General features: G+C 33.4%; 3 protein-coding genes and 1 long non-coding RNA gene across 6 annotated transcripts; 3 read left to right on the forward strand and 1 right to left on the reverse strand.

Moving 5' to 3' along the window:
• Positions 1–28,303: 28,303 nt before the first annotated feature.
• On the forward strand, positions 28,304–29,683 carry LOC124819502 (uncharacterized). The gene has a single exon (XM_047291035.2). It carries the CDS (start codon positions 28,504–28,506, stop codon positions 29,386–29,388), a length of 885 nt encoding a protein of 294 aa, XP_047146991.1. The 5' UTR covers positions 28,304–28,503; the 3' UTR covers positions 29,389–29,683.
• A 5,117-nt stretch (positions 29,684–34,800) lies between these two features.
• Positions 34,801–35,657, forward strand: LOC148205725 (uncharacterized). The gene is made up of 2 exons (XM_088105142.1): positions 34,801–35,089; positions 35,194–35,657. Exons 1-2 carry the CDS (start codon positions 34,801–34,803, stop codon positions 35,655–35,657), a joined length of 753 nt encoding a protein of 250 aa, XP_087961268.1.
• Positions 35,658–46,572: 10,915 nt separating this feature from the next.
• LOC124837090 (uncharacterized) lies at positions 46,573–58,577 on the forward strand. Of its 3 annotated transcripts, none has more exons than XR_015783338.1 (5): positions 46,573–46,788; positions 56,124–57,144; positions 57,248–57,333; positions 57,420–57,600; positions 58,166–58,577. It is a non-coding gene; the product is annotated as an uncharacterized LOC124837090 (long non-coding RNA). The 3 variants fall into 3 exon arrangements; XR_015783336.1 differs by having other exon boundaries at positions 58,185–58,577; XR_015783337.1 differs by lacking the exon at positions 46,573–46,788 and adding an exon at positions 48,457–48,842 and having other exon boundaries at positions 58,185–58,577.
• Positions 58,578–62,612: 4,035 nt separating this feature from the next.
• On the reverse strand, positions 62,613–66,388 carry LOC124837091 (putative RNA 3'-terminal phosphate cyclase-like protein). The gene is made up of 9 exons (XM_088103748.1): positions 66,228–66,388; positions 66,044–66,151; positions 65,536–65,613; positions 64,730–64,947; positions 64,465–64,617; positions 64,176–64,354; positions 63,928–64,103; positions 63,589–63,805; positions 62,613–63,194 (listed from the first exon to the last, which is right to left on the reverse strand). The coding sequence occupies exons 4-9, from the start codon at positions 64,932–64,934 to the stop codon at positions 62,985–62,987; spliced, it is 1,140 nt and encodes a 379-aa protein (XP_087959874.1). The 5' UTR covers positions 64,935–64,947; positions 65,536–65,613; positions 66,044–66,151; positions 66,228–66,388; the 3' UTR covers positions 62,613–62,984.
• Between the last annotated feature and the right edge of the window lie 5,701 nt (positions 66,389–72,089).

A 72,089-nucleotide genomic window follows, 5' to 3' on the forward strand; every position in this document is an offset into this window, starting at 1 on the left:
ACGAAAATTTTATGACTTCAATCCTATCTGTTAAGGTGGTAGGAACAACGTTAAAATGTTAAAGGATGTGGCAAATTACATATCCAACGTGGCAAAAACACATTTTTTAGCAATGACAGATATGAAAATTTCCTTTTAATTTGGAAAAGCAAATGCATAGGGATTTGCCCTAACATATTAATCTCCAAGGAGCTTAGTTGAAGGAGCTCATGTGAAGTAGGTGAGTTGAGGTGGGGTGCCCTAAGTTCTTCGTTCTAACACAGTTTCTAAAGTTCGTTATTCTTGGCATTGAGGTTGTTTTGTAGGTCTCGACGAAGCAGTATTGTGTCCTTCCTCGAGGTAATGTCAATGATTCAGTGTTCGTCTTGCTCATGGGGGACCTCGCGTGCTGGTTCATCAAGAGGAATGGTTGATAACCAAATATGCTATTGTGGAGAGCTTGCCGTATTAAGAGCCGCAAAAACTATTAAGAATGAGAGGAAGCATTTTTGGGGCTGCCCTAATTACAAGATTTGTTTTCTTCGTTGTGTTTTTATTTTGGGGTACATTAGTTTGCTTTATCCTGAGATGTTTTTGGTTGGATGTTTTGAATAAAGGAGTCGAAACGAAGAAGTGCAATGATGTAATTTCTTCAAATGGCGCACTAAAGATTATATAGATGAAAGGGATAGTACAATTGGATGGCAAAGGAGAAAGATTATTCCTTTGGAAAAATCACTTTTGGTTTGTCAAAAAAGGGAGAAGGTGTAATGAAATTATACTTAATGAAGAAGTTGTTACTGGTATCAGAGTGTTTGTGTTATTCTTCAAGTGTTTGTGATATTAATGAAATAAGATTTTGGTTTCATGAACTTCTAAATGAAAATAGAAGGCAAAAGTAATATGACTATGACAATAGAACTTGAAAAACCCAAAATAATATGATATTGATGATTAAACATCACTTAACAAAATATATCACACATGATCGAAAATGTCAAAGTTATTAAGTGCAAAATACATCATATCCAAAATAATATTGAAGGTGAAACATGATCTCAATATTTCCAAGCAACAATACTTAAAGTTCAAAGTACATATCCAAAATACAACAGAAATGTCAACAATTTTTAAAGTGGTGTTGTAGTGTGATCGGTCTGGGGTTCTTGAGTAATCTGACTTGTTTGAGTGGGTTGTGGTGTAGCTTCGTGGTCTTGTTGTTGACTTGCTTGAGTGAGGTGTGGTGTAGGTTCCTGGTGTTGTTGTTCACTTGCTTGTGTAGGGTCTGGTGTAGCTTGTTGGTGTTGTTGTTCACTTGCTTGAGTGGGGTTTGGTGTAACTTGCTGGTGTTGTTGTTGACTTGCTTGAGGGCAATTAGTTCTTCTATGCCCTAGTTGTCTATAAATGCCACATCTCTTTGGGATTCCGGTTTGTCCAAGTTGTGTATCATCCCTTTTTTGCTCCCAACTCTCCAGTCTTCTTTTTTTTCTTGGTCTACCTGGCAACACTCTATTCGGAGGAGGCAAAATATCAGCATATGAAGTCCTTTGCCATAGTTCAGGTCCATTCAGAGGGAAAATCATTGGAATGTAAGTTTATTCATAAGTGGAGGTTCTAAACCAATTTGGGATGTAGTCTTCTAGATTGATGTTTAAAAACCTGATGGGTGTGAGTGCATGACAACAAGGGATTCCTGTTACAATCCACTTCCTGTAGTTACAATCTCTTTTCTCTACATCAACCACAAACTTTTCAGCAATATTGGATGTATGGCAGATCTCAAATACTTGACCAACTGCCAAAGCATGAAAAATGAATATTAACAACAAATTTATAATGGAAATAGTAAAAGGGAAAATGAGTAACTCCTTGTGTAGTTTACTTACTTAGGTATCTAATATTGTGTCTTTTGTAACTCCTTTTGTAGTCTCTTGTGAATTTTGGGGCAAATGGCACCATGAAACTTACCTATCTTCTCTCTATTGGATACCAACCTCTTCATCAGGTAGCTACGAATCTCTTCCAACATTGTTATGATTGGTTTCCCCCTTGCATCTAAGATGACGCTGTTAAAAGCTTCAGATATGTTATTCACAAGTGTGTCACAAACAGGTCTTCTTGAAAATCTTGACCTAGACCAAAATCTGCAACAAGTGAAAGTTAAGTATTTGGAAAAGAAATAAACATTTAAATAAGCCTTTGGAATATATAAACTTCAAATGTACTTGCCATGGTGGAATAACTATCAAGTGTTTAAAGGCGTCTTTGTTGACGTCCTTGATTTGTCTCATGACTGATTCTCAGGCTTGGGGGTGTGTTGTTGCTGCTGTCTTCCATAGTAATTGTCTCAGATTTATGCTAGGAAATTTCTTTCTAAAATTTGCATAAATGTGCCTTACACATAAACGTTGGTCCACACCAAGTAAAAGTTGTTGTATAGTGGGCAGAAGTCCCTATGACAGTAATGAATGAAGCTATGAGTCTTAAATTGGCATGGTCAACAAAGTAATGAATGAAAGGTACACATTTACTTACTTTCTGTTGATCTGACACAAAGGTACACCTTGAACATAATCCCCCACCTCCAAGATCATCAATTAACCATTCTAAAAACGAAGTCCATGTTTCCTTATTCTCTACTTCAACAACAACATATGTTAACGAACACATATGGTCATTACCATCTCTTCCAAAGACAGTTAAAAGCTCACCTCCATATTTGCCTTTTAAAAAAATCCATCCAAATGTATTCCTATCTATGATCTTACTTAGTTGCCATGTACTTTGGCTACTCTTATATGCATAATATGCGTACCATGGACATTTCCCTTGTGAGCCACAACATTTAACACATATTCTTCTCTTTTCATTCTTAGAAATCTTTAACTTCTTACCATTATGTACTCCATAAGTTCTAATTGCATCAGTGATTTTTTTTTTCAGGGAAGTATGTCCCCAGTTGCCATTTATATTCTTTCATAGTTACGGGCTCTGACAAGATCCCAAAATCTCTATTTCGGAGTGTTTCATCATCTGCGTTATTGTAACACCCTACTATTTTAAGGGGTATTACTGATAGTAGAGACTAAATTAATTTGATATCTCTTATAAACAATCAAACTTTATTTCATTTAATCCAAAGTACAATGCCAAACTTACAAACTTTAAACAATATAGTCTTCACCATTGAAATTTCAACTTATAAGTTTTACACAACATAATCTTCCCAATACAAATTTATTCTTTTTACAAAAATCCCTGAAAGTTTTTCCCCGCATCTCTCTCATCTCTAAGCTTGTTCAACCGCATCTGCAGCATTATCTAATCACATATAACATGAGTTATATGATCATAGTACAAACAAATAAGGGTAAGCCAACCTTATCATAAAATCATTAAACTTGTAATAAAAATATTTTAATCACGTATTTCTGCAATTGATAAAATATCATTATTCTGATGTCATTAATTCGTCATTATCAAAGTCATCTTTCCCATTTCCATAAATCTTACAAGTGTACCATGCTTACTCATGAAGCCTTATGGTCAGACCGCTCTCTGCCTGCTTCCTTAAGCCTCACTTATATACTATGTCTTACTTTCTGAAGCCTTATGGTCAGACCCCTCTCTGCCTGCTTCTATATAACTTACGAATCATATGTTTATGTCAAAGCCTTATGGTCAGACTACTTTCTGCCTGCTTTCATAAACCTCAGGTGTTACTTTGCTCATACCAAACTCTCATGGTATAACTCGAACATACTACTCCCGGTAGTAAACATCATTTCATAAGTAATGATTTCTCATATCCACTCCAACATTTCATAAAACCAACAATTCATACCCTCTTATCCACCTAACTCAATCATGTTCATTCTTTAATCAAGAATTCATAATAACCCGTTTTGGTATCAATAAATTAAACATATTACCATATATTATGCTTCATATTATAAACTCATTTTGCCCATAACGAGTATGACTCAACATATTTTCGCCAAACAAAGATCATGGATCAACCAAAATATATCAACATATCGTAGGAACTACATATTAAAGTCTGGGCTCAATGTAATAATAAATAAAATATATATGAAATTTTTACCATGATAATATTATGCATCTACAATCAACTTGTTTTATTTTATTTTCATCCTAGTAGAAATTTTTCTTTACTCCAATTGGTCACCGGAGAGGACACAGATGTCTGAACGCATCAAACTCACCTTCGACGCCAGCACATATGACTAGTCACAACTGACTGGACCAGGCCAGGGCTGCTCTATGATCAGGGATGTGCCAACTCAGGTTTTTAAGGTTCCTCTATCCTACCAACAAACGGAGGCCCTCAATAATTAATCAATTTATTTATTTAATTTATCTACCTTGTTGTCTTATGCTCTAAATCTAAAATGCCTAATTTTAATATTTTTACTTCCTCTCACAACAACCTCAAACAGTATCTGTATATCTATTTAATACTCATATATAAGCAATTATAGAACCCTTACTCCAGACCTTCCAATAAGATCAATTTCAGCCAACAAACTCATTCAATAAATTCATCACATCTCAACATGTACAATTTAACAGTTTCAGTTATAACACCCAATATAATAAAAGTCATAAAACAGTTTCGCAAGAGAACACCAGTTCAACATTCGTATATTTATAAATTCATACAAAAATAATTAGTTGCCCTTACCATCAAAATAATATTAATATAAAAATTCAGAGGAAACAAGAAGTTGAATCTGGCAGAGCCGGTTAGACAACTTCTCATCCTTCCACAAAGATGCAAAAAAAAAAAAATAGATAAGACAATAAAATTTCTGGGGAAACAAGAAGTTGAATCTGGCAGAGCCGGTTAGACAACTTCTAATCCATCCAAAAATACAATATAATTAAATAACACTAACATTAACATGTCTGGGGAAACAAGAAGTTGAATCTGGCAGAGCCGGTTAGACAACTTCTAATCCATCCAAAAATACAATATAATTAAATAACACGAACATTAACAGGTCTGGGGAAACAAGAAGTTGAATCTGGCAGAGCCGGTTAGACAACTTCTAATCCATCCAAAAATACAATATAATTAGATAACACGAACATTAACATGTCTGGGGAAACAAGAAGTTGAATCTGGCAGAGCCGGTTAGACAACTTCTAATCCATCCAAAAATACAATATAATTAAATAACACGAACATTAACATGTTTGGGGAAACAAGAAATTGAATCTGGCAGAGCCGGTTAGACAATTTCTAATCCTTCCAAAATACAAAAATAAACAACTAATAACATACAAAGGGCATAACATAATCAACATCACATTTTACAACTATCACACTTGGATATCAACACAAAAGCATACTCTCATTTAAATTCAAGATCATACAGAAACAAAATACTCCATATTCAAGATTTAAGATCAGACAAAAGCAAAATATAGCATATTCAAGACTCAAGATAATACAAAGGGAAATACTCAAAGTTAGCTCCCCTTACCTCTATTCCAGACTTAGTTTCCTCTTCTCAAACCGTTCTCCAGAAACTTCTAGAATTTCCCCTCTTCAACTAGAATTTACTCCAACTCTCTTCTCTCACAATTTCTCTAGAATTTTGGTGTAAATTTCCAGCCTCCTCCCCTTGGCTATTTATAGTAAAAAAATTTACTATTCATTTTTACTATTCATTTTTACTATTCATTTTTTTATTCATTTTACTATTGCAAAAATAATTTTTTATTTGCAAATTGGTGAATTCTGATCTCAAAGCTACGTGTAACACTTATCCTTTCCAAAAATAATTTTTTTTTTTTTTTTACTATTCACTTTTTACTATTCACTTTTTACTATTCACAATTTACTATTCACTAATTTTTTTTTTTTTTTTAGTAACTAACAAATATTTTCAAGGATCTTACAATCTCCCCAACAACATTTATTTTCGTCCTCGAAAATTATTTATTTAAACAAAGACTATTTAACAAAAGATTACTTACAAAAGAAATATGGATTTTCGAAAACCATTGCTTTGATACCCAATAGTGTAATACCCCAATTTAGGCGTTACAATTTATTTTTCCACAAAAATACATATACTACTTTTCTTTAACAATTTTCAACACCAACAAAATATTCAGTGATTTATTACAACACAAGTCTTCTAAAATAAAATTTCACACAGTTCATAAACTTCTGAAATTTAAAATTCCACTTATCAAAGTGTTACAACTTCACCTCATCTGACTTACTTACCAAAGTAGTACAAACCAAGTTATTCTCTCTACTTATCAAAGTAGCACCGCAAGACATTATTGTCTACTTACCAAAGCAGTACGGTATAATTAATTTGCCTACTTACCAAAGTAGCATGAAACAAGATCTTCTGCCTACTTACCAAAGTAGCGCAACAAGACAATACTGTCTACTTACAAAGTAGCACAGTATAGTTAATCTGCCTACTTATCAAAGTAGCCCGATTTATATCATTCTCTTTATCTCTTCCTTCATCATCTCATCCTGTCTACTTATCAAAGTAGCACAAATTAACCAAATTACCTTTTTCAACATATTATTTATCGACAATCTGAACCAATCAAACTAGTCAACAACATGTTTAGATTATATGGTAAGATTTTCAGTCCAATCCAACGGTTAATGAGGCAAAAATCATAATTTTTGTATAAATGATCCAAAAACATAAATTAAGCAGTATTGAGATCCCTGAGAAGATACGAAATTAATATCTCTAAATCTGTACCTCCGATCTAGAATCCGAACGGTCGAAGTATTCCACTATCTCTTAGGAACAACATACTAAAAATTCAGGGTAATCCAACGGCTAACTAAGTAGCTATGGAGGTTTTACCGAGGCAACTCAGAGACAGAAATTTAAGTGGTTCTCGGTTTAACTCAAAATGCGGAATTAATTCCTCTAAGCACAGATATCCAATTCCAAATCTGAACGGTCAAAATCACCTAATATGTCTTATGAACTACATACTAAAGTTTGGGCTCAATCTAACGGTAGATGAAATATATATGAAATATTTACCATGATAGCTTAAGAACAGCAATACAGTGTTCATCCGATTGTTTCACACTTTCGAAATTTCTTCCTCTAAACATAGACCTTCAATTACCAATCCGATCGGTCAAATTGTATTAATATGTCCTAAAAATCATATATCCAATTTTGAGGTTGATCTAACAGTCCCATGAGTCAGAATCTATACTTTACCAAGGGAACTCAGTAATAGAACTGTAGGGGTAATTAACTCACTCAAACATGCAGGATATATATCTCCAAGTACCGACTACTAATTACAAATCCGAACGGTAAAAGTGTATTAATATGTCTTAGGGATCATATATCAAATTTTGAGGTGGATCAAACGGTCCAATAGGTCAGAATCAATATTATACCGAGATAACTCAGTAACAGAACTACAGGGGTAACTAATTTACTCAAACTTGCAGTATTTATTTCTCCAAGCACAGACTTTTATTTTCAAATCCGAACGGTCAAAGTTTAGTAATAGGTCTTAGGATTCACATACTAAATTTTTAGCTAAATCCAACGGTGAAAACAATTAATAGAAATTTGTCACCACAGTAACTCGAAAATGAGAAATTATAATCTTGAAAAACCAAATTTTACACAAGTCAATATATAACTACCATTACCAATTTTAACACATGCATACTCATATTCATGATCATAATCAAGAAAGGATTAGCTCCCCTACATCAAAGTCAAGCAATTGGAACCATATTTCTAACTACAAAATTCTAGAAATTAAGTTGAGTTAGCTCCCCTTACCTCTTGAAGGCTCAAACACCTTAAATTCTTCTTCAAAGAGAGCAACTCCTCTCCTCCTTGCTAGACCAAGTCAGCCTCCACACTTAGGACACTTAGGATTTCGTTCACCTCCCACCAAGGACCTCTCTACTCTCCTCCAAAACTCTAAATATGATTTGGAATTAAAAGAAGATGCCTTAGACAACTAAGGACCTATGCACTTGGCACTTAACAATAATAAACAACCAATGGACCATTCTAAACCATTTTCCAGCCCTAAAACATGGTAGGAAAGTCTCCAAAGGGTCCCAAAATGTTCTCCTAGTGCAGAACACAACTTACTCACTCCAAAAAGTTGCAACTTGTAAAACAATACACCTAAAATTAAGGTTGGATGCTAGCCCCTAGACAGCAAAACTGTCACGTTTTCCCCAGCTCGGTTAGACCCCTTCCCGAAGTCCAAAATATGCGTATGAGTAGTCAAATTGAAGCTCTTTGAATCTAGTTTCCAATAAAATAAGAATCAACTCAATTGATATTTTACTAAGAATAATAATTTCACTCCCCAGAGTCCCAAAATATTTTCGAAAACCATTGCTCTGATACCAAAATGTAACACCCTACTATTTTAAGGGGTATTACTGATAGTAGAGACTAAATTAATTTGATATCTCTTATAAACAATCAAACTTTATTTCATTTAATCCAAAGTACAATGCCAAACTTACAAACTTTAAACAATATAGTCTTCACCATTGAAATTTCAACTTATAAGTTTTACACAACATAATCTTCCCAATACAAATTTATTCTTTTTACAAAAATCCCTGAAAGTTTTTCCCCGCATCTCTCTCATCTCTAAGCTTGTTCAACCGCATCTGCAGCATTATCTAATCACATATAACATGAGTTATATGATCATAGTACAAACAAATAAGGGTAAGCCAACCTTATCATAAAATCATTAAACTTGTAATAAAAATATTTTAATCACGTATTTCTGCAATTGATAAAATATCATTATTCTGATGTCATTAATTCGTCATTATCAAAGTCATCTTTCCCATTTCCATAAATCTTACAAGTGTACCATGCTTACTCATGAAGCCTTATGGTCAGACCGCTCTCTGCCTGCTTCCTTAAGCCTCACTTATATACTATGTCTTACTTTCTGAAGCCTTATGGTCAGACCCCTCTCTGCCTGCTTCTATATAACTTACGAATCATATGTTTATGTCAAAGCCTTATGGTCAGACTACTTTCTGCCTGCTTTCATAAACCTCAGGTGTTACTTTGCTCATACCAAACTCTCATGGTATAACTCGAACATACTACTCCCGGTAGTAAACATCATTTCATAAGTAATGATTTCTCATATCCACTCCAACATTTCATAAAACCAACAATTCATACCCTCTTATCCACCTAACTCAATCATGTTCATTCTTTAATCAAGAATTCATAATAACCCGTTTTGGTATCAATAAATTAAACATATTACCATATATTATGCTTCATATTATAAACTCATTTTGCCCATAACGAGTATGACTCAACATATTTTCGCCAAACAAAGATCATGGATCAACCAAAATATATCAACATATCGTAGGAACTACATATTAAAGTCTGGGCTCAATGTAATAATAAATAAAATATATATGAAATTTTTACCATGATAATATTATGCATCTACAATCAACTTGTTTTATTTTATTTTCATCCTAGTAGAAATTTTTCTTTACTCCACTTGGTCACCGGAGAGGACACAGATGTCTGAACGCATCAAACTCACCTTCGACGCCAGCACATATGACTAGTCACAACTGACTGGACCAGGCCAGGGCTGCTCTATGATCAGGGATGTGCCAACTCAGGTTTTTAAGGTTCCTCTATCCTACCAACAAACGGAGGCCCTCAATAATTAATCAATTTATTTATTTAATTTATCTACCTTGTTGTCTTATGCTCTAAATCTAAAATGCCTAATTTTAATATTTTTACTTCCTCTCACAACAACCTCAAACAGTATCTGTATATCTATTTAATACTCATATATAAGCAATTATAGAACCCTTACTCCAGACCTTCCAATAAGATCAATTTCAGCCAACAAACTCATTCAATAAATTCATCACATCTCAACATGTACAATTTAACAGTTTCAGTTATAACACCCAATATAATAAAAGTCATAAAACAGTTTCGCAAGAGAACACCAGTTCAACATTCGTATATTTATAAATTCATACAAAAATAATTAGTTGCCCTTACCATCAAAATAATATTAATATAAAAATTCAGAGGAAACAAGAAGTTGAATCTGGCAGAGCCGGTTAGACAACTTCTCATCCTTCCACAAAGATGCAAAAAAAAAAAAATAGATAAGACAATAAAATTTCTGGGGAAACAAGAAGTTGAATCTGGCAGAGCCGGTTAGACAACTTCTAATCCATCCAAAAATACAATATAATTAAATAACACTAACATTAACATGTCTGGGGAAACAAGAAGTTGAATCTGGCAGAGCCGGTTAGACAACTTCTAATCCATCCAAAAATACAATATAATTAAATAACACGAACATTAACAGGTCTGGGGAAACAAGAAGTTGAATCTGGCAGAGCCGGTTAGACAACTTCTAATCCATCCAAAAATACAATATAATTAGATAACACGAACATTAACATGTCTGGGGAAACAAGAAGTTGAATCTGGCAGAGCCGGTTAGACAACTTCTAATCCATCCAAAAATACAATATAATTAAATAACACGAACATTAACATGTTTGGGGAAACAAGAAATTGAATCTGGCAGAGCCGGTTAGACAATTTCTAATCCTTCCAAAATACAAAAATAAACAACTAATAACATACAAAGGGCATAACATAATCAACATCACATTTTACAACTATCACACTTGGATATCAACACAAAAGCATACTCTCATTTAAATTCAAGATCATACAGAAACAAAATACTCCATATTCAAGATTTAAGATCAGACAAAAGCAAAATATAGCATATTCAAGACTCAAGATAATACAAAGGGAAATACTCAAAGTTAGCTCCCCTTACCTCTATTCCAGACTTAGTTTCCTCTTCTCAAACCGTTCTCCAGAAACTTCTAGAATTTCCCCTCTTCAACTAGAATTTACTCCAACTCTCTTCTCTCACAATTTCTCTAGAATTTTGGTGTAAATTTCCAGCCTCCTCCCCTTGGCTATTTATAGTAAAAAAATTTACTATTCATTTTTACTATTCATTTTTACTATTCATTTTTTTATTCATTTTACTATTGCAAAAATAATTTTTTATTTGCAAATTGGTGAATTCTGATCTCAAAGCTACGTGTAACACTTATCCTTTCCAAAAATAATTTTTTTTTTTTTTTTTACTATTCACTTTTTACTATTCACAATTTACTATTCACTAATTTTTTTTTTTTTTTTTTTTTTTTTTTTTTTTTTTTTAGTAACTAACAAATATTTTCAAGGATCTTACAGTTATCACTTGCATAAATACTGCCACAACTATTAGATTCTCACTCAATATCATATAAGTCCCTGGCTTGTACATGCAATTTGAGGTAGTGCATTCACTTCCTATACCCATTTTAACAAACACACTACCTTCGCAATCAAGCTCTTGAAGTTGTTCATCTGCATGCACACTAACATCCACAAAATCATCTTCATTGACAAAAGTCTCTTCATCAGACCCTATCAAACTACTAACATCAAACTCCTCCTGCACATCCCCTTCACCACCACCAATATCATCCTGCACATCCCATTCACCACCACCAACATCATCTTCAACATCCCCTTCATAACATACACCTTCATAACATCTATATCCCATCTCTTTCAGTATGGCTAAGATTTCAAAATAACTCCATTTGTCTTTGTCAACGATCAAGGTACTGGTATCACCTCCATGGTATCTAAATGACCCATCATTCATAAACTTACCCTCATGGTGAAACACCACCTCAATATCAGAGTCAGACATTTTCTTTAATTGTCAACTATTATATGGCTATATAAAAGTAAGTGTTAGACTACATGCAGTTGGTTAATGACCTTTACATGCATCTACATTTTAAATATGCTACGTTAGTAACAACTATTACACGTGTAGGCATACAAACTTAATCACACGCAATCATTGTTTCACCTACAACATTCCATTTTGTCTTAAAGCTTAAATCAATATGCATGAACCACAACTTAAACAACAACCACAGATTCAACAATACGAAAGACAAAATAGTATTACGCACTAAGGAGACAATAGCACAAAACAGTCTGCACTAATTGGGGACCAAAACCATACAAATAGTACGCACAACAAAACGAAAAGCAGTGAAGAAGGAAACCACTACAAATCCAACGTTATTACGGGGACCACAACATAACAAAGGGGGATCGCAACAGAACATACTAAGGGGACAAGAAGACAAGATACTTCCATGGGGGAAAGCAACCACATAAAAGAAGTGATAAAAAGCGCATCTTCCACCTTTTCGCTTTGAAGAAATATCACCGCAACGTGAATGCTTTTTGCTCAACAATCTCCTTCACCAACCCTTTTCGCTCAACAATTTCCTTCGAGAACGTTAATCTTTCGAGAACGTGAATCCTTCGAGAACGTCAATCCTTCCATACTATCAACCAATTCAACAATTGAAAAATCCCCAATTTATGACCTAACTTGCGTAATGTTTTAATATCCACGATTAAAAACCCTAATTATTTAATTTCTCCAATTTAAAAACATGTAATGTATTCTGTTGGTTGCCACGTCAACTAATGTAGCCAAACTCATTGTCACGACCACATTTCTTGCACACCTCACATCCACAGTCAGTTCAACGTTTTTCATTTTAACGCCGTTAAACGGATAGGACTAAAGTCATAAAATTTTCGCAACATGGTGACCGAATGTCTTCATTTTTAAAACCGGGTACTAAACATAAATTCAACTCTTAACATGGGGACGAAGTAAGCATTTAAGCCTAATGAAAAATAACTGATTAAATCAATTTTTCAAAACTTGAGATTTAATTGAAACAGAAACAAAAATAAAAACTTATTTGAAATTTTCAACCAAATTGGAATAAGTGGTTAATTAAGTCTAAAATATAATGTGGTATCGAGACATATGTTAGGAAATTTATCATTTTTCATTGATGGGTTACTAAATAACTTTGTCAAGTGCAAAAGAGTTGTTATCATAAAATTCATTTATTGTCTTGCCTTTAGCCTTTGTTTGCAGGCATGAAGAACTCATGAAAGGATAAAGAAGTCAATAATAATTTACGATTTTTATATTTTCATTTATTTTCTTGTAATTTAAATCTAATTTTTTATATTAAATATTGCATGTGTTTGGTAGAAATAATTTAAGTTTTAGTTTCTATTAGTTATTTTTAAAAGAATTATACGATGAAAATCTAATTACTAGTGGATGAGTTTTGGTTTATAAAGATTTTTATAACTTCAACATTTTATAAGTAATCTACACCAAACTCAATAACTTCCTCAACAATATATCTTTCAACAATTGATGTTTTAAGATGATATTGATTCTTTTACATTGCCTTTTAATATCTTCATGTATCGCTCAATAAGGTTCATCAATTTTAAGAATACTGGACTGTAAATTCTAATTTCTCTTACTAGATAAATAATCAAGTGCACCATAATATCAAAGAATGATGGAGGAAAGTCCATCTCCAACTAACACAATATGACCACAGTAAATACAGGTTCTAAACTTACTTATAAGTAAAACAAGATGATCAGCAAAACACCATGAGCAGGACGATTAACGCCACCAACCCACCACATCACGACAACTTAAGCGCGATAGTAGGAGCGTGACCAACCACACTACCACGCACTGCAGCTTGAGCAACAATAAAAACCCAACATACCAGCGATGCACTGTAGGAGCAACCAATGACGACAACGACAAACGAGAGCTTGACCCACCATGACGAGAGCTTCACCTACCATAGTGATTTGCCCCAGCGACAACAACCATCGAACGCAACAACCCGTGACACAAAAGGGCAATGATAAACGCCACAATAGAACTTTAGTTAATGAGGCTCAAGTTGGAACATAAAGAACAAGAAACAAAGGAGAAAGAGAAGCATATAGAAGAGAGAAAGTGAAGCGTAAAAGGAAGACAAAAAAATGTTTGTAATTTATTACAGTTTTACCACCATACCTTTTTTTATACCGATTCTAAGTCTAATCAATAAAGAAAAGTGATTTTCTATACATGTTCTGAGTGCAACCAGTATAGAAAAGTTTATAATTTATTACATTTTTGTCACTGCACTACTTTCTATGCTGGTTCTTGGTCCAATCGATATAGAAAAACTTCTCATAATTACGATATTGCCACCGCCATTTCCTAAACTTAGTAGATATCAATCGGTATAAAATGTTGATATAAAAAGTCTATTTTGCACTGGTGTATGCTTTGTATATTAAGATTATTATATTGATTTTATTTAGATAAAGTAAATACCAATTGAAAATAGACATGTACATATTACTTTCACATCATTTTCATACTACACATTTCCTGATGAGTTATGTCATTTGGTTCTATTAGCATTAATGATCATTAATAGATTTAGTTACAATTTATATATATATATATATATATATATATATATATATATATATATATATATATATATATGTGTGTGTGTAATGTAATATATTGATTATATTACACACACACACACATATATATATATATATATATATATATATATATATATATATATATATATATATATATATATATATATATATATATCATAAAATATTAATTATATAGAAATTAAACAATATTTTAATTTGATGAGGAGTCTAATTAAAAATATTAAAACTAAAAAAAAGTTAGTTATAGTTCTATTTATAAGCACGTACATATTATTTCTATTCATCCCATCCTAAGAAAAAATCAAGAAAAAAAACCTAAGTTACTTCACAGTTGGGAGATCATATACCATTTTTCCATCTACTTGTTTCTAATGGTTAATTCATGTACACTTTTACATACTGTTCTGTGAAAATATTAGGAATTGTTAAATAAATTAAAAAGTTTAATTGTTAACCGTTTTTCAATTTAATAAAGGTTTTTTTGAAAAGATAAATAACGTTAATAAAATCTGAATCAAAGTCACATAAAACGCTAATTAATGTCAGTTATATCTCTAAACCTCAGAATAATAATAAGTTTATAAGTTTACTAACAAAAGCTTTAGAAGGACGGTTATTGAGAAGGCAAATCACATGAGGGGCAAGGTTCAAGCATGCAACTAAAATGGACACAATGACGATGACAACACAACAGTGGCAATAGAGTACTTGCCAACAATGGAAAGAGAAAATTCTAGTGACTTATATTTCAAATTCACCACTACAACAAATATAAATGATAAAGTGGAACATTGATAATCATATTGTATTCAAGTGTTTTACAATTATCTTTGTTAATTTGGTTTTAAACATATTGAACACACACGTCTAGTAAGGAATTAAATCTTCCTCGATCACAAACATGGAACTTTAACCTTGTTTTACGCTGTCCAACCTCATTTATACATCTATAGTTATATGTCACTTACCATATGTTTATATAGAGAAAGGGGCACACACCGACAACTTTTATTTTTACTATACTCGTGACTATATGATAAAATTCTCGTATTAAATCTTAAGTTAATAAATATTAAACAAAATATTCAATCTATTTCACTTTTTCAAAATAAAATTATACCTGATTAAGAATGGAATTAACACATTTTATTTTATTAAATAATATAGCTAAACATGTAACAATATGAATTAATGATGATCACTAGTTAAAACATAGTAAAAGAATGTTGTTATTTAAAATAAGAATAGTATGACGACAAAAGTTTCTATTTATTATTCAAATGAGAGAATGAAAAATTTGATCAATTTGATTATGACCTATTTAAATAATAAAATAAACATTTTATGCTATTATATTTTAATTCACAAACTACGTTTATTTTTATTTCTCTTTTGTCTTTGTCTCACTCACCCAATATTTTTCAACGTTCTCATTCATATATATGGTGAGAGTATCAGCGGCTTGATGATCTGCTTTTATTTTTATTAAAAGATTACTTGAACCAAAACACAATAAATAAATACGACAAACAATTTTTTACATTTCGGTTGAATTGATTTTTTTTATTATTGTAATTTTACAGCAAAAATCTATCAAATAAAAAGATATATACATGTTATCTCTTACTCATAAATAAATTACATGATTTCACTCTTAAAAATTACAATACTATTTTGATATCATATTTTAGTAAGTAATAAATACATGATTTCATATATACTTAAAATTATAATACAAATTTGATATAATCTTTTAACGAGTATAAATATAATATAATTTGTGTATAAGAAATAACTTACTTTGGTTCTTAAATTTTAATATAAAATTTAAATCAACCCATTAAATTAAAATATAGATTACAAATGTAGAAAAATATATATTTTAATAAGTTTTTTATTTTGGTGGATGTTTTACGCTATAGCATGCTGTTTTATTTACTCTATAATTTGGTCTATTTGTTTTTCAATCCAAAGAGGTGATGCCTATGTCCACCTTCATTATTTCTTTTTCCTACTACATGTTGGCCGTAGTTTGGCTCATTTATGAACATGGTGATGGACACAGTAAGCCACGTTTAAACTACATAAATGCACAAGTCCGAAAAAGAAAATATACATGAAAGTTGATGAGGGTCCGTGTGTATGGTTTTTGATTTGACATGCATGTGCATGTTTTTGATTTGAAGATTTAGGTAACCCTAATACTACCTGTAGAACGAAGAACCCAAGATCTAAGCTTGGATTTTGAGAAGCAAAAGGGGTCCCAAACCATGTGACTAAAGCTTTGCAAGGGAAGTTCCCTCCAGCACCTTCATAGCTTAAAGCATTGAAAAGATACATAAACTGTTGACAACTAATGTGGCAACCTATCCATCTACTCTGTCTTTGAGGCAGGGGCTTCCTTCCAACAAGTAGATTATTACTCTCACCTAATGTTCTGTCCTTCTAGGTCCTTTCCCTCGTACAAGTTTCTCTTATTCCGAAGACAACTTGAAGGATTAAAAACAAAGATCGCAAGGGGCATGAATTAGGAGACAAAAGTCATGAGTTAACTCTGTCCAATCCTTGGTTCTTTTTACTTTCATCCATATCATCCTTTGTTACATCTCCCCATAAGATCTAGCTAACATTGTGACATTAATTCAACAATGTTCTACTTTCTTGGAAGCAAAGTTGGGATATCCTGGTACATCCATGTTCCCATTTTTGTGATCGGAAATGGGATAGCCACTGGAATCTTCCATTCTTATTTATTTGTTGAGAATTTAAGTATAAAGTCTCATCTTTAATTAAATAAGAAAGTTAAATAAGAAAAACATAGTTTATAGATTTAAGGTTTTATGTCAAAACTGACGTGAGGTTTCTTATATGTATTAATTTAAAAGAAATTTAACGTTTGTTATTTGGATTTTTAACCTAGTTGAAGTTTCGATGTCATAGTAGAATATGTCAAATTTGTCTATTGTTCTTCAACAGACGTTAATTAATGTTTGTTGCATTTATAACAGATGTTAATTAAGGCATGTTGCACAAACAACAAATGGTAATTTGTGACGTTTTTTTTTAAATTGTTAATATTCTTTTCCTATTGAAATCATAAAAAATCAATATACAAACCAAGAATACATCACAATAATTTTTACAATTTTCTAAGTACTATCTCATATATAGCTCAAACGTATTGAAAAATTCTAAAACCTCAATCCCTTTCGGAGCCAGTGTATTCGTCACCTTATTTCACATGTAGTAAAAGTTATGACCATTTAAAGTTTCTCACCATCAAATCTTCACAACTCTGAATTTCTGACCAATATCCCAGATTTGAACACTCTACATTCAAATAAAACCTAATAGTAGTCTCTATAAAAAAATTTGTGTCAAAAATATTTTTTTAACTATTTTTAATGAATTTTACAAAATCAAAGTTAATCCAAAAATGCAACCTTTAAAGCACACAACAATGACTAAACACCAACCTTAATGTGAAATGTCATTGGAGAGAATGAAAGCTTGAGCCCAATGAACACTACAATGTCAAGATGAAGTGAAATGGGTTTAAGAACTTCCTCATAGGTTTCAAGCAATTGAGAAAGAGAAATATGAGGGCGCTCAAGTTGTTTCTGAAATTTTAAAACACAAATTGATGCCGGGCTTCTTCGCAACAGACGTTAAATTGGAAATTGACATCAAACCTAGAGTAATCCAACATTATTGAACGTATGTTGGTCCTAGGACCGACACTAATTTTCAATTTGATGTCGGTTAAGAAAGTCCTCAACATCAATCTGAACTAAATATTAACAAAAATGTCACCACATTTTTAACATCAAAAGTTGGATCATACAATATGGAAATGATAATGTTATAAGTCAGTTTTGCCCTAGTGATGGACAACTCATATCTCAAAATGGTTAATCTTTAAAAAAAGAAAAAGCTCATATTCACACAAAAATATTATACACTAGACTTTGTTCAAATTGAAATGTCACTTAAACTATAATAAATTAAAATCAATTTTATGATGAGATCTGGTAATTATGCATGAAATTTATGATTTTTCTCAAGGGAAATAACTCATAAATAATGACAAATACTATAGATAATGTGAGTGCATTATCTATAATTTTGTTACTTTAAATGAGTTGTTATTCTTGAAAGAAAGTTAACTAAGAGAGACAAATGGTAGGACTACAAGAGTTAAATATATAAAGATTGTGGATGCATGCGTGTATATGTTCGAAAAATATGGTTTTATCTTAAATCATGACTAAGAGGATAAAATTTAGTTTTATTCGAATTAATGGTTTTTTAGTTGATTTCTCAAGTTTAAATTACTTAGGGTGGCATGGAAAGGTAAATTTCAATGTCACATGTTTAGCATAAAGGGTGCGGTTGAATAAGGTCGAGAAAATCCAAAAACTTTAACATATATAACGTTCATTAGTTAATAATGAAGTGAATCTTTGTGCATGAAGAATTATGGAACTTCAAAGTTTGTTTAATTCTTCTTTGCCTGAACTAAGTGGAACCAATTGGTTATATAATTTGCATGGCTTTTTTTCGATCATTGTGATCTACTTTATTTCCTAATCGACTTTACGCGCTACCTTACAACAATAGTACCATTATTGTATTTGAGAATATTAACGTTATAACTGAATAATTCTCAAGCATTAACATTATTATATATTTCTTTGGTGGTGATCCAATATGAGTTATTGGTAGGGTAAAGTGTTGGATACAAATTGAAAAATTACGAAGATCTCGTTTAAAGATTATATAATGAAATAATTATGCAAAGCATGAAAAATCGTGTTTTAGAATTGATAATATGTATTATGTAACAAGATTTGATTATTTTAATATTAAAAATTTAAAATATAAATAGAATTTTTATAAACAAATTTCATAATTTTAAATTACACCATCTCTTTAAACAATTTTCTCTAAAGCTCTCTCACTTTTCTTTAGAGTTTCTAACCTTTTGTGTATCTGGTTGAAGATTAAAGACCGTTAGGTGATCTTTGAGGCGAACTCTCCATTCGATCAGTTTCCCCATAGAGTAATTGATCTTTTGTCCTTTTTCTTCGTTTATACGTTTCTCTATGCATGTGGACTGTCTTAGTTCACATGTGGGATATAAGCTTTGTTTAAAAGTCTCTACTAATCAGAGATCCTAATGGTGTTGTGATCGTGTTTGTGTGATTCTTAGGGCCAGATATAGGTTCTTCTGCTTTAAAAGATGTGTTCGAGGTTTTTTGAGTTATTTGGTTGTCTCTCAAGTTAAAGAAGTTAATTACTTTGTTTTAAAGTATAGATGTTTTGAGAGAATGTTAAATAGCATGTTTAATATGTTTGAAATTGGTTGATTTGCTGATGTTGGTTGTTTTAAATATTATTTTGTTGATTTGGTTGAGTTGAGTTGAATTCCAAAAATGAGGGTCGAATCAATTGAGCCATTGGTATATGCTCTGACATTAAAAACTATTTTTTGAACCAAGTATTGAGAAGGGAATACAAATTTGATCACTTGAGTAGGTTCCATATTTACAAATCACTACATTTTCATCTGTTGATATCTGATATCGCGTTAAACAGTGGCAAGCTGACATTGAGTGCCATTTCATTGTGTAGGTTTGGGAGCAACTTAGCTTCAAGCCATTGAACACCATACTTGTACCGCTGAGCGCCATAAATTACAAATACTTTGACGGTGAGCAGTGGCAATGCACTGCTAAGCGTCACTTTTCACTATAGGTCTAACAATTTAATTCCAGGTCGTTGGGCAACAAAGGGTGTCGTTGAGCTTGACGTTTTGCGAGAAGAATGACACTAAGCGCCAAAACTGCCGTAAGCACCACCTTTTGCGAAAGGTTTAGCGTTGAGCACCAAAACTATCGTTGAGCGTCATCTTTTGCAAAAGGTCTACTGTTGAGCGCCACTTTTGAGCATTAATGTATATGCTGTGATTTTCTGATGTTTTGATTTGTTTGAGATGAATTACCATGGATATGACGTATGGTTAATATGTATTTATAATGTTTTATGGATTGGTAACATGGTTGTGAGTATGCTTGCTAAATGTTGCGGACGATGTTTCAAGAAGAAGTTTCATGTAGTGATTTCAGTAATGTATGTATTGATATGGATTTTGTATTGTGAGTTATCATGTCACTCTAATGATGATCCATTCTAAAGTAGAGAAGGATGAGGTATGTGGTGACATAAGCAGGAAGTCATAATCTAGGGGCTTCACATTGACCAAAGATGTTAACGAATTAACCTTATGTGTAGTAGAGTGAAACCCAATAACAATGACTCTACGAAGAAGTAAAGGCCACCACAAGTGCATAACTTGCTAGAGTTTGATATCAATACATATATTCAGATGAAAAAGTCTAGTATGAATGATTGTATGTGCTAGGTTTATTGATATTGTTTTTATGTGTTAATATCTTCATATGTGTTGTATGATTGATCTTTTTAGTGCATTAGCTTATCCTTTCTTCTGTGTTTGTTTGTCTATTTGGTCTTTGCTTTTCAATGATCATTTTAATGGTATAAGCAGATGAAGATGTTTCAAATGATCCAATGTAGGGTGAGGATAATGTTGCAGCCTAGTTTAAGATGTAATCTTGGTTGCAAAATCTTTTTTCTTTTATAAAACTCTAGTTTTTTGTTAATGTGTATATATAACTCTCAATACATGTTTTTTGAATGACTATGATATAGTAGTTGTATGTTTGCCACACCTCCTTGTTGATTATCACATTTATAATGTCCTATTTAGCAGTTTTACACTATTAAATGAGATGTTAAAAAGAGATCTATAAGAAAATTCCTAAATAATGACCAATTATAAGTGGAAAAAAATAATTAATAGATATAGTGACCAATTTAGATACCAATTTGTAAACTAAAAGTTATTGGTAATCAAAATATGTTCTAAATTGGTTATTAACATTAGCTACAAAAGTTTTAACTACCGAAGGAATTTGTCTCTAAATTGGTCCCTAATTAAGACAAATTTAGAAACCAATCTTTTGATAATCCAAACCTTGATAGTTAATGTTAGTGACCATTTTAGAGATTAATTGATGAATTTAGAAACTATTTTAGTCATTAATATTTTTTGGTTTATAGATTGGTATTTAAATTTATCATTATAATGACTAATTATTTTTTAATATTGGTCACTATTTAGATATTTTCTTATAGTAAGATTTTTAATTATTGATAATTTTTAAAATAATATAATTCAATAAATATGATAAACCAAATAAATTCAACAATACGAGGTTACGAAAGATCTTTAAATTTCGTGTTAAAAGTAATTATGGTAAAAAGCTACTTCAGTATATGTTCTAATTTAATCGTCGAAACACGTAGCTGTATATCAGTATTTTTTTAATTTAAATAATATAATTTTAGAAAAAAAGTATAATTTTAAAAGAACGATTTAAAAATTAAAGGAAAATATGTGTTAGTTATTTAAAGTGCAGAAGTCTTGTAGTTGGAGAGAATAATTGTACAGTATTAAAACAAATTTTTATTTATTTAAAGTAAAATTGTTTAATTAAAAATCAGAACAAAGGTAGCTAAAAGAAATACAACTCTCTTTTTGTTGAAAGATAAAATTATTAAATAAAAGATAACACTATAAATGGTTACACAAATGAATTGTTTATATAATGATATACTAACATGTTAATAGGTTAACCTTAAACGGTTATTAACAGGTGAACACCTATAAAACAAATAACTAATTCATCTAATTCATATATTATTAAAGTAGTAGTTTTTACTAGTTTGACATATAAATAAAGTTGACTTAATATAGAATTGTTTCATGTGAAGGTTAGGAGAGTTAGGTCACAATCCAATCATGACATTTGAATTGTTATGCTTTTAATTAGAAAGAGATGTATCTTGACTAACAACTATAACATTTTAGTTTAGTGATAAGCGTTCGATCAAACAATTGATATTAGAGTTAAGGTTATGAGTTTGATTCCTAAAATCCAAGTGAGCCAAATCACAATCAAATCATGTCCCTTGAATTTTACGCTCTTAAGTAAAAAGAGTTATACCTTGACTAACAGTAGTGTTTGATCAAGACATTAGTTTTAATATTTTGAGTAATATTTTATAAATATAATTAATTTTTCTGGTGTTTTTAATCTACTGAATAATCGTCATAATTTTCAATAGTAAAATTATATAACTATTTTTTTATATGGGAATGGATAAACTCAACTTCACTGTGTGTTTGGGTTGACTTGATTCATTATGGCCGACTCACTTTATCCTCCATCTGAGTTGGACACTCTCAAACTTCGACACTAAATAGCCTATCTCAACTTTCAACCTGAATTAACACGTCTTGACACTTTGCTCAGGTTGATTCTTTTAGACTTTTGGTTTATGTCGGTCTATCACCATTTTTGATAGGACAAATATGTCTCGACCTTTGAGCAGTGTCAGCATGTCACAATTTGTGGTCTAAGTCTGCCTATATCGACCTTTAACCTAAGACTGCTTGTATTGACCTTCGACTTGGCGGTCTCATCTTCTCAAACTTTGAGTTGAGCTAACTCGATTCAACTTTTAGTTTGGACTGACTTGACCCAAGCTTTAATTTGGACAAACTCAAGTCAACCTTGAAATCGAGACGACTCAATTTGACATTTTGACCTAGGTAGTGTATTAGAAATTAATTAAAATTTTGTAATGAGTCAAGTCTACTTTGGTCTAACCCAATTTAAGAAACAAGTTGAAAGTTAAGATTTTTTATTTTTGCTACTTAATTGGTAGTCTACGGAAAAGAACTTATCGAATAATGGATTAGACTGAATATAAATTATAAGTCAAATTAACAATTCTAAAAATAACAACCATATAATCTATTTAACAGAAAAATTAGACAAAAATAATTCAATAAAAATATATAAAATGTTTAATTACTCGTAGACGACCAAATTTAATAGAAATTAAACATATTCAAAATTTGTGAGAAACTTATAACTTAATTAAAAATTAAAGTTAATATGTTTTTTACGTAACCATGGACAAGTGTGGAAGGTAGTATTGAAATATTTGAGAGAAAAGTAATACATATTTGTGATGCAGCTTTAAGCATTAAAGATATTAAAATTGTTTATTTCTCCCTCATTTATGGATCTATTAATTGATGATTATTGACATGGACATGTCCGTAGATGAAGAAAGTCAGCAAATGCAACCTCTCAACACATAAAAGTATTCCTATAAATAGGGACTTCCAATCCAACTTTTTCCTTATAATATCTAATTAATAATCACTCAACAAAGACATTTCCATCCCACTACAAAAAGGAGACAGAAGCTGTGCCCATAATGAACATTGATATTTGATAAAAGGTTTTTTCACACAAAAGTATATGACAGAAAAGCGAGACATCATTTTTGTAAAGATAACACTTTGATTGTTACTAACAAACCACTATTGTATATCTCCATCACTCCATAGGATTTTTTTATCCTTTTGTTTTTACCTCAGAAATTCAATTACTATTTCCAACTAAAGATTATGAGTGCTTTCCATCCGAGTAGAGTGGAGAATGCCAAACTCACTTTCCACTTTAAGGTTACATTTCTATAACATCTAAGCATAACCTACAAACTATAATATAGATCATTTTCAAAAAAAAAAAAAAAAGACACATCAAACTACGTAAAAAAATTGCAATGGCTGAAGTCATACTACTTATAAGTGATTTTTTTTATTCTGATTTTGTAGATAAAAAAATTATTAAAAAATAAGATTCTATTCCAATAAAAAAGTTAATAAATATTCTTACGTATAAAAATACTGCTTTGTTTTATTGCTAGTGATTTTTCATGGAATATTGATTAATTTGATTTAACTTTAAAATTCTAAATGGTGATAAAAATGTGTTGCTAATATTTATATTTTTTTAGTTTTAATCTCTCCATTGTAAAATTAAGAATATCACCATTTGTTCATTTAATTCAACGCGTGAAAGCATATGAAATTATATGTTTTTGTTTCAAAGAATAGAAATATAGACAAAGAAATCATTCGGTGATAATTGGAATATATATATATATATATTTTACTTCAAACAAGATTTCATCTTTAATAATTAAACTCCAGCGTTTTTTAAGTTATTGATTAATCAATAATTTTCTACCAACAAATTATATTTTTAAGGAGACAGTTGTAAATAGATTAAGATATCCCCAATCAAAGTCATAATTAAGGGAAGTTTTTATATTCCGTGTGTAATTTATTCTATTTTTTTTTTCTTTTTACATTGGAAAGTTGTAATCAATTGAAGAAGGGGAATATATAAGGCTCAAGTTGGCAAAAAATTATGACCTACATTAAAGCTTTTGATATTCGAAGACATTTTTCTTATATGATATATTGCCTTCATATAAGAGGAGTCATTAACTTACATCTAATAAATTAAATTAAATTAATTTAGATGTGTCGAAATTGTACGAATGTTGTGGATTGAAGTTGGACTTCTGTTGAATTAGAATAGCATGAAATATGGTTTAATATGTTGGATTGATTTGGAGTTTGAGTTTGGTCAATTTTAGTTTAAATTAGCTTATTGAAGAAAGTATTAGAAAAAATTATAATTGAACAATCAAAACTCGTCAATAATGATAATTTTATTTACATAATTAACTTTTTTTTATATTACAAGAAAATTATTATATAATAACTAATTTAAACACAAAAAAATAATTCGAATCAAATAATAATAAGCAAATAAAATATTCACAGTTAATGTTAAGATCAATTTACGCTCTAATTAGTAAATTAATTATAAATTTATTAATAATAAAGACTATGTAATAGTTTTTTATTTATAAAATAATTTTAACTTAGTTAATGTAATGATTAATTATTTTTGACTTTAAATTAATTGTCTTTTAATGATTTTCTTATAATGTTAAATGAGATATCAATAAATTAAAATTTGTTAAAAAAAATTGTTAGTAAATTTTATCAATAAAAAAATTTATAACTATGAACAACAAAATACTTGTTACTAACAACCTTAATTTTGTAGATAATTTAATACAAATAAATTATAAACGAATTATTCCATTTGTAAAATGCAGATGTAGAATTTCACCATTTGCATAATCCGATTCCCTTCGTTTTAAAATACGAAATATAGACATAAAATACAAAATGTAGAAGCAAAATGTCAAAATATATATCAATCACATGGAAAAAAATGTGAAACCAATGCTTATAACAAACATTGTGAGAGAGATTATGAAATAAATAAACAAGGCAGTAGAATACAAATTTGAGGGAACAATGAAAGAAAAGAGGAATCAAAAAGAGGAAAAGGACACTTATCAATAGAAGAAAAACAAATGCAATTGTTTGTGGAGGAAGGTGAAAGAGAACATTCGTTGAGGTGTTGATTTGTGCAGCTATTAGGGTTCTTCAATTTGGCTTACATTTCCAATATCAACTCACATCACTTGTTATCTAATATATATTATGAGAATTACGAAATATATATGTATTAGTTTAATATTTGTTGGATATTTCTTATACTTCAAAACTATTCGGTAAACTATCCTAATTTTAATGAATATAATTTCTATATAATTAGAAAATGAAAAATTACACTAGTAATCAATGGTAACAATTTCTGGATATAATTTCTGAAATAATAATTATAGGAGTCAACATGTGTGTCATATATATTGCAGTTTACAATTAAATGTAAAAATAAAAGGATATTTGTACATCGATATTATTGTTGAATTATGTTCATAAACAAATAATTGATACGACAGTAAACTGTTTTATAGTAAATTACTTTTACTAAATTTATATAGATTATGGAACCATTTTAATTTAATTGTTTATAACGTCTAGCGTACTTTGGTACCACCCCATCGAATTAATTGGATACATAACGAATTGAAGTAACGAACAAAATAAAATAAAATAAAAATCTAAATGAGTGAAACATAATATTACAAATCATAGATCTCTTTATTATGATAGTGGATGAAAAGGAGAAAAACGAAATGTGTTTCTCTAGAAAAGGTCAGAAAATGATAGTACCCATAACATATCGTCTATTTTTAATTAACTAATTTATTTAACGTAAAAATATTCAACAAACTATTTTTTTTACTAAATAATCATGTACTAATATAGGTTTCGTATCGAGTTAGCTTCGTTATATATTGTGCGCTTAAATAAACAAATAAATTAGTGAGTATATAACTAAATAATACATAATATTGACAATCACGAATTTGTTGGTATTAAAATAAAAGAACATATTTGTTAGCAATTTAAATGTATTTTCAAAGTCTCACATTAAATATAAATAATGAAAAAAATTGAAAAATACATAAAAAAAATAAAAATATATAAATCTTTTAAGTTTTAAAGTTTTAAAGTTTTACTATGAAAGTGATATTAAATTTTTTATACATACAACTCGTGTTTTAAAAGGTAGTTAATCTTCTCAATTTATTTTACTAAAAAATATATAATAGTTATCAAAATGAATTATTTATCTATGTGTCTCCGTCAGAGACATTTATATATGTGGTAAGACCCGACTACACTTAAGGTTAATAGTCAATGAAAGTGTTTTAGAACAAATGAATGAGACAAGTACGTCATATTGCGATAAAAAATTGAGATAAAATTCAACTCACTAATAAAAAAAGACGGTTAAAAATTCAAATATAAATTAAAAGTCTCACTTGAGTACAAATGAAAAAATTAAATGACACTTTACATCAATAGTAAAAAATTTCAATATTGACACTTTATATCATCACTTTCACAATAACTAATTTAAAAGTTATATTAATAATAATTTGTAATTGGCTAGTAAAACTATTATTACGAGTGTATATTCGTAAAATAAAATAAAAAAATATATATATTATTACGTTATTTTAAAAACATAAAAGAGAAAAAATACTACTTAATGTTCCGACACACTTAAACACCAAAAAGGATGTTAGGTAGATTTCTTTACAGGTACTCGTAAAATAAAATAAAAAAATTCTTCATAAGTTAAGTTAAAAGAAAATAAAAATTTATATAAATCATATTATAAATACTAGTTTTAACTTGTAAAAAGCTAATTTTAATTTTTATTCTCACTTTTTTCTATTATAAAATAATTGCAACTTACTTGATGTTATAATCCAAACTTTTGAATTAAATGAGTCATTACCTTGTTGTTAAGAAAATGAAGTATTGTTTTTATTGAGAAAATGAATAAAAAGAAAGGAAAACTAATGGTGATTAGGTTTTAGCATCTTTCCACGTAAGCTATATGCTCATGGGTGGAGAGAAGGAGAAAAAAAGAAAAAAAGCCAAAGTTGAGGAAGTAATTGATACATGTGTGAGCACTTACTGACCGACTTACCCTAAATGAACAGTCCAACCTGCATCTCATGCCAGGTGAAGTTTCTCAATCCGAAAAGTGAAATACAACTAAAAAGTTCTCAACACCTTAACGCCATTTCCACCTTAAATTAACGTCTTCCATTGCATGGATATGGATCACTCTGTCAAATTACCCACTGTTCCAATCACCTTCTTCCTAAATTCTTTTAACAAAATAATAACTTTTAATAATTTCTCTTAAAAGTTTCAAAAATTCTTTTAATAGTTTTTATAAGATAATTCTTTAGTTAAGGCAAAAGCAATTTTTTAATGTTTTTGGTGCAGAGAAGATCGTTTAGGTCACTGTACCCTGTCCTTCTAGGTCCACACCCCATTAGCTTTATTATTCCATGCCTTCTTCTCACGCCATAAACCCCACAAGAACACTCTTTCTTAAGCCCTTATGCATGGTGGTGGCCCTTTAAATCCCATCAATTTCTTCTCCTTTTTCTTATCATCCAAACACTGCCTGCCTAAAGCTTCATGCTTTCTCTTCCATCATGCCCTTCGTTTTTCTATTTTCATTCCCCTCTCAACCATAGCTAACCAGAAGAGAAAGAAACAATGGATCAAACTAACTTTCTCTTCGAGTTCAAGTTCGTTTCTTCCTTGTGCCTTCATAACTTCTTGAATCTTCTATGTCAAGAAACAGTGTCCTTTCTCTCCGTCTTCTCTTCGGATCCCCTGTTTCATTGCGTCGTGACGTTTTGTACCTTGGTTTTCCTCTATTTGCCGAACCTTTTCTTGAAGGTAGTGTTATCGCCGGTTCTCATTCTCACTTCGATTCTCCTTCTCTCCATTCTCCGCCTCGGTGCAATTCAGAAGTCAAGACACGATACGAGGGAAAATCAAAGGAAGCACGACGAAGAATCCATCATTTATGAAGAAAACAGAGGAAGCAAATGCAGGGGAGAGAAACAGAGTTCGAGTCCCATCGAACCCAACGAAACAGAGACGACAGAACAAGTGCACCGACGGGTTCATTCGGAAACCGAGGTCGATTCCGACGTGGGTTTTGAGCCAAGTTCGTGTTTTAAGGAGTGGAACGTTAAAGCGCCGTTGGAGGTGATATATGAGGAGTATGGTGAAGGTGAAGATGCAGGTGATGATGCAAACGAGAGCGTGGGTATCGTAAGGTACCCTTCGTTGTCGCGGTTTTACCCAGAATCGGATTCGGATAGCGAATCGGATAGTGATTTTCCGGCGATCGGAGATTGGGACTCACCGGAGGACGTTGAGTTCAGGTGGGGCCAAGAAGGAGAAGAAGAGGAGGAGGAAGAAGACAGAGAAGGGTTGATTGAGATAGCACTTGATGGATTCAAGAGGAAGAGGGGGATGGAGTTTCATTTCGATGAAGAGAATTTGATTGAGATTGATATTTCTCCATCAAGGTACAGAGAACTTTCCGGCGACGACGAAGTGTTTTCCGGTGAGATAAGTTGCAACTAGTGTGACACTAATTCGAGATTGACGTAGTGGATTATTGTGTTTTTTGGGGTCGGTGAAAAGGGAAACCGGAGAATAGAAATCTGTGTTTTCTTTTTTTAAAGTAGGGTTTTGAAGCTTCTGTTGACGTTGTTACATTTTTATTAAATTTCATGATCCTGATCCTGTAGAATAATTTACTAAACCCAAACTTCAAAGACTTCTTTAATGATGTATTCTTGTGTAGGGTTCTTCCTCTTCCTGGATCCTTCCACACCCAAACAATAATATTAATATGTTGCAGCCAAATTTGAAGGTATTCAACTGTTCAAGCATGAAACTCCTCCCTCTAATTGAAGTGTTTTGCATGTTCATGAAGTGGATTTGTATAAAAGTTTATGAGCATATGTACATAGCAAATTAAGTGTAGTTATGTGGTACGAAAAGCGATGCATTAAAAGTGGTCATTTTCTCTTTTGTGAATTTAACTTATCTCTATGAAGCTCCATCTCATCTAAGTTCATCTGAACTGTAACATGAGTGAGGCTTTCTCAACTATCCATATCATGAACCCAAACCCTCATGATTTTGCAAATATGTCTATTTCTTAGAAGATAAAAAAAAAAGAGAGAGAGTAAAACTCAAAGCTAATTGTCTAATAGTTCTGTTTCAGCTGAATACAAAAAGAAAATGAGAGAAAAAGCAAAGATAGATTTGTGAAAGGAAATTAAAAACTGATTTTTTTTTTCTTATCTTGCTTAAAATAAGGAAGAAGGAAACCTTAATTTATATATATATATATATATATATATATATATATATATATATATATATATATATATATTAATAGGTTCTCCGTGTTTAAACTAAATGTCAAAATTAGGTAAGTTCAGTGTAATCAGTTATATGATGAAATAAGTTTTATGTTAAAACATGTTAGATAGAAAGTAGTTTTAAGATTTATTTGTATGATTTAAAGAATCATTGTTGATGATAAAAAAAGCTGTGCATAAATTTATTTTTAGTAGCTGGTTTAATATTCAAAAGGATTAATTGTTGATTATAAGACGTAAAACAAAAGCTAGCTAAAAACATTTAGATTTTAATCATAAACTCTAAAGTTTTTCCTATTACAAAATATATTTTCTTCGTTAGGATTATATTTTTAATCATTTTCAAAGTATAAATTAATAAAATAAAGAATAAGATTCTCATTTTTCTTAATTTCTTAATATTTTCTTTTATTTTTTTAAATTACATTCCAATATCATCGCAATTAAAATTCGTATTCGACCATGTCTTCAATTATTATTATTTTATCTTTATTTTAAAGTTTACTTTCAACAATTTTTTTAAGAAAATTTTTTATGTATAAAAATAAATTTATATTTGTTTTTTTAAATTCAAAATATAATTTATATATTTAAGGTGTAGAGTATAAAGTAGATAAAGATGACAAAAAAAATTTGTCCTCATGAACATTTTTTAATTATGTTTCCGTTTTGACATAAAATTTCTGTAATAAATGAGTGTGAATATGTATATGAATAATATTTAACTTTTTTCATTTAGGTATACTTTGTCTTCATCTCCAGGACCATTGGTAGTTTGACTAATCTACAAAACTTAAAAACTTAATGATGATGTGATATTTTCTCATAAAATGATGTAGTATATTTTCTTATGGATATTTTTGTACGGTGAATTAAGCTTTTATTAAATATTTTCTTTCAAGATCCAAGTGTAAATAAAGACATTTTTTTTAAAGCTAAGTGAACAAGAACTCTTTAATTCTTTGTGTGAGGATATGTTAAGAAGTTAAATTTAAGTCTAACTCAAAATACATAATTGATTTCTAAGATGAGGTTTGTATTTATTTATAAATTATAAATTGTTTTTATCTCTAGTTGATGTAGAACTTCAAACACACCTCTCACACTAAAACATGTAACGAGTGTAACAATAGACCTAACAAACAATAAACTTCATTATTATACTTTAATCCATACTTTCATACCATGTTAAGAAATAAAGTTTAACTCTAACTCAATCTTAAATACAAAATTGAGTTGTAAGATAAAGTTTGCACCCATTTATATATTATAAATTAGTCTTTATCTCTAGTTAAAACTTGCAACACCCTTAAGACATCTTGTGTAAAAGTATTATAATAACACATTATGCATGGTTTTTTTAAAGATAAACATTTGATGTATTCCTACCAAGTCCAATAGACATATTAAGTAATGTGACCCAATAAGATCTTTTAAGCCTCTTAATTATGGAGAAGTTCAAACCTACACCTATTTGAGACATATTTATATATTATAATTAAATCTCAGTTGTCAACACCCAATTTCGTCTGGATAAGTAAATATTTAAAATAATAAAGAATAAGAGAATAATAATTAATGGTGGGTAAAAAGGGATAAAATAATGAATTTAATACAATATTTTTGAAATGTTAGTTTAATATAGTAATAATTTGAATTAATATTATGCTAATAATTATAAACAGTAATTAAAATAGTATATTAATATAATTTGTTGCATCAGTTGCTTTTAAAGAGGAAAATATGATTTTCTGATAATAATGATAATCAATGTTTTGAATATTATTTAATTTGTTTTCTGGTAACGAATCACAATTAAGGCCATAATATTATGATGTGTGTATATAAATACGCATTCTGTAAAGAAAAAAAGGGGAGGGAGACACTATGAAATAATGGAGATAGAAAAGGTAGGAGAGAGTATAGAGAGAAGTAAATTATCACGCTAGAGGAACTCTGCCAACAGAAATTAAGAATTAGGGAGTATTGAAAGCAGAAAAGGTACGTCATCTTCACGCCTTTTTTTTTATCTTTTTGTTGCAATTTGAAGGTTTTTTTCTAAAGGTTTTATTTTTTTATCCATAAATGACGTTCTTTTAAAAATCATGATTTTTGAAGTATAAGTACGCGTCGACCTGTGGTCGGTTTCTTTCCTCTTTCCCACCGTTCTTAAAAATAAAAAATACAAAAATCTTTAAAATAAAAAAATATCAATCTTGTTAAACCAAATCTTTTTTCGGGTTCACTCTTCAAAAATCCAAATCAATCTATAATATTTTTTTTACACAAACTCACAAACCTTTTTCTACATAAAGAACTACGTGATCTCTGATTGTCCATTAAATGGATGTACGTAGGACTAAGGTCAATTCTTGTCGGGTTCATAAAACAAAATTCTTTTTTTGTCTCTTAATAGTTTCTTTATCTTATTTTTTTAGGGAAAATTAAACATTAAAAAAACCACATCAACCTTTTTACATTTAATTAAAGGTACTGCCTTTAGGCAGGCGCGATAGGGTGCTAACAGCTTCCTTACGCGTAACCGATTCCCGAACCTAAAAATCTACTTTCCGCGGACCATGTCTTATTTTTGGTTTTCCATAGTTTTTCCATATAAATTATGGTGGCGACTCCACAAAACCTTTTTTCTCAAACCCGTTTGTTTTTCGGCTCGCCGTCCCGTCGCGATCCCGGTTGCGACAGATGGCGACTCCACTGAGGATACTAGAGAATCAGGCCTTCTTAATTAAATGTGCAAAATTGATGTGGTTTTTATTTTATTTTATTTATTTATTTTCCCTTTATTTATTATATATGATTGTCTTTATTTATTTTGGTAATTTATTTATATTCATTATTATTATTATTATCATTGTGCATATCATGAGTGAGACCCTATACCCGGGTCTGAGTGCAACATAGAATTAGAGGGGTTGCGTAGCGGTGTCACGTTTGGACTACTTCCAGTTTGGCTATCGTGAGAATTCCAGCCAGTTTTTGTTCTCTTCACATGTAATTTCACACCTAGTTGCATCTCAACTGTTGTGGAAGATGCTGTGAAAAGGACCATAGCTCTGGTGGCCTTAATTTTAGGTTTAGGAAGCTTTCCTTGTGAGATTGCATACACAATGCTTAGACCTTAAGACATTGGACCTACATTAAAAGCATAATAAAAACATGTTTTTTAATTATTTTTTTTTGGCATAAACATCTTCATACATCATATGCGTTAGCAACATTTTCATCCTTTTTCCTTCATTTTCTTTATACATAACAATAAATAAATGTGTCATGTTTTTCTTTAAATAAAATAACAAAAACAAAAATATCATGCTTTAATGAATAAATTAATAAGGAAAAATAAACACTTTTTAGTCAAATGAATTAATAAAACTTTCATTTTTTTTGAAACATTTATTAACATGAAATCTTCTTCATCATTTTCTATCATCCATTTTATCCATAAAAAAATCAGTTTATAAGAGGCATTATCTTAAAGTGATCGCAAACAATCTTTTTAGCAAAAAAATAAAAAAATAAAAAAAAACAGGGGCAACTTATCTAAGTTAAGATTTTCGAAAAATAAGGCGATCATAATTTAATAGGAAGATATGTTTCTTCATAAAAAAAATTATCTTTGTAACCTATTTTGAGTCTTAAAAATAAAAATAAAAATGTTTTTGAACAAGTCAGATTGACATCATGTTATTTAAGAAAGAATTGTTTTTACAAAAAAAAAGTCAAAATTTCAAAGCACAAGGAAAAATTGAAAACGGCAAACTTAATTTTCATTTCACTATAACGAGAGCTTTTATTTTTTAAGCCCATTGGGCCCAGTTGATAGTTTTCTTCAAATTCAATTTCTTAAAAAAAAAGGCAAACGAATGCGATAAGAGAAAAATATAAAAAAAAATATTTCTCAAAAAGTTCTATCATTTTCATTTCGCAAAAAAAAAACATAGAAAGGGAAATCATTACATTTTGAGTAATTTATACGCTTTTGTGACCAAATATTTTAAATAAACAATAGCATTTTCTGTTGACATGTGTGTGTGCATTGCTTGAAAACACTCATTTTCCAGCCTTCCCCAAAAGAAAAGAGATTGACTCTAACAAACAATAACGCTACCATATACTAGAGCATATTTGTCTTGCCAAAGTTATTCTCGCTTGTGTTATTTGAGAACTCCCTAACTAGCCATGCAAAAGAAAATCAAACCATTTGGGGCAATCCTTTTTCAGTAAAACCCTTTCCATACTCGTTTCCTATCATGAACAAAACCCATACCTAAAAAACTAGGGCAGCTTTGACATTCATGAATACATATCTCCATACTTATTTTACCAAACACCAACATCCTTTTGGTGTGTTGTACCTCATATTCGCATATTACACGCCAATGTGGCTATCCAGTGTCCTTTAAATTCTTACCACTTTCAACTTTTCTGTGATTTCCGTTTATTTTTAGTATGCATCATTTCTGTATTTTCGCATAATTTGTTTTCATCTAATCAAAGTTATTAAAAACAGTATAAAGTTTAAGAAAAAAACAACGGCGAAACTTCCACGACATCCTTATAAGACTGATCAAACTCCAAAGCTATGGTAGATTGGGAAGAGGAACGTGAAACTGTAAGGGTCGATATTAGTCAGCTAAAGGATCAAGTCAGTCAAATTTTAGAAGCGTTGAAAGCTATGAAAATCGTAGGAGAGACTTCGTTTGCAAAGGCTGATGATAATGCTCACACTCCAGTACTTGACGCTGTGGGCACACAATTCACATTTCCAATGTATGGTTTACCACCAGGTTACACACTGCCTATTGGAGATCATTCAGAGGTAGAGCATACTTCTTTGGCTTTTCCTGTAACTAGCAATGTACTTGCCATTAGTACCCAAGGGCCTATCCACACAACTGAGGCAAAACTGAATGAAAAACGTCCAAGCTTCCCCACACAATTGTCGCGCAAGATGCTACTTTGCATGCGAACGTAGAAGGAGCGAAGGATAAACTTGAAGTTCTAGAAGGTAGACTGAGAGCCATAGAAGGGTTTGAAAGTTACGGGTTTGGTGACGTGGCAAGGTTGAGTTTGGCTCCAGGAGTGACCATTCCACACAAGTTTAAGGTGCCAGAATTTGAGAAATACAAGGGAAACACATTCCCTAAGAACCATTTGACCATGTATTGTCGAAAAATGGCTGCCTACGCATACGATGATAAACTACTTATTCATTTCTTTCAAGATAGTTTGGCTGAAGCAACGTTGAGTTGGTATACGCATCTGGAATCCTCTCATATCCTTTCTTGGACAGATTTGGCGGATGCCTTTGTAAGACAGTACAAATACAACATGCATGTCGCGCCAGACAGGTTACAATTACACCATATGGCAAAGAAAGATGAGGAGTCTTTTAAAGAATACGCACAACGATGGAGAGAGCTGGCAGCGCAGGTTTAACCACCTCTATATGACAAGGAGATGGTTGCAATGTTTGTAAGCACACTACAACCACCTTTTTATGAGCATATGATTGGCAACGTGTCTTCCAATTTCGCTGATATCATCATCATAGGCGAAAGAATCGAAATCGGACTGAAAAGCGGGAAAATTATATCTCAAGCCACCACTCCGAAGAAATCTATTTTTAATCCAGGGAAAGAGAAAGAAGGGGGAGTGCATGCAACATCAGCAATACCCATGTGGGGAAGTCATGCATCCACACATAGCTATCAACCAAGCCCGAGTTATCCTCCTTATGTGAACAATACAGTGTCTGGTCCCCAAACGAGACCTCGACAACCAGGATATTATCAACCACAACAAGCTAATGCCAGGGGCACGGGAGCTGGTTTAGGTCCAAATCAGAATGTTGGTCAAAGTGCTAATGTCAGGAGGAACCAATTGAAAATTTTCACTCCCATTCCTATGACGTATACAGATTTGTTACCTCAACTCCTTAAGAAGGATTTGGCCGCTATTCGTCTAGTGAAACCCTTATAGCCTCCATACTCTAAAAGTTTTGATGCAAATGCGAGATGCGATTTTCATGGGGGAGCCATTGGCCATTCGACCGAAGGATGCACCTCTCTTAAATTCAAAGTACAATCTCTAATTGATGCAGGATGGCTGAAGTTCCAAGAAGACGAACCTAGTGTTGAAGTCAATCCCCTTGCCGAGCATGGAAATACCTCAACAAATGCCATCGAGGTTGGACGATACCGGCTAGTGCGGGATGTTAGTAAAATTTGTAGTTCTAAAAAGGTCATTTTTGAAACGCTGATAAGATTGGGTTTGTTAAGGGGGGGAGATGGCCTCGGTGAGGCATGTGGAATCTGTCCAAGAGCCGAACATATCATTAATGAGTGTACCAAGTTTAGGAACTTTCTCCAAGATCTGATTGACAGAAGTTTCCTACAAATATACTACGAGAATAAAGAAGAAGAAGTATCTGCAAACCCAAGAACTGAAAGATAAAAAAAATTTGCCTGTGATGCTTATTGAAATGTAATCATTTTTAATTAACCTCACTGCTTTGCTCGGAGCCTTGGGGTTTCCTATTTTAGGGTTGACACTTTCTTTTGCATTTGGTTTAACATTAAATCATGTTTGTTTCGTTTTTTTTTTATCATCATCTCGTGTCTTAAATATTTTTTTTTTTTTAAAAAATCGAATAACATGGATATGACAATGAATGTTTTGAAAACAATAATGTTGTTTTTCCTAATTTTGAGCACCCTATCAATAAGATGGAAGATGATTATGACTGACCCGGAACCCTCTCCAGAGTTAATGATATTTGTGAAGCAAGATTCTAAAGAAATAAAACCCCATCAAGTAAAGGTTGAAATCTTTAGTGTAAGAGAAGAAAGCGAGAGAGAAAAGGTAAAAGTCGACACTAGCACGAAGAAAGAGTTCAACACGAGTTATTACTCAAGCCAGAATGTCTTCAGAATCAAAGATGAAGTACAAAAAGCAGTTCGATGCGAGATTTCTAGCTGGGGCAAGATACTCCCAATAGGTGGCAAGTATCGTGTTGAAGAAGGACTATAATGAGCAAATGCATGTCGACTATCATGATTTAAAGACAATTTCTCATTGCCGCAAACCTGAACAATCAAACTTCCCATCGTCGTCCAAAGATGAATGGGACAGTCAAGGCCGATAATAAAAAGATATCAAGAGGAATATACCTTCAGTTACCTCACATCGGTACGCATATCGACTGGGGCAATACCTTTTTCTTTGGCATATGGAACAGAAGCAGCACTACACTTTGAGGTAGAAATCCCATCCCTACAAGTGTTAGTGGAAACCAGTTAGAAGAAGCAGATGGAGTTCAAAACCGGTTTGATCAGCTCAATCTCATTGAAAAAAAGATTGACCGCAACATGCAATGGGCAACTATACCAGCAAAAGGAATTCCAAGAAGGTGAATTGGTCCTAAAAAAAAAGATTTTGCCAATACTAAAGGATCATAGGGGCAAGTGGACTCCAAATTATGAAGGTCCGTATGTAGTAAAGAGGACTCTTGGTGGTGGTGCACTTACTCTCACCAGAATGGATGGAGAGGGGTTACCTTTGCCAGTTAATTCTGGCGCAATCAAAAATTTCTAATGATTCCATGATAGGGAATGCTTTTAAAGTGGAATTGACAATATTATATTATTCAATAAATCTTTTTTCATCTCTTCCATAAGGTCGTTCTTAACTTTCAAAATCCCTCCCGAAAATAATAAGCATCACAGGCACATTCACAGGGTGCGAGCTTGTCCTTAAGGGATGTCGTGGATTTAAAACAAAACAAAATATATAATACAATATTTGAGACTCACATGAATTTTCACCCATACATTCATACATTCATCATAGTGTAGGCATCATCATAGGAAAAACATGGCACACCATGCATCGCCAACATTCAACAGGAATTCGTAATTTCGATAGCATACAGTTCAAGGAAAAAGACATCAGTGACAAAATTCAGAATTTTCAAATAAAAAAAAGAACAAAAGAAAAAATATTTGTTTCAAGATTGTCAAAGCCCAGTTTTCATCCTAGCACCTAAGTCCAGTTTTCATCCTGGCACCAAAGCCCAGTTTTCATCCTGGCATTAAAGCCCAGTTTTCATCCTGGCACCTAAGCCCAGTTTTCATCCTGACACCTAAGCCCAGTTTTCATCCTGACACCTAAGCCCAGTTTTCATCCTGGCACCAAAGCCCAGTTTTCATCCTGGCACCAAAACCCAGTTTTCATCCTGGCACCAAAGCCCAGTTTTCATCCTGGCACCAAAGCCCAGTTTTCATCCTGGCACCAAAGCCCAGTTTTCATCCTGGCACCAAAGCCCAGTTTTCATCCTGGCACCTAAGCCCAGTTTTCATCCTAGCACCAAAGCCCAGTTTTCATCCTGGCATTAAAGCCCAGTTTTCATCCTGGCACCTAAGCCCAGTTTTCATCCTGACACCTAAGCCCAGTTTTCATCCTAACACCTAAGCCCAGTTTTCATCTTGGCACCATAGCCCAGTTTTCATCCTGGCACCAAAGCCCAGTTTTCATCCTGGCACCAAAGCCCAGTTTTCATCCTGGCACCAAAGCCCAGTTTTCATCCTGGCACCAAAGCCCAGTTTTCATCCTGGCACCAAAGCCCAGTTTCCATCCTGGCACCAAAGCCCAGTTTCCATCCTGGCACCAAAGCCCAGTTTCCATCCTGGCACCAAAGCCCAGTTTTCATCCTGGCACCAAAGCCCAGTTTTCATCCTGGCACCAAAGCCCAGTTTCCATCCTGGCACCAAAGCCCAGTTTCCATCCTGGCACCAAAGCCCAGTTTCCATCCTGGCACTAAAGCCCAGTTTTCATCCTGGAACGAAAGCCCAGTTTTCATTCTGGCACTAAAGCCCAGTTTTCATTTTGGCACCAAATCCCAGTTTTCATTCTGGCACCAAAGTCCAGTTTTCATTCTGGCACCAGAGAACTCAAAAAAAAAAAGTTATATGAGGTTCGTTCGCCTCTTCATTTAATTTTATGAGGTTCGTGCGCCTCTTCTCTTAATTCTACGAGGTTCGTGCGCCTCACCATCAAGTTATACGAGGTTCATGCGCCTCTCCATTTATTTTTACGAGGTTTGTGCGCCTCTCCATTTAATTTTACGAGGTTCATGCGCCTCATCGTCAAGTTTTACGAGGTTCGTGCGCCTCACCAGCCAATCTTACGAACAAAGTTCATAGGGTATGACACACCCTCCACAGGTGTCACGGCTCTTCAGCAAGATCCACAAGGTTGCTACATGCTCTTCTAGGTACGCTTCGAGGTAATCTCTTTCTTTTTCTTTTGACCCGAACGAAATTAGTGTCTTTATCTTTATTTAGCTTTTAGTATGATAACACAAAAACTCTAAGTTTCATGTTATCCAGCAAAATCCAAATAAAGAGGGACAACTGTCAACACCCAATTTCGTCCGGGTAAGTAAATATTTAAAATAATAAAGAATAAGAGAATAATAATTAATGGTGGGTAAAAAGGGATAAAATAATGACTTTAATACAATATTTTTGAAATGTTAGTTTAATATAGTAATAATTTGAATTAATATTATGCTAATAATTATAAACAGTAATTAAAATAGTATATTAATATAATTTGTTGCATCAGTTGCTTTTAAAGAGGAAAATATGATTTTCTGATAATAATGATAATCAATGTTTTGAATATTATTTAATTTGTTTTCTGGCAACGAAGACCATTTCTTTCCCTATTTTGTTTTATTGTCAATTAATTCACAATTAAGGCCATAATATTATGATGTGTGTATATAAATACGCACTCTGTAAAGAAAAGAAGGGGAGGGAGACACTATGAAATAATGGAGATAGAAAAGGTAGGAGAGAGTATAGAGAAAAGCAAATTATCACGCTAGAGGAACTCTGCCAACAGAAATTACCAAGGAAGAATTAGGGAGTATTGAAAGCAGAAAAGGTACGTCATCTTCACGCCTTTTTTTTTTATCTTTTTGTTGCAATTTGAAGGTTTTTTTTCTAAAGGTTTTATTTTTTTTTATCCATAAATGACGTTCTTTTAAAAATCATGATTTTTGAAGTATAAGTACGCGTCGACCTATGGTCGGTTTCTTTTCTCTTTCCCACCGTTCTTAAAAATAAAAAATACAAAAATCTTTAAAATAAAAAAATATCAATCTTGTTAAACCAAATCTTTTTTCGGGTTCATTCTTCAAAAATCCAAATCAATCTATAATATTTTTTTTACACAAACTCACAAACCTTTTTCTACATAAAGAACTACGTGTCTGATTGTCCATTAAATGGGTGTACGTAGGACCAAGGTCAATTCTTGTCGGGTTCATAAAACAAATTTTTTTTTGTCTCTTAATAGTTTCTTTATCTTATTTTTTTAGGGAAAATTAAACATTAAAAAAACCACATCAACCTTTTTACATTTAATTAAAGGTACTGCCTTTAGGCAGGCACGATAGGGTGCTAACACCTTCCTTACGCGTAACCGATTCCCGAACCTAAAAATCTACTTTCCGCGGACCATGTCTTATCTTTGGTTTTCCATAGTTTTTCCATATAAATTATGGTGGTGACTCCACAAAACCTTTTTTCTCAAACCCGTTTGTTTTTCGGCTCGCCGTCCCGTCGCGATTCCGGTGGCGACATCAGTAATTTGGTACGTTATTTATTATTTACCATTATCTTACTATTTATTATGTTGTTATTATACTCCACAATTAAGTATTATTCTAATAGGAATATAGGCTCATGACTCATGTTGATTCTATAAATACAACTAGTATTCTTCAAGGAATACTCACTTTATAATCACTCTGACTCTCCCTTATACATCTTAACTCTCTTATTGTTTTGAGCATCGAAAAGTCTTCGCAGATGGATATTCCTTCTCTCAATAGCAAGGAGGCCCTTTCCAAACAAAAGGAACATTTAGACCACCGTTAGGATCTCACCACCTCTCCATAGGTCTATGCTCAAGATCTAAGAAAAAACATTGGTGCCCACCATGGGGCCTATTAAAACACTTCCCCATCCTCACATTCCCATGGTCACCACACACAACTACCCAATGGCGACATACAACATCAAACGCTGACGCTCATTTATCAACAAGATGAACAGTAGATAGCACAACGCCATGCTTGAGGCCTGACGCACCAGTAGTAGGTTGACTTGCATGGACTTCAACAATGAATGATCTGTTACCAATGAGGAGCATTGGTATCTTGAAGCTACTGTGAAATTTTGATGATGATAAAAGCTGAAGAATTGAAGACTCTAAATGCATCTTTATTAAACGCATTTTGTAGAAACAAATGTATAGGATAAAATGTAATGATGTAAAAACTCTTAGAAGTTTTCGTATTTAGTGAGTCATTGCACAAATAATCGATTATCAAGAGGAATAATCGATTATCACGAGCCAGTTTAAAAGAGAGTTGCTTGCGCAAATAATCGATTATTACACAGAATAATCGATTATCACGGTTTCATTTAATTCTGTCCAAGTCTCTGGAATAATCGATTATTGCTCAGGATAATCGATTATCACCATTTTGAAAACCCCATAATGGACACAAATAATCGATTATCACTTATGATAATCGATTATCAATGGCAGTTGGGAGATGTCTTTTCAGTTTTTGACCCTGCACGAAACTAGGCTTAGAAATAGAGGTCTTCACAGCTCTTAGAAAGAACTTTTCAATTGAGAGTATTAGAGCTTTGTGCCTAAGGGAAGCTCTCTGTGAGTGAAAAGGATCTATGCCATTTTGATAATACAGTTTGTCTGAGGAAGTTCTCAAAGTGATAGAGTGCTCTTGCCTGGTCTTGTGAATAGGAGAAGCTCGCGTTTTGTGTGTCAAAGGTCGGAGCGGTTCTCTTCAAGTTGGCTGAGCAGGTTCTTCCGTTCATTTGTCGAAGGAAGGTGTTTTCTATTCTTTGCTTATTTTGATTATCTGATTGTAATCTTCAAACCATATTTTAGTGAAAAAAAAGTTAATCATTATTCATAGTGATTAAGAACTGGACGTAGAATCTTTTGATTCGAACCAGGATAAATTTTTTGTGTTGATTTTCTTGGACTCTACACTCTTTAAACTTTTAGCACATCAACTGTTTGATAAAAGTTCACTAAGAAAATCAATTTTTGAAATCGACTATTTTAACTTGAGTTGTGACCGTTACACGCTTTCCGCTTTATTAATTTATTCCGTTGCGCGACTCTATAACGGTACCGATTGTTCTGACATGATCGACCTCGACAATAAAGGGTCACCCCTCCAACCTTACCATGATCTTCAAGAAGAGGACTAATGTAACACCCGAACAAGGGACAACCTGCCAATTTGACAAGATTTGCGTCCCTCTTAGCACTGAACTCAGGAAGAATGGAACAAGTCGACCGAGCATAAAGCGACAGGAGCCCAAGGGTGTTCTCACCACGCCCATGGCGACCAACACCACCAAAGTATGTCAACCTGGCACGAATGCTACACTTCCTTAGATAAAGAAACATACAATATGGAGCTGAGGCAAGATCGACCATTGTTCAAGTTGTTGAAGTTGTGCCCGATAATGACACCTTAGATCTGGACCTAGAGTCGAGTCCCCAGACGATACTTGACCTTCCTTTGATAGGCCAATGCAACTTTGCTCCTTGGGAACCTCTCCTTCCCAAGTCACAAAGGTCAGTTGTAACATGACTGAGCAGGTCAGCAAGTAGATAATAAAAGTCGTCCAACAAAAGATTTTATCCAGCCCACCGAAAACTAGGGCCCAAGAATATGTTTCAAAAGAAGAATCTATTCATCTCCTTTATTCAAAAGACGATAATCAAAATATCACAACCGATTTGTCACCATCACTAGCGAAAGGATTTGAGAAATCATCTCCCCAACCTCAATCGCAAAGCTTGGCCAGCGAGCTACAAGATGATGTGAACCACATTTACAAAAAGGTTGATTGAGGATCTTTAGGAACCTTAAAAGAAATTTCGAAATTTAGTAAAAAAATTAGGAACAAAAATTTCAAAACGTCAACATCTTGAGCTACAAACTTCGATTGGGGCGTTTCCAAAATAGTGTAAAAGATCACGTTCTGAATTACAAATTAGGCTCAAGAAACACTCAATTTAGATGTACATAACAAAAGTTATGAATAAGAGATAAAATTGGACAGAAATTGAGATTCTATAAATCAAGAAGAAAGAAAAACAAAGAGACAAAGATAAACAAAAGCAAATAGTCACTCTTCCAAAGGAGGCAACATACAAAGGATGGAAAGTCCTTTGATACAGCCAATGATTCTTGAATCACTCAAGAACTAAGTATTGGAACAACCGGTACCGATTTTGCGCAACGAAGTTAAAACAGATTCTTTTGTTAAGAGCGAAAAAGTGTGTTTGGTCAATAAAATGGTTCCTTTAATTTTTTTTGTAAAACTTTTAACAAACAGTTGATGTGCTAAAGGTTTAGAGAGTGTAGGAAAGAGAAAAATCACACAAATGATTTTTATCCTCGTTCGAATCAAAATATTCTATGTTTAGTCGCTAATAACTATGAATAATGATTAACCTTTTCACTAAAATATTGTTTCACAGATTACAATAATATGGAATAAAGAGTAAGAACAGAAAACACCTTCCTTCGACAAACGAATGGAAGAACCTTCCTTTGACAAACGAACCAGAAGAAAACTACTCAGCCAACTTGAAGAGAATCGCTCCGACCTTAGACACACTAAGCACGAGCTTCTCTTATTCACAAGACTTGACAAGAGCAACATTATCACTTGAGAACTTCCTCAGATAAATTGTATTCTCAAATGACATAGATCCTTTTCACTCACAGAAAGCTTTTCTTAGGCACACAATTCTAATACTCTCAAATGAAAAGTTCAAGAAGAAATGATGATGATGGCTTTGATAATGAGGAAAACATGAGCCTCGTGATAAAGAAGTTTGTTAAGTTCATGAGAGCAAAAAAAAAGGATAAATTCTGAATAAAAAGAAAGGAAAATCAAGATCTCCATCAAAAGCTGTAGTTATAGGATAAGCTATTCTTTTCGTGGGCTTTATAGTATTGAATAAGTATTGTTTTAAGTCAGGTTTGCAGAGGATCCATATTTATGTGTGAAGAAATTACTGTATTTTGTTTTTCTGATGATAGTTGTAATTAGATGTGTTGTTTTTTTATGTTATAGGCAAATGACGTGGTCTTTTGTGGAAGGATTCTCATGTTTTTAGCTCATTTCTTTCCATTATCAAAGCGATCAGGTATAATTATGTAAACTAGGTTTGTACATGGGTCGGTTCTTGTTGGTTACCAATGTATCACCTGTTCAGTAAAAAAATCTTGCATTGGGTTTGGTCGTATTTCTGAATTTTTTTATTTGTTTAGTTATTCGCTTCCACTTTTTTATGCTAGCAATGTCTACTGACTAGTAGTGCCACACACACCACATAACTTTTCAAAAAAATAACCATAAAGAAAGGAAAACCAAAGCAAAGAAAGTCGAAGTCCACAAAAACAAAGCAAAAGGAAAACTCGCCAATATATGGGACGACCAAACAACAAAAAGCAAAAGGCCCGACCGAATTATCAACTTACAAGCAAGCCTAGCCGAATGATCAACTTAAAAGCAGGCTCACCCAAATGATGAACTTACAAGCAAGCTTGACCGAACGACTAAGTGATATATGAGTTTGGCCTAATGATCAATCCACCTATATAAAAGCTCGACTGCCATCTACAAGCTCGCCTGAACAACCAAACGATATAAGAGCTAGAACGAATGGTCAATCCACCTACAAGTTTGGTCGAACGACCAAACAATATAAGCGCTCGATTGAATGGTGAATCCACTTACAAGCTCAGTCGAATGACCAAATGATATAAGAGTTTGGACGAACATCCAAATCCACCTGAAAAGTCTACAAGTCGACAAAGCTCGACCAGAAGGACATTCACAAACATTCCTAAGACTAAAAATCAAACTTCCAAGATTGAAATGACTTATATGCATACCCTACCAAATATGCTAGATGATGCGACCTAACAAGGACCCATTATTAAAATTTCGACAATTTTATTATATCTTTAAAATAGTCATTAAATATTTTTTCATAGCATATCTCTAATCCACATAATTATGACATAGATTGTGTGAACTTATAAATACACACAAATTTAATAAGAAAAGAACACTAAATCTCATACTTTTTTATACATAAAAATCATGCTCTTTAACATATGAAAATATTTTATAAATAAATCAACCTCAAAAACACATATATGAATTTCTTACATTCAAACACATACTGCCACCTCAAAGACCATACTAAAAAATATGATAAAAACATAAAAAAAAATATTCAATTGGATAAACTTCAGAATCAAAGTAAAAAAAAACGTATAACATCAAAATTAACTAAAGAGTTAATGAATTAACCATTTATAACATCCCATGAAAATTAACTGAAGAGTTGAAGAGTTAATGAATTAACCATTTATAACATCCCTGTGTAGGAATGACAACGGATCGGGTCAGGCATGGATAATGCCTACCCTCAATCCTATCCGACAAAACAAATATACCCGCTTGCCAATCCGCCACCCGCACCCGCTTAAAAAATATCTGTGGATATTTTAAAATCCGTGGATATCCATGGATACTTGCGGATACCCGCAAATATTTAAAAAGTATATTTTTATAAAATATTATAATAAAATTTAAATAAAATTACAAAAAATATATAAAGTATAATATTAATGAAATTAAATATAAATTAAATTTTAATTTTATTTATATTTAACTTTGTAAAATATAAATTAATTTTAATTTTAATTAAATTTAACTTAATAAAATATAAATTAAAGTTTTACTTTTATTTTTCATGGGTAGGGGATATCCGTAGATACGAATAATATGAGACCCATACCCGACTCGTTTATAAGTGATTATTAAAAAATCTACTAACCACAACTCACAGTAATGAATATTTACGAATATCAATTATTCGTCACGAATTTTATCTCCGAATATCTGGAGTTTTTTTTGTCATCTCTAATCTCTCGAATAAATAAACTGATTAGATATTCAGTACTTAATATTTAGCATAAACCAATCCGGATATGATTTTATTATGTTCAAATAACTATAAAAGTAAACATATCAAATAGTTGGAGTAAAACGATGAAAATACTAACTTACAGATTTTAATAATATGGTAATATTATTTGAAATCTCAATTTAAACGCATACAAAAATTGATAAATATCAAATTGACAGCTTTTAAAAGTTTAATATTAAAACATGGTAATTGTTTAATAGCTTTCCAAAGTTTATGCTTTTTTTTTCAGTTACGAACTTCAACAATTTTCACATTTTCGTTTTCCCTCTCAATTTCACTATACTGAATCTTCATCCATTTCAACCCAGTTCTGCCTCTCCCTCTCATCACCACCGCACCGCCCCACTTCTTCGTCTCCTCTCCGTCAACACCACCGTCTCACATCTGCGCATCTCCCTCCTCTCTACATAAGAGGTGAAGTTCTTGAATACAGGTTAGTATCTCGTTATCTAACCTACGAATTTCAGGGTTGTCCTGTTGTTTTGGTTCATTTGTTTGAATTGATTTTATTGCTTTTTGTTTTGTGTCCAATATTTTGGGGTTTGGGTTTTATTCGGTTATTTGAGAAAGATTTTGTGAATCGGGTCTTGTTAATAGGCTGCCCTGTTCGGGTATTCTTAAGATTTTTTTCCCGTATAGGGTTTCTCCGGTTTTCAGCTTCTTCTCGTCAGTTTGATTCATATCCTTGTCATGTTCCCGAATGATAGATGGTTTTGCTGCTTTAAACTTGATGCCTAGGTTCCTAATGTAAAAGACGAAAATCACATAAAAACAATTTACAATCCTGTTCACATTGACACGCTTTAAGTATCCCCTCTTTATATGATTATTGTTATTTTTTCAGTGTAGTAGATGATTACATCAGACATACTTGAATTTACTTAATAAAAACTAAAGAAAGGAATTCAGAAGAGTTTCATATGATTACGCTAAAATAAACATATTGTCTTTTGGTGAATAAATAAACATATTAATACGTGAATAAAAAACTGATAATATTTTACAAGGGATAGAATATAGGGATGTAAAGGAGACCCTCGGAGGCTTTGGGTAGCTGTGGTTGTTTCAATTGCAGGCACATCCCTGTGTGCGGGTCTCTTTAGGTTCTCTCTCTGCAACTACTTGCTATCAATTGTAACTCCTTCTTTGCCTGAAGTGTGCTTTAGATTATTAATTGCTCTTCGAATTTGTTGGTTGAGTAACATATGAACCTAAATTTGATGAGTTTCAGTAGTTTTTGGGGATTTCCATTTTGAAAACAGTTATAATTTGCATATCTAGAAAATAAGTTTTTTTAGTTTCTGAGACAAGGAAAAATGTGTTGGCATGGATTGCTCTTACTCTTCCTTTTAGTATTGATGTGGATAAGCTCTGCTAGCTACCTGCAGAGCTTTATCTTGCGCTAGTATTTTTGAACTTCTTTTATAAAATATTGGTGAAATAATATTAAGCTTTTTGAAATTTGAGTGAAATTAGGGTTATATTTGATTATGCTTCTATATTCATAAAGCCCTTTTTTAGTTTTGTCGCGTGTCTTTAATTTTTCTCTTTTCTTTTTTTGTTAAGTGGAGTGGGATGACATTGTTGTAATTTAGAATGATAGGAATCCTAGGAATCACAGTTATAATTGGATGAAAACCAAGAGCAAGATATAGAAATTCCTAGGGAGGAAAAGAATTTGAGTTTGCTCAGTGGATGTGAGATCAGAGAGCAAATATTCAAGGAAGTTTCTGTATAATACTGAGCTGTAAGACCTGGTTGTAGACGTCATTGAATGTTTGAGTTCTCTGGGAAGCTTGTATGTTTTATAGTATATTAATAAAAGTGTCATGTTATTTAATAGGTCAAAGTCTAGTATGGTGGGATAAAAAGACTCGTGGACATGCCTACGTTTAGTGGAAAATAAAATAAAATAAGAATTGTTGAAGTTAAAATGGGAATGTGCAAAATAAGATGACTAAAATAGTTATTAAATGAGTATAATATCAGCAAAATCATCTTGGTCTAGTGGTAATGTGCTGCGTGCTTGTTTGTGTGGCTTTTATGCATCTGAGGTGGGTTTTTTGGGCTGGCTTACGAAGCCCATTAATCAAAGAGGGGTAGTCAGGATCAGAAGCTCATTTCTCCTCTTCTTTCTTTTTCGTAAAAGCTTCTCTCTTCTTTTCTTCCCTTCTTTTTTCTTATTTTTCCGAAAACCCTAGGGCAAAGGGGGATTTTTAATGCATGAGAGAGAGTGGCGTGAGAAAGAATCCAATGCTTAGAGGATTAACGGACAAGAACGAAATTAATAGAGCGAGGGTCAGTTACAAGGAGTACAGAAGAAGAAGAATCCAAAGTGAGGGGTTTAATTTCTAGGGTTCGAGAATTCAATTCGAGGTGATGGAGAAGCCTATAAATAGGACGAGCAAGAGAGGGTTAGGGACACACCGAGAAAGCATTTTAGAAACCTAAGAGTGAGGGTTTGAGTGGAGTAGAGCACGTTTCCAGGTATGGGGAGCTAACTTGGCTTGCTTTTAATTGTGGTTTTGGTCTGGATGCGTGGTGAATAATGTTCTGCGGTGTGAATGGTTTGTTCAATATTCTGTTTTTGTTCATGTCGGATGGGTATGAATTGCTATAGCTGTTGAGATAATTTAGAATCAGTAAATATTTGTATTTGGAAGCAATTAATTAGACTTTTCAGTCACTTCTACGAATGATGAATGGTAGATGTTGCATAGTCAATTTAGATGTTATGGTAATTGTTATGCTTTGTTGAGACATGATATGCGGATAGTTATTGGATTTCAAATAATTCTTTTCGTGTCTAATGTTAATTTCTAGTTCTTAGTGAAGCGGTTACAACACTGTTGTGTTTTTGCCCTACATGTTGGATTGAGTATGTTAAAATGTCAGATTATAGAGGCACACGTGAAAATTAGTATTATGTTGTTAAAATCTGAAATTTGCTTGGATGATTGAATGGAATCAATGATAATTATTTACATTGGGATGACAGAATTCTTCGTGCTAGACTAGAATACTATGACATTATGTATATTGTTTATAAAGTAATATAAAGGCTTAGTATGTGTCTACAGGTCTGATAGAACTTTGTTAATGGATAAATTGACTATAATTTTGTTGGTATATGTTTTAAAAAAAAATTAGAGGTACTTAATTTGTTTATGACTGGAATTACTTGTATGTCATCCATTCCTCTGTTTTGGATTGCAGAGGATAAGTGGGGGTTAAGTTGCGTGAGATAAGTAGTGTAAGGAATGGTAGATCTGTATATTATAAATGACATTTGGTCTTGGTTTGATGATTATAAGTAAGTGAAATTTGTTGGATGAGTAGATATGGTTTCAGAAATTATCTACTTGCTGTGATGCCTGAATGTGTATCTGACATGAAACCACATATTATGATATTAAATCTGATTGCATGTATGTTAGTGTTCAGGCTTTTTGCGGGTATGTGGCATAAATGATAGGATACTGGAAGTAAAAGTGCATGAACTTAGTTAAAATAATAGATATTATAATTTTTGCTGAGTTAATTCCAGATTATGTATGGTTGGTGTTTAGGTGAATATGTTAAGTAGGATGCAGTTTTGTAAACATTTTTTTCCTGTTTACTTTGGACTATACTAATTTCCGATTTCAATGAATATAGTGTACGGACTTGGTCGATGATGGTTGACTCTGTTTGGATTAAAAATAGGTTTTTGAAAATTGTAAAAGATGTACTATGTTCAGGATAAAGGCTTAACAAGAATTTATTAAATTTCAATGCTGAATAAACACTGTGAACTGATATACGTGTCCACATTTTTTACTCTGGTTCTCTGGATACAAGCCATATTAATTGATCATGTGTGCTATGTTTGGAGAAGAGAGAAAATGGTTTTCTGTGTGGATTAGGTATGAAATTGTTTATGGCTGTTGTAATATTACGACATTCTGGAATGAGTAAATAGCTATTTTGTTTAGTTTAATGGTTTTGATTAAGTTAATGAATTAATTGACTGTAACAATTGGTATCAAATTCTTCTAAAACGGTATGCATAAGGTTTCAATGCTGATGTTCTAGATACATGTATGCTTTGGATGTTTGTCTGGGGTAAGGATAGATAACAAGATCATAATCTAGTATTAAATTGCTTAACTACTCTGAATTAGTTACATGAGGTGACATTTGACTAATGTAATGTGAATCATAAACTGATAGACCTGAAAGGAATAAGGGGAAGTGGATAGTATACGAGAGAAGGAAGAGGCACAACTGATGCGATTAACTAACTAACGGTCTGGCACTTAACTGCCTTTAGCAGTTAAGTGAGGAGGGAAACCATTATAAATAGGAGAGTTAGTGTAGGAGAGGGGACTTTTGGTTAATTGTTTGTTAGACAGGTTCTATCCTGGGGAGAGGGTTAGGCCTCTATTGTTCATTGTATACAGATATTCTTTTGTGAATAAAAGAGATCTTTCTTCATTACCTGGTGTGCTGGGTGTGAGTTTGGAGTCTTGATTAGGTTCGTTGTGGAGGATTCTATCAAATTGGTCCGACCTGCCGGATCCATAGATAGCCGAACGTGATGGAGGGAAGAGTGGTGACGGTTGCGGAACAGATGGAAGCGGTGGAGGTGGCGTTGGCAGAAACGAAAGCGGAAACAGTGTACCTGCGACATGAAATTGGGACGCTGAGGCAGAACTGTGAGATGATGCGCTAAGATATCCAAGCGATTTTGACGATCTTGAAAGACCGCAAGATCGACAATAGAGGGGTGCGACGGGATGGGAGTGAATCGTTTGTAAATGATAACGCCGGAGGATCAGGAGACGATGGGGGCCAAACCGGAGCAGGACGTACGGGGGCGATGATCAATTGGCGGAAGCGGGTGGAATTGCTCGTGTTTGAAGGTGGCGAACACTGGAATTGGATGAGTCGGGCGGAAAATTTTTTCGAGGTACAGAAAGTGGAAGAAGAGGAGAGGATGCAACTGGCGTTTATTAGCATGGAAGGGTATGCCGGAAGCTGGTTCCGATTCTGGCGGGAGAAGACTAAGAACTACTCGTGGGAGGGGTTGAAAAGAGCGTTGGGAATTCGCTTCGGAGGAGGAACTCGGGGAACCGTCTATGAGAAGCTATCGACGATCAGACAGATGGGGCCGGTGGAAGACTACACCAGGGATTTTGAGGTGTTAGTGGGTCAGACGACTCAAATTCCAGAGGAGCAAATCCTGGGTTATTTTATGGCGGGTCTCAGGGAAGAGGTGAGCGACCAGGTGAGACCGCATGATCCGCTAGACCTTATGACCGCGATGCGGGTCGCGAGGGACGTTGAAAAGTTTTGTGCGCCGTTGAAGACGGGAGGAGGATCGGGTTACAAAAATCTAAGTTCGTGGGGGCGGTCAGCGGGAACAGTCGCGCGGGTGGACCCACCGAGAGAAACACAGAACCAAAGGGGAGCCATCGAGAGTGTCGGGTTGGTTAAGAGGGAGACGGCCCAAGGAGGAGGCGTTGCTAGAACCACCGGTGACGGGAGAGATCGAGGCCTACGAAACCTACCTTATGCGGAGTACTTGAAAAGGAGAGAGGAGGGCAAATGTTTCCGCTGCGGAGGGCCGTTTGGTTCAGGTCATCGGTGTCCAGAACGAGGACTTCGCATGTTGATCGTGGTAGCTGAGGAGGAGGAAGACAGCGGCGAGACGGAAACAGAAGTGAACATCGCTCAAATGGAACTGTCGGCTTTGTCAGCAGGGGATTGTCGTCCCCCAAAACGATGAAGTTGTGGGGGCGGATAGGTCGGCGAGAGGTCTTGGTGCTGATCGACAGTGGCGCGAGCAACAATTTCATTAGTCGCAGAGTAGTGGAGGAACTGGGGTTGAAGGTGGAGGATACCCAATCGTATCTCGTGTGCTTGGGGGATGGTCAACGGAAGAAGATTAGGGGGTGTTTTGAACAGGTGGCAGTAAAGGTCGGAGAAGCTAATATCGTTGAACGGTTTTATTTGTTCAAGTTAGGAGGGGTAGAGTTGATTCTAGGGATAGACTGGTTGAGGAAATTGGGGAAGGTGACGGTGGACTGGGGAACCTTAATCATGACTTACCGACAAGGAGAAGAGGAGATCACCATTAAAGGTGACCCCACATTAGAAAGAAAGATAGTGGGACCCAGAACTTCATCAAAAGTAGATGACGTGGAAGTCTGCTTACTGATTTGGGAGTTGGGCTTGCGGGACGCCCAGAACGTGAATCAGAATGGCAAGGACCTTTTTGAAAGACAGAGGGAGAAACTGGAAAAATTATTGGGCCGGTATCACAAGGTGTTCGCAGAGCCCACTAGTCTTCCACCTGAAAGAGAGAGGGTGCACCAGATAAAGCTGAAGGAGGGAATGGACCCAGTGAACGTCCGGCCTTATCAGTATCCGCATGTCATGAAGGGTGAGATCGAACGACAAGTTGCAGAAATGCTTCGAATTGGGGTGATCCGGCCGAGCCACAGCCCGTATTCGAGCCCAGTCATTTTGGTAAAGAAGAAGGACGGGAGCTGGCGGTTTTGCGTCGATTAAGGGCGCTCAATCGGGCGACCGTACCGGATATACCTCATCCACATCTCCTTATTGTCTCAATCGATCCCTAACCTTATCCTCAAGTCCACGTAGCCATGATTATTTAATCTCTCTCTTACAAAGCCAACTATTTTCTCATTGTATGACATAATGAGATCTTTTAAGAGGTTCATCTTGAAGAAGGTCTTCCAATACAGGATGTTAACCGAGCTCCCTTGGTCGATCAACACTTTACTCATCCCATAACGAGTTATCTCAGTTGTTATGACAAATGGAGTCATTCTAATCGGGATCAGGTGCTTTGAAGTCTTCATTAGTAAAAGTGATGGGAGGCATAAACTTTGGCTTCTTGTCCACCAAATGGACAATCTTCAATGCTTGGATATGGTACTTGCACGTTGACGATGAGGATCTGCCTTCCGTGAACCTTCCCTAGATGGTATTGATGTAGTCGCGGAAGGGGCATTCTCTACTACTGCTTCTGCTCCTATGCTTGGAGTCTTGTCATCACTCAATTCTCAAGGAGTGACGAGAGCACTCTCTCGTCCTCAAGGGACTTCTCTTGCGGGGAGCACACCTATCCTCTCGCTCGATTTTGATGTATTTGTTGAGGTGATTTACACGGATCAACTCCTCAATTTTGTCACGAAGGGTGACATAGTCCTTTATAGGATGCCCCATATTTTTATGGTATAGGCAATTCTTATTGCAATCATCACCTTAGGGTGTAGCCCTCCTTCTTTGAAGGGAATCAAGTAAGCTCTTAGAGCCTCTTCTAATATATTGGCTCTAGTCGTGTTGACGAGAGTATATTAGTGGAACTGTGGTGCTCTGGGTAGGTTCTTTGGTTGAGACTCTCTCCCTTTTCCTTGCCACTGTTTGATTTTTTTTTCCTTCCTTATTCTCACTTGACGAAGCCTCATACTTCATATGTCTACAAAAGTCTCGCTTGTCCTTCACCCACATGCACTCTATGACGCCTTCTCTTAACTCATTCATGGTATTGGTTGGTCTCATGCACAGGTTGTCGGCGAACGACCCAATCCTCAAGGATGTTAGCATATGGTGTAAAGCTATCTCATGGTTGAGATTTGTGATTTGTCGTGCGATCTTCTTGAAATGATCCATGATGGCATGAAGGAACTCTTCTTTTTCTTGCCTAAGATTCACCAAGGCATGAGTTGTTAGATGATGCAACCGACTCGTGGCAAAATAAGTTTCAAACAACGAACGAACGACCACAAAGTTATTTACAAAGTTGAGTAACAACAAGTTGAACAATGCCAAAGCTTCTCCTTCGAGGGAGGGGGAGAAAGCTATACACCACACTAGGTTACTTGCGATGTAAAATGTCATTTAATTCACGAACATTCTCAAATGCTTGTTTGGATTAATTGATTCATCATACTTCTCGAAGGTCAGAGGAACTAGGAGGATAAGAGTCTCTATGATGGCCGGTGTGAAAGGCAACAAACTAATTGTGTTGATCGTCTACACATACGGGTGTTTCCTACTATCCTCGTGGATTGTCCTACATGGGTGTTCTCTAGGTCTGATCGGAGCAAACTGATGTTGTGGTTGGGTTGGTGCATGAGGCACCGACTTCCGAGCACTTTGCTCTTGGCATATGACTACATTCTTAGCCCCAAGGGCCATTAGTTCCTATTCATATCTTCGTTTCATTTCTTTCATTTGACTTTGCATGTTCTCAATCATCCTCAACTAGTTGGGTTGATTCTTTGTTTCTTTTAATGCGACATTACTCGTCATGTTCCTTATAGTCACCATAAGATTTGTTGGTTTTGAATACTCAACCCCATGGTGGACGCCAAAATATTTCGGAATGTAGGGTCAAGGTCAACGATCCAAAGTCAAGTGAGTCGTCTACGGTTCAAAAGAGTCCTAAAGTCCAAGTCTAGTGTTACCGCTTCTCCGAATCGTTCGGAGGGTACCTCTAGAAGGCATTCTGATGCCAAAGTTAGTTAAACGTTGGTAGTTCAGACAACAATAACATAGTAAATGCAGATCACATACTTTCTTACCTCAAATATATATTTATAAGTTTTGGAGTGAGCTTTTTATTAACACCGACTTAATTACGTACAATAGTAGATAATCACACTTTATCTAAATTCATCAGCATTAAGATTAATTGTTATGATCCATGATCCGCCAATTCATTTACATGACTGTTTGGTCTTGATGATAATTCACTTATGGATCCAAATATTATTGTTTATTGTTAATATTATCAATCATAAATAAATAAATATATATATATATATATATATATATATATATATATATATATATCATTTTAATATAATATATAACTCAAAAAGTTTAATTATAAACTTTAATCATAAAATAATATTACTATTGTTTTACTAACAAATTGATATCTAAATATTATTTTTTAATCTTTTATTATTATTTTTAATTTTGTTATTATTATTATTATTATTATTAATATAAATATAATCTATTGGTATTATTAGTGGTATTTTTTATAACCTATTACTTTAACATGAAAAATCAATATTAAAATAATATTATTAATTTTTAATTAATTTGTTATAAGAAACACCTATAATTAATTATTTAATTTTTTCATATTATTTAACTTTTTATTTAAATATTATATTTATAATTATACACAATTATAATACTTAAATGTAATTATATAAACAAATAATTTATAAACAAATAATTTATTTAAATATAATAATAATTGTATAATTTTTTAATACAAATTTGAAAAACAAAAATAAACAACTACCGTGGGAGCATTTCTCCCTGCACCTCCAACAATTTCTTTTTGCATTCCAAATAATTTTAAAATTTCAAAATTGTCTTCCCTAAAAAAAATAATTTAGGCTGTGTTCGTTTGAAAGGAAAAAACTGTTCAGGCTGATATGTGAGGATGGATTTGAGAAATGGGTGTTGTTCGCATAGGATGATTTGCGATGATTCGCGAAGAAATAAATCCGCTGATTTGCGAGATATTAGTGCTGAACTCATCTCGCTGATTTGAGAAGATTTACGCTGATTTACTGGATAAAGACTTATATGCCCCGTACGAAAAATAAAATTCCAATACAAACCTTATTCGAATTGGATGCTTAATAACAGATCCCATAAGTATTGGCTTGAAAGTGACCAGCGGTGGAGTAGAGGTAATGTTTCTTTCCATTTTTGATGTGGTTGTTGTAGGTAGAAGGTCTGGGATTTAAAGGAAGAGCAAGACAATCATTAATGGAGGAGCAAGAACGCTGTTGATGATGATGACGGAGTGGATACAGATGACCAAACGTGGAAGGAGGGATTGAAGAAGTGAAGAAGCAGGCTGCGTATTCGGTTTGAAGAAGAGGGTATCCGGTTCGAGCATTTTGAAGGAGTTCCAAAGCAGGCGTATCCGGATACAAGGTTGGTGTATCCGGATCCAGCTTCTCCAACAACTTCCATGGGGAGACGTATCCGGATCCAGCTTCTCTAGCAACTTCACGTATCCGGTTCCAGCTTGTCGAAGAACTTCCAACGAAGGCGTATTCGGATACACATTATTGTATCCGGTTCCAGCCAAGGTGTGCGCGGGTTTATTCGGTTTTGCCGGCGTCGTTTCCGGTTCGTTGTGGTCTGTGAGTGGTTTGGACATCAATAACTGCGTTCCTCCGTCCCTCGCATTCATTGGTTAGCTCCAGCGTACCTTCATCCATGGAAGCGATGGTGCCTTTGGTGTTGACGAGAAGGGCGCAGATGGTGGAGGGTGTGTTCTTATGAGCAGCAGTCGTCGCAGACAGAGACGGAGGTGGAGAGGTTGGAAGCATTGACAGACGAGGTGGATCCGGTTCCATACCTCGAGTATTCGGTTCCAGAACTTGGAACCATTGACACATCAGTTGTATCCGGTTTCAGCCAGTAGTATTCAGGCTTTCCAGGCATTGCAGAGAGCTGCCATGGTTGTTTAAGCATTCCACGAAGCTGGAGAAGGAGACGTTGGAGAAGGAGACCAAGCTGGAGTGAATCATCCTCTTGCATGCATTAGAGTCCATGTAGGTATAAAAAGATGAGCACCCCTAACCCTATGTTTGTGATGTAGTGCTTGGAGGTATTGGCAGCAAGCTACGTGAAGGTGCATGCAGGTGGTGGAGATTTCGCAAGGTGGTGGACCATTTCTGTGCTGTGTAGCCTAGGCAAGGTGGTGGACATTGATCAAGATCATTCTGTTTAATTGGTATTATGTGTAATTTTTTTTGTTGATAGTGAAAGAAGTTCTTCTCTGGTTAGCAGTGTAAGAAACTGATGTTAACATGTTTTGATACCATTTGCATTCTTAGAAAACAAGATATGGTGGCTGGTTGCTTGTGAAGTTGGTGGATAGAGCTGCATCATTGACTTAAGTGGCAAGCTGATCCATTTTTATGTAAGTTGGAAACATTATTTATGGTTTGTGTGCATTGTTGAATCATTTTTTATAATAATTTGATATATTTTTCACGTTTGGTTTAGGCTTAGGAAAATTCAGATTTGAATATATCTTCTACAGAAAAGGAGAAAGTGTTATTGTTATTGCAGAATCTGTGACTCACCTCACTGCCATTGCATTATAATTTGGACTCTACATTATAATTTGGACTCCAAGTTTTTGCTCAAACCAGCATATAGTAATCTTCATTCGTCTTCAAATCTGGTAAGTCTTATATCATTTTCTTAATTGTATTTGTTTTTCAGTGAAGTTTGTAAACTGATAAGTGAACACTCATTATTAATGACTATATTAGCATTAGTATTTTTTGTGTTCTAATTGATCGTATAAGGGGGTTTACATTTTTTGTTGATTAAATAACTATCTTTAATTATTATTTAGACATTATCTATAAATTAAAAATTGTATTATGTATATAAATGTATAAAGAGATATAATATATTGTTATACATATTTTATTTAATCTTATAATTATAATTTTGAAATATTACTTACCTGACAAAATAATTTTCATCTATACTTGTATTTAGGTTTTTTATATGACAACATAAATTGTTTAATATTGATTATTTAATCATTATTGATTATTTATATTATTTAATGTCATAATTATTATTTTTATTTTATTAAAAAATAAAAGTTCACATGAAATTATTCTTTATCATAAATATTTTGAATATCTTGTATTATATGTTTAATGAATATATGATTGCATGACATCAATTTTCATACTTTTATTTATTGCTCAATGAAATTAAATGGAAATCAGATGGATTCTTGAATTACAGATGAACTGCAAGAAATAATTAATCAAGGAAGAAGACTATCTATTGCTCTTGAACGACAAACACAGGCCATGGAGTGTCGAAATTCCCTGTTAAATGCTAGGATTGAACCATCTAATCTAACAACAGAAGAAATTGAAAACTTATTACAGACTATGAACATTGAAGATCAGAATTTATTCAGACAGTGCTTCGACTTTTTATCTTCGCATCCATCCCATACAAGACGTCTAATAGGGATGCCGCAACAATATCGTTTCAATGCATTGCAATGATACCTCACTGAAGCAAGGTCATCATGAACTATTAATATATTTGTATGTTATTATGTTGGGACTTTTTTTTAGATCATGTAATATAATAACTCCGTTTAATTATATGTTTGTTTAAAATTAATGAATCTCACTGTCGTAGACAAATAAATTGATAGTATTCGGTAAGAAATTATATTACAAACAAATATTACATTTAAAAATAAATTTATTTTACTACATTATAATTTTTTTAATATTTTAAAATTAATTTTAATTATTATTAATTAATTTCCTCTCTTTATTAACATTTATACATTTAAATATAACATTAAAAATTAACATTTTATATTACTTTAATAGATAGGGGCATTTTGGTAATCTTTAATTTCTACCAATTATACTAATTTTTTAAATGTCTCACATCAATCAAATCCTACACTAATTTTCACAAACTTTACACTCAAATCCACTCTCAATTACCCACAAATCTACTCAAAAAAATAACAAAAAAATTATCCTCAAATTCACTTAAATCCATTCAAATCATCTCCCTCAAATCCATCCAAAAGAACACAACATTAAGGTTTAATCATTTGTCATATCTTTTTTTATGAGAATATCATGTAGGTCCTTTTACTTTTTTTTCATCTCAATTAGGTTCTAATTTTTGTAAAATTGGTACAATTAAAGGTTTGTCGTTAAATTGGAGCAACGCTGTTAGACTAACGTATCGTGGTGTGTTGATAGAGTTTTTTAAATTACATGGTCTAGGTAATATGTTAATAAGGTGATTGTGACGTGGAAATTAATAATTTTTAATTAAAAAAATTGGGGAAAATTTATTTAAATTCAGTCGCTTTCTTCGAATTAGGAAATACATAATGAAATTGAGAAAAAAATGAGTGTTTCTTTGAATTTGGGTTCATTGGCGAAAAAAATGTTAGTTTGTTCGAACTGTGAATCAATTGGAGAAAGTGAAAATTAAGGCTTGCAATAGTTTGAATTTGAGCGTGAGGTTTCGAAGAAATTAGGGCTTTGGTCTTTTTGGTGAGTGTGGAACCTTGTGTCGTTGGAAGTTGGGAAAATGAAGGTGTTGCTGCAAGTGGTTTCTATGTCTTGGTAAAGCTGCGATTTGGGTTTCTGGGTTTCACTTGGTGGTTTGAATATGGTTTCATGGTGGTAGCGCGATCTGGGTCGTAGTTGATTAATGCAAATGCTCACAGCACTGCAGCACACGATGGAGATTGGGGATTTTCTGGTTCTATTGCTTGGGCCTTTTTGCAGGTCTGATGCGCGAGATGAAGGGGATTTTGCGTTTTGTGTGACTTTTGTTTGTAGAAGGAGAAGACACAAGGGTTCCCTGGAGAAGATGGTTGCATGATTTTGGATTGCATATGTAGGAAGATTGACGATGGTGATGTGCTGCGAAGATGCGCGATGGAGAACTCGCGTCTGAGGGTTCCATGGCTGCACGATTTGGGGTTCTGTCGCATTGAGAAGATGGTTGTCCCTAATCACGATTTGGGTGCAGATTGCCATGAAGAAGGCACGATTTCACGACGGCGTTGTTCGAAGATTGAACTAGGATGTGTGAATCGAGTTTTCAGAGGTTGGGTTTGAGCTTTGTGTCTTGGATTATTGCGTTTCAGTGGTTCAGGTGGAGATGGATGGTGGATTTGTGGTTTCGATTTAGGTTGTTGTTGTGATCTCCATGGCGATACGAACTGAGTTTCGCGATTCTGGTGGGAAAATGCGAGTTTGATAATGGCTTCCTAGTTTCTGGGTTTTTGCAATTTTGGTTTTGTGGCTGAACAGTGTTAATGGTGGCTGGTGCAAGGTGGAAATGGTGGCACAAAAGGGTTAATGGAGGAGGATGATGGCTGGTGCAAGGTGGAAATCCCTAACTTTTAGAAATAATTAAGTTCAATTAACTTTTCTGAATCTTTTAATTTTGAAAAAACAAAAATTCACGTCAGAGATATAACTATCTAATAACTTGCCACGTCATTTAAAAAACCTAAAATTAGCATGTCACCTTAACAAGATTCTAACACTGTTAGCTCAATTTAATTTAACAGTAGGGGTCTAATTAGAACAATTTTATAAAAATAAGGATCTAATTGAGACAAAAAAAACTAAGAAACTTATTTGATATTTCCAGAAAAAAAAAAAGACGTAACAAATGATTAAACCTTAATTTAAAGTAACTCTTTTTAAAGTTTTTCTCTCTCTACAATTCAAAAAATCCTACACCACTATCTTTTGTGCTTCAACAGATTTCAAAATTCGTTGAAGTATTTTTTGAAGATTTCATCATATTTCGAAATTCGTTAAAGAATTTTTCAAAGGCTTTAATAAATTTCGAATTTTGTTGAAAGATATTTTTTAAAGGCTTCCACATATTTTGAAATCTGTTAAAAGAATTTTTAAAAGTTTTAACGAATTTTAAAATTTGTTGAAAATCGAAACGGATATTGAAATTCACTTACTTGTCTTTCAACGAGTTTCAAAGTTCGTTGAAGCTTGCGAAGAATATAGATTTCACGCACTTGTTTTTTATGAAGAGAAACATAATCTTATTTACTGAAAACTATTTTCGAAAATTAAAAGTGCAAGACAAAACAATTGAAGGTGCGTGAAAAAACAACATACCATTATCATGCTCGAGTAATTCTAGTTATATTGTAAAATATATTGTTTGAAATGAAAATTAAAAAAATTAAAAAAAAAATTCAGAATAATTTAATTATTTAAAATCATGAAAATTGAAATTGTATTTAAAAAGGTTAAATTTCTAATTAGTTCTTTTATTTCTTTTATCTATATTTTTTATTTTATTATTTTTAAGATTTGGTTTCGTTTAGAATATTGTCATTTTGACCTCTAGTAACTAACACATCATTGAGTTGATCTTCATAGAGATCATGTGGAACGTTGACAAGATTGTATTTTAATTAATGCCAATCTAAATATTTTTTATAATATAACTATTTTTTAGTCGATATAAGTTAGAATTTTTCTGTCAATGTAAATATGAGTTATTTTTCTATTAATATTGTTGGAATTGTTTTTTCTTTATCAATTTATATTAAATTTATTTTCAATCTACATTGGTTAAGTAGTAGCCAATGCAACTGATATAATCTACATTAGTTACAGAGATTGTTTTGTCAATGTCACTTGTGTTATGTATTATTTTTTATCCAAAGTCATTAAAATGTTGATAAGAAAAACTTTCAATCCACCGTTATTAAAATTATTTTTTATTAGTCACTCAAGAAAGATTTTCAGCCTACATTGGTTGATACGTTAGCCAAAAAAAATATTAATCAATATTATTAAAAGATAACTTAACATATGACAACAAAATATTTATGGTAAATGTGAATTAAAAATAATCTTAATTAATGTAAATTAAAAAAAATTTTGATTGCATTAAATATAAAAATATTAATAAATTTTGACTGAAAAATAATTTCAACTAACATCCATTAAAAAATCACTAGGTAATGTTTTTGAATTATTAGACACTAAAATATTTTTTTATATTTACGAATGATTAAAATACTTTATCTAATTAAAAAGTTAAAATTTTGTAATTATGTTCACCAAAGGCAAGGATATGAACCAGACTGAGTAAATATGTAGAGAGACACTTGTTCCAGCCTAATGTGATGAAGGAAATTGAGATGCATTAAAAGAGATGAGCTTTATTGAATTGGTAAAAGTTGTGTTAATGAGATTTTGAAATCCAATTAAATACTTACTCCAAACATATTAACTACCTTCTAAGGGAATGAGATCCAAACCCTTTCACATAATTTATTACTATAATTAATTTTAGTATAAAATGTTAGCTTAATAAAATAGATAATGGAGATAATCTCAGGTGACTTTCACAAGTAATAGCAATGGGACAAGAAATATAGCTAAAATACTTAAAATATTAAATAACGAGTCTTCTCTTAAAAGAATAAAGATTTCAAGTAAATAAAATATTTAAAAATTATTCAAGAAATTTACAAAATAACATGTCAATATTTTAATAGAAAAATAAAAAAATTACTACATAAAAGATATTTTCTTTTGCACTGCATTCACGTGTTTTTAAGTCTGGTGATCTCTAATGCCATGCTGTAATCCATAGTAGAGTTCAAATAAATAAGGAATCATGCTATAAATAAAACAGGTAAAGAAATTTGATTGAATGCTCTCATTTAGCTTGAAATGTAGTCAATACAAAGCATGAAATCCAACTGGTCACGAATCAATTCTAACTAAATGTACTAGCTCTAAACCAATTTCATAGAAGATCGATTACACAACAAAAAAGGACATTCTTTTGCTACAATCGAAACATCTTACAGCATCTCCTATCCAATCATTGTATTGACAAGGAGATATTAATTTAAGACTCAAATTTTATAGAACACTTAACATGATGAAGGTTTTAAAATTAATTTGAATCTTATATAAGATCTTTTCCAGGCTTCAAAATTATAATTCTTTCAGACTTGGTATTTTGGATTTATAACACTATTGAACGACTTTATGATACCTTTCGAGAAAGGTTCTTCATGCCATAACCAACACACTTGAGAAAAACTGACTGTGAGTTCGGCTCTGGTTTGATAATGAACTTCAAATTTAGAAAATCCCTTATATTTCTCAGAGTTTCAACCCCGTGCTGGGAAAGTTTTCCAACGCGAACCTTTGAAACATCTTGAGGGCATAGTGCACAAAGAAGAAAAAGCAAGCCCTATAAACCAAAACAATAAAAAAAATATTAGGGGAATCCAAAATTCCAAAAAGGAATTAAACTTCATCATATACACGAGCCCTACAAACCCACGTGCAAGACAATAAAATTTAACTAGTAGCTACGTATTCTAGCACCATAACATTTGAGTCAGCACACTTCCTGGGAGAGTGCATTCCTGATGCATTTTCTTTACTTTTTTTAGGTTCCATATCTTTTTCTCTCTATTGTAGGAGTCTACTTCTACATTCTATCTATTACCATCAGTCGACTAGAATCAAAACTTCCATATCAGTAAGAAGTTTCTGTCCATATTTCTACGCGTTTAATACCAGTACCTATCACTTGATATAAAAACGTTAAAAGGGAAGAAAGAAACTGCCTACATACTAACCTGGTGTGTTGAATCTACCACCCCACTTTGACCTATCTCACCAAGTAAAGAATTGGCAGTCGCCACACCAATATCCTCTGGAGGCATCAGGTCTCCTTTTACGTCATCTGCAAGACTAGAAGTATCATCATCCCTCGCATGAGAAACGGCGGTGTCTGCAGAGATGAAGCAACCAGAAGTTGTTTCCGCAACAAGAGAAATCCCATAGCCAGGCGAACTGAACGAGAGAATGCCCAACAAAAGGAGTTACAATACTATGACTTACCCAATTACTACCAATATATTTCCAAAATTGAAATTCAATATTTAACAAATTCCACTGAGTGGAAGGAATCATACTTTCCAGCCTGAGGACCTGATCTGTGATCAGAGAAAATGTGCACATCAGAAACCAGTGGATTGATTATTCCACGGGTAGCTTTAATCATGCTATTTTCAAACTGAACAGACACTCTGGTTGAAAAGGTAGTTCCTCTAATTTTCTTCACAAAACCTTCATCAATCCAACTAACAGCCTGCCAGGAAGAAAATATAAGATAACAACAAAGTTTAAATAATCGAAATCATCAAAAGAATCAGAAACTTACAGATAGACTCTGAACAACAGGAAGTGATAAAATAACTTCGCCACCACCATTGGGAGGTAATCCACGACTCTCTATTTTAAGCTCCATGCCTTCAGAGGGAACTCCAAAGCGCTTCAATATGGGTAAAGCAGTAGACTTGAAGGTATCAACCGATGGATCCTTAGAATCATTTGTAATTCCTGATAAACAATATTCAAAAAACGTTATAATTTAAACCATCAAAATATCTTGTAAATGGTCCTTCAGAGATAGGTTTCAAAATAGAATCTAATTATTATAACTACTATACCTTTGAGCCTAATTGTGAGGGGATGTTTGGCAAACAAACACAACACAATGAGTGGCTCCAAAAAATAGCCAATGGAGCGCGAGACGCCACAATCGTGCGCACTGTGTTGCCTGCCACCGATAATAGTTCCAGGTTTGTACTTTAATTTGGTACCTGTTCAACCCAAATAAAATGAATAAGCAATCCTCTGGTTGTGGTGGTGGTTGTGTTACTGCAACTAAACCTGATTGAAAAATAAAAATAAAACGAAATTAAAAAAAAATACCAGTTTCGTTGATTTCTACGTGGCAATCATCGCAGACAGTTTCGAAGAGACGGAGAAGCGAAATCTCGTGGTTGCGGAGACCTGGCCATGTCTCGTCACCACGAATGTCTTCAATGAGAATGGGAGTTGAAGAGAGAGTAGCAAGAAGAAGGCGTTGCCGGAAGCTCTGGCTTCCCAGCAACCTCTTGTATGCCGTTTTCCCCATTCTATGCAAACACCTGCGTAGTTGAAGCTGCAGATTTTGATACCCCAAAAGGAATGCAGAACGGAGAAAGTAGATGATAAATCCTACATAGAGGGACTTGCCCTTGGGTTTATCGGAGAGATTTGGGCTTTGATTTTATAACTAAAGCCCAGGCCCTAATAACTATAGGCACCCTGTTGGTATTGAAAAAACATAAAATAAAGCAGAGAATTTTTTTTCTCCACCCCCTTAGTTTTCATGTGCACCATAACAGAAATGAACTTGATTTTAAGATTTTGCCATTAGTTCATAACAATGTATCAGAAGTTTTAGGACTGTTATTCAGCACTAATTCTTATTGAATAAAAAACAAGTAAATTTGAATATAAAACAAGATCGATCTGCATATTATTCTTGCTTTAAGTCCTAGAGACTATTGTGTGCCAGAACATTAAATATGAAATCAGATAAAGTCTTTAAAAATGTTTATGGTAGTAGATAAAAGCTTAATTGATTGGACATGAGGGAAACACTTGATTTAAAGCAACAAACATGTAGTTTAACTTCACAGCAATTATTTGAAGACACTAGAGTTGGACAGCAAGCTAACTTAGTTACAAACCTTTAGCACAGTGTGAGGTGGTCTGGTGCTTGCTTTCACTTTGCCACGAAGATATCAGGGTAAAGAGTTTATCATCACCTAAAATACACCATATTTTTAATCCATATCTGTTAATCATCGGTTTAATTGTAGAAGGTACAATTAGACAAAGCTTCAAAAAGAAAAGAAAAAAGTTATTATTTATAGATTGAACTACGAGAAAAGTGCTTCTAAAATATCAGCATCCATGTCCCCATTTAGAAGCAGGAGGCATTCAGTATCTTATACAATGTTCTGAATACTTTAGAGCTCCATTTAGTTATTGTATAATCATCTCACTCAAGTAGCATCAGGATGCAACTTTCATCCATTACTAATATCAGTTGGTTTGTGACACGCTAAATTTGTAATATCAAGCAAGTTCTATTCATCCATCTCGATTAAGCTTCTTAATGATGCTGGTAATATCAAGCAAGTTCATGTCAGCCCCAGATACAGGAGTTTCTAACGGTGAAAGAACGAAACATACCTTGTAACAACAACAACCTTCCTAACACGCAGTGCACTAGCCTCGATCTTAATCTCCGGCGAACCCCACCACACCCACCAGCGCAATAGTGGCAACAACGTGCGTTTTCTGAAACAAATTCCAACAAAAGAATGAATGGAAAGAGAAACACATACATAAACATATATTAAAGATTTAAGATTACCAATTAGATTTATCTTTGGTTGACCACTGAAATTTCGAGTGAATCAAAAAGAAGAAATAGTGAAGAAGGTTTAGGGTTTATCTCAAAATCTTAAAACAGAGAATAGTGAAGAAGGTTTGGGGTTGTGGTGCTTGAAATTAGGTTTAGGGTACAGATAATTTTGATATGAATATAATTTGGATTTTTCAACTTTTAAAATTTATACAACTAAAATAAAAACCTGATTAGAAAAAAATATTAAATATAGATCAAAAATAAAAATTATATTTAATTAAATGGATTTTTAATAGACTAAATTAGTGTAGAAGAGGATAAGATTGGACCAATAACATTTTTGGCCCACTCCTACGTGGAGTGATTAATTACAAAGTGGACGTTTCTATCTGCACCTCCACTAATTTCTCTCAACACCTCTACTTTCCCTAAATATTCCCGGTTAATTTTAAAAAATAAATAAATAAAGTTGGAAAAAAGTTCATTTATTCTATCCTAACCACTTTCATATTTATTGACTTCTTTGTATAACTGCACCTTGTGCTCTTCCTATCATTGTTCATTATTAAATCTTCTTGTTCACTTGTTTTTATTCACTATTTTTTCTCTTCGAGTGTGGTTGTGTTTGTGATTCAGAATTTGTTGTGTTTGTGGTGAAAAGTGAGTGTGTAGGAGGCCTCATTTCATCTTTGGTGGTAGAGGGAGGTCATGGTCCCACGATTTGTGATCGTCTCATAGAGAAGTAGAGAAAGATAATCGCGTTAATAGGTGTATGATGTTTAAATTGCAGGCTTCAACGGATTTTGAAATCCGTTGAAAAAACTAACGAATTTTGAAATTCGTTGAAGACATAAATGAATTTTGAAATCTATTAATAGATATTTTGAAGGCTTTCAACGAATTTTGAAATCCGTTTAAGGACTTCGATTATTATTTTTAAATTTTTAGTATTTTACGTTTCTTTTTAATTTCAATTTATTATTAATGTAATGAATTGTTAGTAATTAAAAGTTTTATTATTTTAGATTTGTGAATAACTTTTTAGGTGATTTTTCATATTAATATTATTTAATTATTATATTATTATCAATGATGTTTGATAGTAACGGGTGCATATTATGATATAGGTGAATATTGTTTAAAATGGAAGAATATCTTTATGGTATGGATTCTCAAGTAAATTTTTGTTTTATATCAGATTTTTCATTTTTCATAAATGAAGTGGCGGAAGGAGATTTAACAAATAATTTTAAACAAATGAAATATTTCCCTCTCATGACGACTTAATTCAATGGACTAGAAGGATTGCACATAATCTTGGTTTTGTTGTGATAACTATAAGATCCGACAAAGTTACTAGTGAACGAGGAAGGAAGACAATTTGTCTTGCTTGGATGTGAAAGAGGTGGAAAGTATAGGAAATAAAAACCTGATGTGTAGTCTACTATATACAACACTCGAAAATGTGATTGTCCTTTTCAGTTAAAGGGCAAATCTTCTAATGGTGACAAATAATTCTTAAAAGTCATATGTCACAACTAGGATTTGGCTAAAAGTTTAATTAGCCACTCTTTTGCTGGGAGGTTAAATCTCAGTGAACAATCATTACTTACTGATATGACTAAGACTCAAGTTACATCTGTAAATATTTTATCAAGTTTAAAAGAAATTAATGATCGTAATGTCACAACGATTAAACAAATCTATAATGCAAGGTGTGTGTGCAAACGATCATTGAGAGGGTCGAGAATTGAATTGCAACAGTTTATGATGATGTTGGATCATGATAACTACATTCATTACAGTAGGTGTATTGACCAATTCATATGAGCCTTGTGCTTATGAATTAGCACGATATGACCATCGGGTAATCTTTTTGGCTGAAATTCGTATAATGTGGAGGAGAATAAGTTTTTCAAATATTGAATTAAATGAATCCTAACCAGAGTTATCCATTGAACATGAACTTCATATGTTTTAGGAACAATTCAATGAGGTTGACATAGGAGGTAAAGTCACCATTAAGCAAAAGTTACTTGACATTGCTTATCCTGTAATGACATTTATGGTACCTCCATTTCATACAGTGAAAACAAAGGATACACAAAAGAGTAAACTTCAACGAACAGGTCTACAAAGCATGAGCCGACATATTTTGTGCACGTAGATGCCTTGCACTTAACAAATGAATCTTCATCTAAAAAAACAATTACAATCAAAGGCAAAATTTGTGCAAAGGAGAGTACCCGTGATAGAGTAGTTTCCTCCTATATGTCACCTCTACATTGTCGATATTGTTGATGTCATGGTTGATGGTCATTGTGGGTATAGATGTATTACTGCATCATTAGGGTTGGAGGAAGAGTCATGACCTTTTATCTGACATGACCTCTACAAAGAAATTAGTTAATGACGTGATGAATACACAATACTAGTCGAAAACTATGATCCACTAGAAGAACTGATGAGTTCTTTGCTAATCAAGTCACAATCAGCAATACATGTTCTTATATTGAAGTAGTTTTTATTATTTCTTTTCTTCTTCTTTCGTAACACTTTCTTTTATTCCTTCCAATCTAATGTAAACAAGTAGATGACTATATTAGACATTGACTATGCAATTGCTAATCGATATAAGGTCATCTTAGACTGTCTATAAGAATTATACTATCTTCTCACCATGGAACAATAATATTTAATATAAAATTTATTGAAACTAAACAATAGTTATTAAAATTCAAGTTTTGCACTAAATTGACTCTACCATAAGGCATAAGCAACATGTTCAACATAATGCATCAGTAGGGAAGTATCATGTAGGCCTCCTACAAATCCACCAACTTCCTCTTTTACTTGAGGAACGTTTTCATACTTTTCCTCTTTAACATGATGCTGCTCAACTGGATGTTCCTCTACATGAACACCAATATCAGCTTCTTCACTGAAGCTTTAGATCTTCTCCTCCCTTCACCCTATGAAGAACTCTTTCCCCAATAAGTAGATGCACCTTTGATTCTTGTCACTTTTGTCAAAAATTTACAGGAGATCTAACAGATACTTTCCTATTGACCCATTATGGTGAACATGTTACTTATGTCTTATGGAAGAGCTAAGTTAATGCAAAACTTGAATTTTAATGGCTATTGTTTATTTTCAATAAAATTTATAATAAATGTTATTGTGTAGGATTGAGGAAATATAAGTTAATCTCTCAATGTAAAAAGTTAAATAGATTTGGACCATAAGACAAGAGAATTCAACAATTTGTGTTGAATTTTGATTTGATGCCTTTCGTCGATATTTGGTATGACTACGCCAACAAGGGTTAATTGTTGGCATTCGCTGAGAGATAACACTTACACTTTTAATCTCTCTGTGGGTGAGATTTCGGTGACACTAGATGAAATGTCGTTGTTGTAGCACCTCTCGGTTATAGAACAATTTTATAATATCGAGAAGTTATAGCTTGTAAGCATGGATCGTGGGAGGGTTGGTGTTGAGAGCACAGAAGCACGTGTTTTAAAAGTGAGACTGAGCTAGCTAAGAAACATCTATGATGAGTGTGTGAGCCACAACAATGAGAGTACGCTGCCCGAATATATTTGTTACATCTAGTTGGATGCACTATCTTTGTTAATATGAGTGTTACATCCATCCCCGTGTCTTAATTATTGTTGTTCAGAAACTTACACACATATGACATATATGATTGTGGAGTTGTTGAACTAGCACATCTACAAATAGCTAGAAGATACTAACTTTTTGCTTAAACAAATCAAATGACGAAATATTTTATTCTTTTAGGTACATAAATTCTGTGAACCTGATTTTCTTTAATGGTTTCGATATTGTTGATGAATAATTAATTAATTTTTTTTAGAATTAGATTTATGAACTCTTCCTTAACATGAAAATGAGGTGTCTCCTGTTATGGAAACAAACCGTGTGCCGCTCAATACGTGAGGGAGAGACAGATTTACAGCCTCTAAAAACAAGGTCATAGCTGAATGACCTCATATCTTTAGCACCATAACACAGATGAAGTCGATTTAGAGATTTTGCAAATAGTTCATAATAGTGTATCAGAAGTTTCAGGACTGTTATTGAATAAAAAACAAGTAAATTTGAATATAAAACAATATCGATCTGCATATTATTCGTGCTTTTAAGTCCTAGCTGCACTCTCACATCTACTAGCTGCACTCATAATATTAGAAAAAGATTCAAATATTTTTAGAAAATATTGTTTTGAAAATTTGTTCAGAATATGTGTATTATACCTAGTGACCGACCGACTGTCAGATACACCAATCAGGAAAGGTAAATATCATTAATGGTCAATTAATACGTTTAATGACCATATTAAATGCGAATATATGCTATTTATGACTGATTGAGAGGTCATATTACACAAGAATATGATATTAATGGACAATTAGCATGTATGTTAGCAAGTATTATAGGATTTAGTGACATATTAAATATGAATTAATGAGCTTAATTGTTATAAACCCTATAAATATAGAGTTAATGCCCAAGTAAAGGGACAATGACCTATGATAATAAAATATAGTCCAATTCATTAAACCGCTCCTAACTTGAGCGTCAGAGTGTCTTTTGTAGGTACCTCCCCCTCCTGCCCAAAGGGACAACTCATCAATCTAAACTGGAACGTACAAGCGGAACACACAAGTCGAAGGCTGTGTCTCGGTCTCACAAACCCCACCGAAACATTTTGGTGCCCACTGTGGGGCCGAGAGCAAGCTGAAGATACCCAATGGTAACCACAAGAAATATGGAAGAGCAGAGCACTAGAGATTTAATCAAAGAGTTACAAGCCCAGATTGAGGCACAAGCGTAGACCATACAAGCGCAGGCGCATGCACAACAAGAGATGCAGCGGAGGCATGCACAGGAGATGGCGGCGCTAAGGGCCGAACGGGTTCCTCCCGAGCGGTCCGCGTCAAATCGAGAGAATGACAACGAAGCAAGCCATAATCACGTCAACCCGAACGGTCAGGGTAGAAGGGAACCAACACCCCCGCAGACCGCTCGACCTACCAGTTTATCATTACTTCCCTTTACGGTGACCATCATGCAAACTCCAATGCTAGGAAAAACTCCGCCGCATTGGATAAATATGATGGTTCAACTGATCTGGATGATCACCTAAGGACGTTCGATAATGCAATGTCATTCTATACAAATAGCGATCCGGTTATGTGCAGAGCCTTCTCATTATCACTCAAGGAAGAGGCATTGGAATGGTACAACACTCTTCCTCCAAACACAGTGGATTGCTTCACCACTGTGGAAACCCTCTTTAGAAGGCAATACGCCTCCAATCGAAAACAGGAGATAACACCGACAGAATTGGTAAATACTAAATAAGAGAAAGGGGAAACTTTGAAGGCCTTTATGAAAAGGTATACTGAAACTGCACGACGAGTTAAAGAGGTCAATCACTCTTTTATCATTAACAATTTGCCTACATGCTTAAGGCTAGGATACTTTGCTGAAAAATTGTATGCACGACCACCAAAAACGATGGAAGAGCTCCAAGAGAGAGCAACTAAGTTCATCCGTATGGAGGATATGCGATTGTCACAAAGGAAGCGGCAACAAGAGGCTGATGTAGGCGGGAGTAGAAGGGACGACAAGCGACCGTTCGGCAGCAATGATAAAAGTGGGGAGCTTCCCCGAACGTTCAAGTTTCACCATTATACCGCCCTCAATGCACCTAAGGGAAAAGTTCTTGAAGAAGCCCTAAACGCGAAACTTCTCACACTTTGAAGGAAACCATCTCCAAAGAACGCAGATGAAAGGAAGAGTTACCGGTACCATCAGAATCATGGACACACTACAAAA

This window comes from Vigna umbellata, chromosome 1 (genome assembly GCF_029865625.1).
Source record: "Vigna umbellata cultivar VRB3 chromosome 1, Vumbellata_1.0, whole genome shotgun sequence".
Lineage (NCBI taxonomy): Eukaryota > Viridiplantae > Streptophyta > Magnoliopsida > Fabales > Fabaceae > Vigna > Vigna umbellata.

Coding starts and splice junctions, on each gene's coding strand:
- LOC124837091 (XM_088103748.1), bottom strand. CDS start 64,934: ATGGGGAAAACGGCATACAAGAGGTTGCTGGGAAGCCAGAGCTTCCGG. Junction 63,806..63,927: donor TCAGGTCCTCAGGCTGGAAA/GTATGATTCCTT, acceptor TCTCTCGTTCAG/TTCGCCTGGCTATGGGATTT. Junction 63,195..63,588: donor TGGTAGATTCAACACACCAG/GTTAGTATGTAG, acceptor TTTGGTTTATAG/GGCTTGCTTTTTCTTCTTTG.
- LOC148205725 (XM_088105142.1), top strand. CDS start 34,801: ATGGTAGATTGGGAAGAGGAACGTGAAACTGTAAGGGTCGATATTAGT. Junction 35,090..35,193: donor TAGCAATGTACTTGCCATTA/GTACCCAAGGGC, acceptor ATGCGAACGTAG/AAGGAGCGAAGGATAAACTT.
- LOC124819502 (XM_047291035.2), top strand. CDS start 28,504: ATGGATCAAACTAACTTTCTCTTCGAGTTCAAGTTCGTTTCTTCCTTG.